We start from the raw sequence: 67,525 nt of genomic DNA, 5'->3' as shown, positions 1-67,525 counted from the left end.
AGAGAAGAACATCTAATGCACAGAATAGGCGAAAGCCTGGCTGATAAAATATTCTGGGTGTTCTCTACTTCACAGCTTGCCTTACAGCAAAGGAAGATCTTGTCAAGAAAAATAAACTGTGAGAAACTGAACACCAAGACACAGGCACATCTTGGTGTTCAATGATGAAGATTAAATGAAGTGTATTCCCTTCAGGTTGGAAAGAACTGTGGAAGGTATCCCTGCCAGAGTCCTTTTGTGTGAGAATCTGACCCAGCCTTCAAAATCCTTCAAATCAACTTCTGTTTTCTCCTAATGTGGCTTTAAGCTGATTGATGGTTTCTATGTTGAAGGGAAGCACAGATGATCCCAAAGAGACCATATGCATCACACCACCATGAACCTGGTGGATAGCACAGGGACAGGTGCCAAAATGAGTTGGCATAGCCTGGCAAGTCGTGCCAGCGCTTCTTCAGACATCAAACATGGCTATTTTGTCCCTTTCTCCATACCAAGTTCAGGACACACAGCCTGTCTACCAAGACTTTTCCATTTCAACTACTGAGGCAGCTGAGATTCTAAAGGGAGGGGGAAAAAATCAGTATTTAAATGGTTCTCTTTTCCCCCTCATTTTTCATTTTCTTTAAAATGCTTGTAGACTATACTGACATTCTTTTTTAATTTCCCCATTTCACATGAAAAGCAAATTTTCTTGGCCACCAGGTCTCCACTGACATTCTGCTATAGATGGAGGGAACCACGTAAAATGCAGGTGATTCACATATGAGCTCTGAATACCTCAACAAACTGCATTTCTTTTCCTGAGCTGTCTGGATTTTTGTCATCTTACTTTGGGCTTTTAAAGGAATTGAGAGATGCCATGCTTTTGTCATATTACATAGAGAAAAGAGTTGGTGAAAAATTGGGGGACAAAAAAAAAACAATATTATAGAATATTGAGAATATTAATCTATACTCATTTATATTAACTATTTTAGTTTTAGTCTTTACTATCTTATATTCATTTATATTAATATATTTTATATGCTTTATATTTTTATTGTGCTTATATTTTTTATGCTTTGTAGTTTTATTATGCTTATTTTTCTATACCTTATATTGTTATTATGCCTCTATTTTTAATATGCTTTATATTAATTTTCAGCATAAAAGGATTTTGCCTCTATTGATATTTTGGTCTTTACTGTACTTTGCTTTTGCTGATTTTCCTGAATTGCAGGTTACTTCCATCAGCAAATTCTCCCTGGAAAAATAAAACTCATGACTGAGCATTGCTTGCTTTCTCTTACAGCTAAAATAAGAAAAACCACAACGTGATGCCCCAATGACTTTGTACCTAATTTTGTAGACTGAAAATCACCAGCATTTGGTTTTTAACTGCTGCCATAACTCTGAATGTTGTTTCTAAAAGAGATCAGGAGAGTGTGGATCTCCTCTCAGAGGGGACAAAGTGCGGCAGTTTGGGAAGCACTTTTCAGGACGTGAATTATATCAGAACTGCTGCATTTCAAGAATGCAGGATGTTTGCATGTGATGTTCTTCAAAAGACCAAAGTCTTTGTGACATCCTTCAGACAAATTCAGTTTGGATACAGGATACACCCTAGGTGTGTGCTTTTGATGACTTAAACATCATGTGATTATTAATCATCGCTACAGTACTGGCATTTTATGGAGTTCCCAATGGCACAGCTGCCTGAGCAAATCCCTGCAGATGTCATCACACCGGGATGTTGCAGGAATAGCACCGGGAAGACGTAAAGCCTGCAGCGTAGTCATCCAGCTGCCTTTTAGATTCCAAAAATAGGAGCATCCCCCTGGAGAACGGATAGGGCGGGGCATCAGTACTTCCCAAGCCAAATATAACGTTTTGACAAGATCACACTATTACAGGCCATACTTATCATTAATATAAGATTTCTATTAGATAACTTCTAAGCAGCTCAGGTAAATAATTAATTAATTTTAGCCATCTAAAAATGAAGGTTCTAGTCCAGGTGGTCACCTCAGCTTCTTCTGTAGTCACAGAAACTACAGAAGACAAAAAAAGTCACCTCCAAAGAACTCACACAACCTGCTCCAGACATCAGCGAAAGCACAGAAATAATGATCACCTGCAGGTCCCTTTCTCCTTCCACCAGGGCAGCCTGGACAACAGCTTGATTATATGTCTGATATTTAGATGAGAATTTATTAGGTGATACAAATTCTGTACTAAACAAAACAAAACCCCACAGTCTAACAGCTTTTTAGGCTGCAAAGTAACTTCGAATGTATTATTTCCCACCTATGTCAGCTACTCATGGCAGACCATATAAGAGAGGAGAAACATGGACAATAGGTAAGAGAACCTGAAACCAAAGTTTCAGAGAAGTAGCTTTTTTTCACTTAGGAGTCAAGAAATGTAAACAGTGCAATACAACAGTTCATGGTAACAACAGTAATCCTCCCTCTCTGCTCTGCCCTACTGAGGCCATATTTGGAGACTTGTGCCCAATTCTGGTCTCCACCACTCAAGAAAGACAAGGAGCTACTGGAGAGGGTCTAGTGGAGGCCACAAAGATGATATGGAGTCTGGAGCATCTCTCTTATGAGGAGCGCCTGAGGGAGATGGGCCTATTTAGTCTGGAGAAGACTGAGGGGGGATCTCATTAATACATGTAAAAATCTCCAAGGCAGGTGCCAAGAGGATGGTGCCAGGCTCTTTTTGGTGGTGCCCAGTGACAGGACAAGGAGCAATGGCCATAAACTAAACCACAAGAAGTTTCACTTCAATATGAGGAAGAACTTCTTTACATTGAGGATGGCAGAGCACTGGAACAGCTGCCCAGGGAGGGTGTGGAGTCTCCCTCTCTGGAGACATTCCAAACCCACCTGGACATGTTCCTGTGTCACCTGCCCCAGCTGACCCTGCATTGACAGGAGAGTTGGACTGGATGATCTCCAGAGGTCCCAATTTGGTTATATTGTCAGCCCCAATTATTCTGTGACTCTGTGATATTGGTTCTGGATGTCCCATGTTTGAGGAACACAGACAAAATTCCAGTACTTCATGATATACCTTATTATAAAAGAAGTTTAACCACTGGTATTAAAAGAGAAAGAGTAAACAGGAGTGTTGGGCAATAGAACACGCAGATTACAGCAGGCTCCTCCAGAGTATGGCCATTACAGATGAAAACTGATTCCAAAGTGCAGCTAAAAGCACATTGCCATGTGATCCCAGTAGCAACTGCGGTCCCATTTTCTCTTTTTATGGGAAATGATGTCATTGGGAACGGCTTCATTGGGCTAAGTGTGGAATTTTCTAAATTGAGTTTTAATGAATAGATTGGACAAAATCATCCTCCTGTCTGCAATAACCAAATGTGCATAGGTGGCAAATATCTGTTTATTTAGATACTTAGATTTTTTTTTTTTTTTTTTTTTTTTTTTTTTAGAAATACTCTTGGCAATTACTATCCATCTAAAGACTTTTTTAAAGCTGTGACAGGAAACAGAATTGTCCAAAAATAATATTCTCCAAAAATAGATTGTGGAGCAGCACATCATTTAAAATATGCCTTATAAAGCTAAAAGAATTTTCTTGTTCCAAACAGTGAAATACGACTCTTCTCGATAACTCATTAATGATTTATGACACAGTGTTGAGTTTCACAATGGTTCTTATTGCTGTGGTGCTAATGACTCTAGTGACTACAGGTCCCAGCCATCTGTATCACAACTTGATGAACGGCTAAAGAGAAAATAAAGAGTTGTACATTGGGAGATGTAGTCTCATCAGCTACAAATAAGTTAGTAGAGGGATATGTTACACGCAGATGTTTTATCCTAATTAAAAGTGATGTTTGAACTTCTTGCAAATATTTATTACCACTGTCAGCACAACAGGCCAAGCAAAACTAGGAAACTAAATAAAAGTTACACTTTAAGAAAATATTGTGGTAATTTGACTGCATCCAATTTCCCCTGAAAAAGCATATAAATAGAAAATGACAGCAGCAAACTCTCTGCTGTCATTACATTCCTGCAGCTTAAAACTGGGACATCACAAAACAATATGCGGAGCCATGTTTTCAATCACTTTTATTTAAAATAAAAACCACTCAAAACACAGCTGTGGATAACATGGAATCTAAATGAAACCCATGATTGTATATAATTCAAAGTGTTAGGAGAGATTTATTAAAGTGGAAAAGGAGGGTGAAAAATTAAATTTATGTTTAAGTGTAGAGGTTAAAGAAACATGGCACATGCCTGCAGGAATTCTGTGTAACCTCTACCTTGGCTGTATATTGTAGATTTGGCGGTGGGGAGGAAAGGAAAAAAAGGAAGGGAAGGCAAGGAAAAGCGAGGCCAAGCAAGGCAAGGCAAGGAGAAAGGGAAATGCAGCTTTAAAAACCTGAACTGCATTCAAATTGTAATCAATTATCTTTGGAAACCAAAAAGAAATTCAAAATTGCATTGACGAAGATTATGGGAATTACTCCACCACCTTCCATAATCTCCCTTTCATTGTGGAATATGCTGCATATTTTCAGTATATTTTGCATTTAAATCTCTCTAAAGGTTTGTTTACACTAACAGATTTTACTGCATTTAAATACAAAAGCCCGAAATTTCTAAATCAAAGGCCCTGAATCATTAACAGAATGATCAGCACTACCAAGCAGTGCTCAGTATCGTGATAACAATCACGATTAGGGTGAATACAGGGAGACTGGGTCCAAACGTTCCGTCCAGGCACAGGTAGCAATGGGAACTGGAGATTTTGTAATCGCGCCGAAACACGGTCAGTTTATCTATCACAGGAAAGCCCCACAACTATGAGGTTTTATTGGATTTTTCGCAGATCTTTTAGCTATCTCTGGGTAGGGCTTTGCTGTTGGTCTAATCTGTGCAAAAGCCCTCGATAAACTGCCCTCAGTCCCTGCTGAAGTTGCACCGATAGGTATCCAAAATGGGAACATAACCAGCAATTGGAGGGCTTTCCAAACATTCATTTTAGGGAATCCTAGAATGGTTTGGGTTGGAAGAGACCTTAAAAGACCATGTTGTTCCAATCCCCCTGCCATGGGCAGGGACACCTTCCACTAGAAGGTTGCTCAGAGCTCCATCCAGCCTGGCCTTGAACACTCCCAGGGGTGGGAGAGCCACAGCTTCTCTGGGCAACCTGTGCCAGTGCCTCACCACCCTCACGGTGAAGAATTTCACCCTAATTTCAAATCTAAACCTACTCTCTTTCAATGTAAAGCCATTACATGTATGGCTGCTTGCTGTCGTTGCTGTTTAAGATGGAAACTACCTAGAGTAGACAAGCTTGCTAAGCACCCACTTCACCTTTCCCAGTCCTCCTCAGCATCTCTCCCTTCGCATTCAATTCCTTCTTTACAACCTCACAGCTCCTGTGCATTCCTAATCCTCTCCTTGAAGCACTCCCTCCTCCTGGCACCCACTCCAGCTCGGAAATCCCCAGCCACAAGGTTTAACCACGGCTTGCCGGAATTAGCAGTTCCCCCCCGAACCACCCCTCTCCCATCGCAGCCTCCTCAGGCATCCCCTCCTTCTTGAGACCGAACAGTGGGCTGTCTACAAGCTTTTCCTCTCAGTTTGTTCTCTGCAGACTGTCGGGGGGAGTCTCTGCCACAGCCTGAGCACACCGCCGTCCCTTTTGTCCACAGGCCAGCCTCGATCAAAAGGTGGCTGAACACCGTGGGATTATTAAACCCATTATGCGTTCATTACTGGTAATCCGCTGCTGATTTTGCCAGCGGTCGTGGTTCCAGCGGGAAAACCTGCGGGGCTCCGGTTCAGGCGGGTAAGAGGATATCCCTCAGGACCAGGGGACATAAGTCTTAAACTGCGCCAGGGGAGGTTTAGGTTGGACATCAGGAGTAATTTCTTCACAGAAAGGGCAATTAGACATTGGAACGGGCTGCCTAGGGAGGCAGCAGGGTCTCGGTCCTTGGACGTGTTGAAGGAAAGACTGTCCGTGGCACTTGGTGCCATGGTCTGTTTGACATGGTGGTGTTGGATCACAGATGATCTCAGAGGTCTTTTCCAACCTAACTGATTTTGTGATTCAGGAAGACGAAGTTGATGCCCCCAGCGCCTCTGAACCCACCGCCCGGCGGCTCCATCGCCCTCAGGTGGGCTGAGCTACTGCCGCCACGGGCCCGGGACTGACACCAGGACAAGGACGCCAACCGGGAACTGCCGCCTCTCGCTCTCGCGCCGCTCTCATCCCTCAGGGAGAGGGGTGGGGCCGGTGACGTCACCGCCCCTCGCGCCGGTCCCGCGCAGGCGCGGCGCGGCGCGGGACCCGGGGCGGAGGGTGATGTAATACCCGTAACGGCCCCGCTCCCACATCCGGGTACCCGCCGGGGTGCGCTGGGGTTTTTTTTCCCCTCCTCTCCCTCCTTTTTTTTTTTTTTTTTAACCCCACGAAAAACCTCCGTTTGTCGCTTATTTGTTTTCTTTTTTGGGGGGAGGGGAAGTGTTTCGTGTTCTTTTTTTTTTATTTTTAACGGGGGTGAGAACGAGGAGGGAAAGGGCGCGCTGGGGCGCGCGCGCGCGCTCCCGTCTCTCCTCTTCCCCCCCCCCCCCCCCCGCACCTTCCCCCTTCCCTCCCCTGCGGCGCGCGCGCCTGCGCAGAGGGGCGGAGGCGGCGGCGGCAGCGGCGCAGCGCGAGAGCGTCCGTGTGTCCGTCCGTGTGTCCGTCCGTCCGTCCGCGGCCGGCGCTCCGCGGGGGCGCTGCGCGGGTGGGCGCGGGGGCAGCTCGGGCCGGGGGGGGACGGGGGACCCGGGGACGGAGGGGGGAGCCGGCGGCGGCGGCGGCGGTGGGGGCGAGATGAGCGCTGGGCTCCCCCTGGGCACAGAGCCGCCCTGTGAATGAGCTGAGGCGAGGCCGCCAGCCGGGTGCCCCCCTCCTCCTCCTCCTCCTTCTCCTCCTCCTCCTCCTTGTCCCCGTCCTTCACCGCCGGGAGCGGGAGCGCGGCCCTGCCCGCGGAGCCGGCGCAGACCCCGCGGCCGGGGCGGTGAGTGTTCGCTGCGCCGTGAGGGGGCGGCGGGGCCCGTAAACAACCGGGGGTGGCTGCGCGGGGGCGGGGGGGGCGGCGTGAGGAACCCGGCGCCATCCCCGGCGGCACAGCCGGGATGGAATCGGAATGGGAACGGGGATGGGGGTGCGATCCCTCTGGGATAACGCCGCTGCCGGGACCCCCCCCCCCGCGCAGCCCCTGCATTGCAGCGCCTACTGAGGTGCTGAGGGCGGGGGTGTCCCCGCAGCCCCCCCCCGAGCACCGGGAGAGGAGGGCAAGGAGCGCGGGCTGGGCCTGGCTCAGGTAGAAAACCAGCAGCTTTCCCTTTCTCCCTGCCCCCCCCTTCCCTCGCCCAGAGTTCATTAAATAAAAGGCTATAAACAGCCTGCTCTCTCCCATCGCCACCCAAAACGCTCGGGGCACGGCACTGGGGAAGGAGAAAAAAAAATACAAACCATCACGCATCTATTTATAAAGCACCCCACCCTGGCGAGGGTCGGAGCATCAAGCGCTCCCCGAATAGTGACACAGTGATGCAGCGGGGCGGCTTCCCCTCGCCAACGCCTTTCGGGCGTTTTAAAGTTCGGGAGAGATTTCGGTGCCTTTGAAAACAATGTCGTTGAGCAAAGGTTGCGCTGTGACGGTCTGTGATCTGTCACGGCCTGCGTGGTAAAAGTCCGTGGAACCGAGCGCTCCCCCCCTGCATGAGAAAGTTGTGCTGGGTTAATTGGGCTTGCGTGTGAAATGCCAGAGGTTCTGAGCATACGTCTAAAGCTTTTTGTTACATTAGATTGTGTGCTGGTAGCTGTGATACAGCTTTAAGACCGGCTGGAGGTTAGTAGTTTTTCACGGGAATTGATTTTGCAGACGCCTGTTCGATACGTATTTGTATTTATTTAGTACGATTAAAATATTTCAGCGTTGCCCATGTGGATGGCAAAATTTTCGTTGTTGCAAAACTAATGTTTAAGTCTACACTAGCACTTGGGAAGAATTAGATTTTTTTTGAGCTGTACCTTCTGTCGAATGAGAAAGTGCTGGTCATTGGGGACCTGTCTAGTAACCCTAAGGTTTAAGGTCCTGTATGTCATCCAAAGGAATTTTTTGGTTTTGTTTTTTTTAAGCAGAAGGTGGTTTTAGACCACCGAGAACAGTAGCTAGAAGGAAGGTAGGTGGTATGTTTCCCTTAGACTGGGATGTTTAGCATCAGAGTAAACAGAATGAATTTATAAAGTAAGAGTTCTAACTCTTGTGATTCTAGGAAATTACTTCCCAAATGTGAGCCCGTGTAGCACTTTCCTGAGCTGTTCCAGTGGTTAGGTGGCTGAAGCAGGATTTGTGAAGTACCAGTGCAATTAAGGCTGGTTGGCTGCTGTTACTCAGGACCCTGTGTGAGTTGCCAAATGACCAAGAATTGTGCAATTTCTACCCGCATTTCTTCTGTGATACCTTCCCTTCTGTTACTATTCATAGTTTTTTCTATGAATGACATCAGAGACATAGGATGGGGGAAGAAACATGGCTCAGGGAAGTTTTACACTTTACCTCTCCAATCACAGTATCAATCACAAGGAAGGTGTTGAAGGACAGCAGTTTTGGTAGGTGTTACCAGCATTTTTGCCTGGGGTAGGGACAGCTGCTCCTAAAGTTCTCTCTTCCAGGCATTTCTGGGTCTACCTTTTGTATATGAGACTGGGCTAAGAGTAAGAAGACTTGCTGATGCATCATGCCAGTTATTAATGTTTTTCTCACAGAGATCTCTGATAAAAGCCTCGGATAAATGTGGAGAGAGCTGCTCTGTCCTCTCTAACTGTTTGGCATAGCCGTGTTTTTGTCGTATAAAGGCAAGGCCTAGCTCTGGTTTACAGGTTTATTCCTCTGGTTGGTGGTTGTCTGGCAAATCTCTCCCCTTGAGGTACAGTAGAAAACTATTCCTGTGTTCCAAGTATTTCCTAAACTGTCTGTAGGTAAGCTTAAGTTACTTTTGTTGAAACAGAGGAGGAGAGATGGAAATGCCAAATGACTGGTGAAGTTTACAGGTCTAAACAAGCACAACTCAGAGCAATTTGAATTAAAGCAGAATACTAAATTTTTTTTTTCTATAAAATCGAGCTAGTTGCTTCTTATCTGGAGTGCAGCTTAAGTGGTGGAGTTGAGTCATTCTTGCTGAGACAGCATTTTGAGTACTGTCGTTAAAATGCTTAGAAATTTAACTCTGTCACAGTATAATTTGCAAACTTATGTAACTGGTATGTTTTTGAATGCAGCTGTCAATAAGAGATCTTATTGCACTTTTCCTTTTTAGTGAAACTATGGAACATAAAGCAGCTGCTTTCACAAGATGACCTAAATATATAAGTCATTTAAGAACAACGTATTTCTTACAAAAATATTGACGTTGCTATTGACTTAATTTTTAAGTGTTCAGGTCTGTTCTGATGTAAAAAATACTTACATAATTGGCTAAGCAGAACTGCATTGCAATCAAGTGATGGAATGATGCAGGTTGTGTTATTAAATAAGCAAGTTTTGGAATGGAAAGTACTGTAAAATAATTGTATTCATTTTGTCTCTGCAAACCAGAGGCCTTTTTAAGACTTGACTGGTAGCAGTGTTTGAAGTCAAGAGTAGTGGCTTATCATAGGTAAACCTGAGCCAAACAGCATTTATTCTTGTTACTGCATGTGGCCCTTCATGATTTTTGCTCCTCTTTTCTCATAAATCATACTTGACTTTTACTTAAAAAAAAAAAGAATTGACTTATCATCTGTTTTTTCTAAATGATGCAACTTGTAGTCTCATTTGGTTTTTTGAAAATTAAGCTCCTTTTGGATACTACTTTGTTGCTGAATTCTTGCTGATCTCCGTAGTTTTAGTCACATGATCCAAATTTCAGTTTAAAATACTGGGATAAGAAATAAACCTCTGTAAAATTTCACATGCTTAACTCTAGTGGTCTTCATTGAATGAATGGCAAAGTACCAAGTATGTGTGTATGATTTGTAATCCCTGAAAAAATGCCGGTGTTCTTAGGATATTTAGAAGGTCCAGGGAATGTAGGTAAATTTACATTTTATGGCATTTTATATACATTCCATTAGCCAGAGGCTAAAAAATGTTGTTTAACGAGAATTCATGTATTTGAGCCATGATGTGATGTGAATCACAGTGGAGGTAACATTATCTACTTGTAGCTTCATGATGTTGCTGTCTGTGAAGGAACCATTTAGCATTTATTAAGATTTAATATTGCCAGAGTAAATCATTTGACTCTTAAGACGAAGAAGAATGTTTAGACCAAGAAAACTGTAATCAGGGCAGGAGGAGAAAGCAAATGTGATACCATGGGAGTGAGCAGGCTGATTTTTGTTCCTGAGTAGAGGTAGTAACCACTGAGTGTTACTGGTGTTAAACCACAAATTTAAGTTACAGATTTCTCTCAAGTCTCTGTCTTATTTATTCGTTTATTTCTGTTTGTGTTTAAACACATATACTGGTAAAATTCACTGATGGATATTTCGGCTTGCTGCTGGAGTCTGTAAAACAGAGTGTGTTTACAAATATGTGAAACAGTTGCTCAGATTTTTTTTAACAGCTCTCCTCAAAAAGTGTTTAGATGTGACTAAAACAACAGAATAAAAACTTCCTTCATTGGCACATCCAGTGAAGTACACTTCTACAGTTTAGAGTGTAAACTTTGTATCAGGATATATGTATATATATCAAAAGAGCATTTAAGAGTGATACAAAGGAAAAAGCCAAACTGGCTAACCATGTTTCGGTATTGAAATGTGGAGAAAAGCAGTTTACACATAGAGGAAAAAGTACATTATCCTCTTTGTTGCTAAACAGATTAGTTCTCAGTTCAGGTAAGACTATTTTAGTAGGTAAAAAGCTCTCTAAAGTCTTCAAAGATAATAGTTTACAAACCCAACAAACTCAGATGTAACATGACTTGTATTTTGATAGCTGTGGTTTAAATAAAGCAAAGCACTTCAGTGTGCTTATGCTGATACTCCACGTGCCACTGAATTATGTGGGGCTACTCAGATGTGTGATGTTGCTCTCATGCTTAAATGCCTTGCTGGACTGTGACCTAGAGGATGAAATGTGTTCTCATGTTTGGGCCTCAGCTGTAACTTGAAGGATTTTCTGTCTCTGTGTGTGCAATTCATTTTAACTGCCAGCTGTACTTGTGCTCTGGAATTTGAATGGTGGCCTGTGTTCCTGACCATGTATCATAGCAATTTATTTGTCCATAACGTTCTGTGGTATTTTTTACTTAGAAATTTTTTACTCTAAAATGGCAATAGCCACGAGAAATGTAAACTGTGCCCACGCTCTTTGTGTTTGGAGATGAGCTCAAGGAATTCTCCAGCTATTGAGTAAAACCCAGTCTTTGAAAGGGGTGCAGGATGTGGAAAACTGTGGGCAGGTAAGCACTTAGCATTAAATTGTAGGAAAATTTAATGAAGAAGGAAGCAGTTTCTATCAGTCAGTAATTTTCTGGTTCCCCCAGTCGATTCTAGTGAGTATTTGGACAGACCCTTCTTAAAAATATTGTACTGCTCCTCTCTGTAAAGAACTGTTCTGAGGCTGCAGAGTGAGGCCCTGTGAGCTTGGGCAGTGCTGGAAATTAGCATTGCTTATATTTTGAAGAACAAGTGAATTGACAATGACTGTCATTTAGTGACCAGAGTGTTTAGAGCTGTGATGAACTCTTGGACTGAGCAGAGCACCTTTACTGCCTTGTTCATCAGGGGCAAATCATCTCTGTGCTGATAGAAGTGAACTTGGTAATCGCTGTGCCCCTCAGAGGAAAACCTGTCCTAAAAGGTTCTGTCTGCATAAAAGGCTAAAACAATAGTGGGTTTTTTTATCTTAATATCTCATTTTTATATTTTTATGCAGTCTTGGGGAGAAAATCTACTTTATTGCAGTAGTCATCCTCTAATTTTGTTCTTTAATGAAATAGGAATACTGGGGATGTGAGGGCAAAAGAGCTTTATAAATCAAAGCTCTGTGTATGTACAAATGAACAAATTCCAGCTTTTCCTAAGCTTTGAGGATTTGACTTCCAGGTCTTAATGTGCTCCTGGCATAGTTTTGATGTCATTTCCTTGCAAGCAGAGCCAGGTTACAGCTGTACACTTCGCAACATTTCCTATTTTATTGCCGTTTTATTCCCGTGTGTAGTCATCAGGTTTTAAGTCCCTCCTGTAGCTGCTTTTCCTGTAGCCTCACCAGAATAGTGTTAATATTGCTGAGATCAGAACCCCACTAATATTTTCATGTAAAGTGAAAGTGCTGGGAAATTGCTTGTGTTTTATTTCATAATATTGAGTACTTGACTAAACAGGAAATTTTGGGGCCTTCATACAAACATCATCTTCTAATCATTGGGCACATACACAGTGGTGGCATTTTCTCTAAATAGTTTATTTTATTCCCGAGCACTATGTGTATAAACTTTATTTTTTTCACTTGGGTCTCATTCTTCCATATTGATAAATAAATGGCTCATCAGACAAATCACAAACAGGTGGCTGATGCTTCTTGTTGAAGTTAGGAAGATCTGAAGTTTGAAAACTTTAAGTAATTATTTTTTAAAGGGAGCAGTGACCTTGGTGAGAAACTGGAGACACAGAGAGGAAAAATTAAAGAGCAGGTTGTGGGATGAGTCCATGTGTTCAGTTTTCTTGAAGTATATAGGACTGTATTAACTTAATTTTCAGAATATTTGTGGTGAGGTTATCAGTGAATCAGTATGACAGAAGGATGAAGGGGGTTTATAAGAATCTGTCCACATTACTACAGATAACAATACTGGCTGAAAAAAATGTGGCAGTTTCCTGAACTGAAAGTGACTGTGAGTAATTTTTGTTTCAATATTTCAGGAATAGTTCAGTTAATGCAATTGCTGTGTTGTTGTTTTTTAAATTGTAGTTATTCAAGCCTCCCTTTGTTTTTTGCGTCTCAGCGAATAATCCCATTGGGACCTTTTTCCATGGAGCATCTTTTTTCTGGTTTATTTTAACACTTCAGCTAAAACACAAAGACAAATTGGCAGCAGCTTGACTTCGCTCCAGTCACATTGGAACATCCTGAGCAGTTCTGGCTATTCCAATAAGCCATCCTGGTCTTGAGGCTTTTCAACCAATATCTTCACTTTCCTCTCTTGGGTCGTGGCAGGACAGGCTATGACTCCAATTCTGTCTTGATTTTTCTAAATAGGTTTAGCTGAACTTGATAAAAAAAGCAAATGCTTTTTGTTTGGTTGGGTTTGTTTTTTTCTTTCTGACAGAGAAATAGTAGTGGAGTGATGTGATTCTTCCACTAAATAAAGCATTCCTCTGTGAATCTTACACTTTTTTTTTTAATGGCAGGAATTTTGTGATTGGTAGTACAGTGAATGAAGATGCTGAGACTGTAAATGAGAGATCAAAAAAAGAAATTTAAAGAATAGGGGTGTTTTGGCTATTATTTGAAGCTTTTGGTATGTTCAGGTCTGTTCTATTCTTGGACTTTAGGTGACTTGTACTCAAATAAGAATTTTCAATTAGGCCTACAGTGTCCAGGAATGGGGTAATGATCTGTCATGATGAGAGATGACAGTGACAGAGCACTTGTGGTATTACAAATACTGGAAAAAATTGTAAATCAACTTTCGTGACTTACTGTAGCTCCATTCTTCTGGGTTGTCTTTTTCTGTTTCCTTTTCACCCATGTTTTCTTTGTGGTGAAACTATTGCTGTGCGTGGTTCTGTTGGAATGGCTGCATAGCCCTGACATGAGCAGTTTGGTTGGAATCCTTAAAATTCATTTCTTTGCCTTGCTCTTTCAAAAAATTTGAATCTTACTGCATCTCATTGATATATAAAATGAAGCAAGGCCTTTATTTCTCCTGACTTCTGTCTACGTAGACTGCAGCTTCCTTAGATCTTACAGTTCTTTTTTGCAGTTGCTTCAATGGGGCTTTGAATTTTGGCTGGAGTCTGCAGGAGTGTCTGTCCTATTAACAAAGTGGTTGTCTAAGCTTAGTGTCTAAAATGGGTGTCTTTTGTTTATCTTCCTACACTTTTAAGTAAGAAATCTTTGGAAAAAGAAGTATAACCAGAAAGGTGCTGAACTAACCACCAGCATGGGCATGTTTTTTGCTTATTAATGCTTTCAAGCGAGGACCTTGGTGTTTTCGTTCTCATACTGCTCAGACAGCAGCATATGAATTTATGCAGAGTTACCTCATTGATTTTCGTAGTACTTGTTTGTACTATTTTGGTTGTCTACATAGTTTTTCATGGTGATTGGGCTGCTCATACTCTGGTACTGCTGCCTAGTGTGGTTTTTTTCTTTATGCCTTCCCACCTGTAGTTTATAGTATGAATATTTAGAAAGAAGTAAAAATTCTATTTGGGCCAAGAAATACTCCCTTAATCGTGTTCTGAGGGTGCCAGTCATGTTAGGATCCTGATGAGTGACTGCTGCTTGTGGATGCAAGTTGTAACTCCTCTCAGAATCAATGTAGTGATTTTTTATTTTTTTTTTCATTCCCAGCAGTGGTCCCAGTGATTCTGGAAAGAAATTATTTTCTTCAGTAACTGACTATATTGCAAAATTAACTCCGTAAAGAAATCTTGAAACTACATCACTGTCTTCCAAATTTCTACAGGAACAATTTGTTAGAGGTGAATTATCTTTTTCAATGTCCAGGACTTCCTTTTTCAGAAATCAGATTACACATCTCTCTGCTGGAGAGAGTTTGAACCTCAGCCAAAACACATTCATATTGAGAAGCTTCTAGTTTAACCTTGGAACAGGTTTAGTTGTCTGCAGGAAAGGTAGGTAGGAACAGAAAATGATGTTTTAAGAAGAAGCTGAAACATGTTGTTGGAGGGAGGGTGTTAACTCAGGAATGGTTACCTTCTGTGTTCCAGAAGCCTTTAATAATCCTCTCCTAAATCCTACCTGCCCTGCCATACACACCACGTGGGATAAAATATTTTGCTACTTAGTACAGGGAGGCATTTGGAAAGGCTGTCAGCTCCTAGGAAGGAGAAGGGATTTTGAGCAGAAGAGAGGTTATGTTTAAAAAAACAAAAGAACTTGCAAAACAACCCAGCTTGGTGAAATGGCAGTGCCTTGGACCAGCTATTGAACAGTCAGAGCTCGGAGGTGTTTGTAGCAGAGGTGCAGCGATTTAGTGTTTTCTGCTGCGCTGTGAAGTAGTAATTGCAATCACTGTTGCATTTTAATTACCAGGAGAGAGGGAGGGTAAGTTGAGAAACTTTGGAGCAGTTCATACTTTCCCTCATGCACACAAAGTCATTAACTTGCTTACTCTGGGTTGTTTTTTTTTTCCTGTCCTGTCTTTCACTTGCATCCATGTGTAGATGTTCTTGCCTGTCCAAAGGCCTGTTTCTGAGAGGTTTGATATTTCTCTTTACTTTCTTTAAACTAATGTTTCCAGCTGTCTGCCTTTTCCTGTTCCCTTTGTCTGCCACATGCCACAGCTCCTACATCTCTCCTAAACCAAGAAATTGTTGATGTTATTAGAAGCCTGGGTAGTTTCTTATGTTCTTCCCTTCGCAGTTGTCTTACTGCAGTGTAACACAGACTACAGTTGCATCCCCAAGAAGCAAATGTTCTGGTGAGGAAATTCTGTGTTAGTCCATGTTTATTCAAATAGCCCTGCTTCTGTATTTCTTTTTTTTTTTTTACATCTTTTTCATAGAAAATTCCTGTCTCCTAGTTGGCCATTTATTCCTGTATTTGAAAGTACACATTCAGAAACATCAACTGTAATTTTTTAGTATTTTACTGATGTTTTGAGCTGTAAGTGCCAGAACTCAGTCATATAGCCTCCAATAGTTTTAAAATAGTTTCATTGGCAAGAAGCTTTTTCATGACTTCATTCAGCCCATGACTGTGGTGTAATTATGTCTCCTCATCTGCGTGTTCTGTTTTATTTTAGTCATTCTTCCGATCCCTGGGATGATCTCTGACATGTTGTTTGTTAAAATTAATTGATTTGGGGCATCCAGTACATTCTGTCAGTTTTTCATTCAACAGGCTCTAACTCCTGAAAATGTTTCCACGTTTGCACAATTCCGTGCTGTCTGGCTACTGCATCCAGCCTGCTTAAGGCAGAGGGAAAAATTCTGCGGATCAGGCTGGAGTTGAAGTTGAACAAATGCCCTTTTTCTATTCAGTAGCAGTCTGTATAATTTGGTGACTTGCTCTGTGTCCTGCAGTTCAAGTAAAGGTTGTAATCTTTCTTTATGGTGCTCATTACAACACGAGGGTTGTAATGTCAGTGAGAGAATTGTTCCAGGAAATTGGAGTATGGGGGTATTTCTCAGCTTAGTTAGAACAAGTGCCTGTGACTTCAGTGTGGTTCATATAAGCAGCTTATCCTAGTGGAAGGAATACAACTTGCACATTGTTTTAAGAGGATTATTAATTTACATATTGTTGAAGTACAAGTTTCAGATGGGGGTAGTTATTTTTCTTGGACGAAACGATCGAATCCTTGTCCAAATTCCTTGGAAAAATAAATTGTATTTTTATAGAGGTATGTGGAGTTACATTAACTGTCCTTTGTGAACAATGTAGAACTTACCTTCACTTGAACCTTCAAGCAAATCAATAAGCAAATACCCAAACAGTAAAATTTATTTTCCAGTGTATCAGAAGGCATTACAGTTGTGCTGCCTGGATAGCACAATTTGAGGAACAAATGAAGGGGCAAAGAGATTTCATGCATTCCAGTGATGTATCTGTGGTTGTCCCTGGTTGTCCATGGTCTGGTATACTAATTACTCTCCTTTTCTTTGCCACTCTGTTCTCCAGTTGTGTCTATTTTCAAGGAGTTTTAGCTACTGACTCTTTGGCATGCTCCATTCATTATTTCAATTTTGTTTCTAATGCTGCAGTCCTTTGAATTTTGGCACTCTTGTGCTTTATCCAAGGTCTTGTTACTTGTGTTGATTTTTATAGGCCCTGTACAGTATTCTTGCTTTTCCTCCAGTCTGCAAACTGCAGCTTGAGTTCTCCGTGCACTTGTTGTAGATGCTGTCCTTCAGTTTGACCTCCACAAAATCAGGGTTTCAGAACTCAGGGTTTAAATGCACTCATAGATGTGTCTCCTGCATATTTGTTTCTGTTCACAGGGGTCCTCTCTGTTCTTCAGAGCCAAAATCCAGAAACTTTGACTGCAGAAAGCTCTTCTTTTTTAGGACATAAAACTAATGCAAGTCCCTGATATGGAGATGGTAAACAAAGAATCAGATTAAATTAGATTAAAATTGAAGTTTGCTTGGCTAATTGTTGTGGTATTTGCTGTGCTAGATGGGTTAGTTGCCATTTCTGAAGAAAATGTTGCACCTCTGATCTTTTTATGAGGCACCACCCTTATAGTACTGTTCAGAATGGTCCTTCTCTAAGAAAATAAAAGTGGATGATGTATCTTTGCCACTAAACTTCATGATTAAAGTGCATTTTCTCTTACTTTGCCATTAATAGGAGCAGGAAGAATGTCTTCTCCTTTAGCACATGTGAATTATTCAAGCATCCCAGAAGCTGAGGCTTCCAGAGTAGAGGACTGGTTGTATCTCCTGCTACGAGACCAGTTTTCTAACATGATTGTAGAAATGTGTGGCTGGGTTAAGAAGGGAAAGGGTAGTAAAATTATTTGGAGAATGAAAGTCATAAAATGAGGACTCCTCTTAAGAAAGATGACTAAAGAAATATAAAGAGTGGCTAAGTTAGGCCATGTTCAGGATCTGTTCCTTTATGTATTGCACATGGTGCATGCAGTGTGTTCTGGGTCTGACGTCTCTGTAGTGTTTTTACATAACAAAGTCATGCTGTAACTTGGGCACTTGCACTGCTATAGGTTAATCAGATTTGCATACAGAGTTAAATGCTTAACCAAAGGTGTCATTCCAACTTAATCACTGTAGTGCACAAAGCACCTCATCAAAGAATGAAAAACTGTACTGGTAATTTAGGTAGACACTGGTGTGTGAAAGATATTTCCATAGATAAGGACTCAAAAACAAGTCTAAAAGGTATTTTTAGTAGGAAGGAGGCACGGCTTTCTTACATCAGTCTTTGTGTGTGTGTCTGTCCCTTCTTTTAAAACTTAAGATTTTATTTTTTTTTTATAACCAAGACTCTCTAAATTTTTCAGGTTTTAACCACACTTAAGGGTGTGGGGGGAGAAGTAGCAGGTAGCTTCCAACTCCTAAGAATTCAGATTGGTCATATTTGACTCAATTTTTTCTGAATGAGAATTGAAATTCTAGGAAAAACCTAAAAGCCTGGCATGTTCGTTCTATCCACAAGTAAATGATGCTTTCTCTTTGGATACAGTGAGGATTTTGAAAACTTGGCCTGCTTTCCTGCAGGTTTAGACTGAAGTTCTGGTGGAAGTATGATTGGCTGGAGTGTTGCAGGGACATCAAGTGCACTCTGTTATTGCAGTTTCTGCAGGTGGTCACTTCATGCCATGGGCTGGGGATAATTTCTAAAGGGGTTGTTGCATGACCACATTGTGGTTTTATTCTGCCTGCTTGTATTCACATCCATGGTGGGAACTGACACCCTTGAAGGATCCTGGGTCAACATCTCACCTGCAAGGCTTAATTTAGAAGAACCCCAGCTTTCAGGTTACCTTCTGGGGAGGGATTTAAAAACGTGGTTTTTAAATGGAGAGTGGATTTGTTAACTTTGGAAGTGCGCTGGCAGTTCTGTAGGAGTTGTTAAAACTTCATGTGGCCTGTCTGTGTGTATTTTTATTGGGGTTTACATGATAAACTACTAAACAGGACAGACTGCTTACAAAGCACAACTCTGGATCTTGTGTACTTAGTAAGGTGAGAGATCAGAAGGAGCACTGCCAATTTTGGTGTCCAAATTTTGACAGTGCTTGTGGTCAGTTTAACTGTATCCTGTTCTTAATCTTTTCTGTTTTGTTTCAAACACGTCAATAATGTCAAATACTTCACGAAAATGTGGTATTTGCCAGGGCAGTTTCTGCTTTTTGAGCTCTAAAGATGAAATAATTGAATATCTGCATTCTGTTTTATGATCTCTTTGACAATAAAAAAGTGTGAGGTGTTAAACTCTGCTGCTGTCGTGGAATGAATAAAAAGTATTATTCTGCAAAATAATTCCCCATGTGATGTATGGCAGCATTCTGTAATTATTTTGATCACTCTGACTTCAGTAGAGTTGCATGTGAAGATAAAAAAGTCTAAGTCATATTTTTTTCCTAGCAACTGCAGTAATGTGAACCTCTCCTGCATGTGCTGGGACACAAGACACGCTCGGTGCACACTCTGTTTTGTTGGTTAGTTACAGTTTGCTTGGGCATCAATATCTTGTGTTTGCTTGAGAAGAGACAGAACTTCAGAGCAGGGTTTGGGGTGAGAGGAAGCAGAGGTGTATTGCTGCTGCTGCCATCTCCATCCCGCTGAAGTATGTGTTTTGTTTTTGTTAACAAAGCTTGTGAGCCAGAGAGTGTATAACCAGTCCCCGTGCCTCACATTTGAATCACTGTTGTGGTGAGATCAAATATAAACATTTCTTGACTGTTTATTCTAACACAGATGTTTTAGAAAGGTTGATAGTGGCTGGAAAAAAGCTATGTGAAAAGCTTTGTTGGATGTATGGTGTCACTTATAACTGGTGCTGTATTGCATTAGAGAGTGATGTTATCAAAAAGTGATGTGGTCACTTAGGAAAACTGGTCAAATATATTCCACATGCAAGTTAAACATTTCCAAAGCCCCTGGTGTACTGATTTTTCTGCCAGTGCAGCTGCTTAGTTGGGCCTCAGGTAAAATGTGTTTCAGAGTCTCTTCTCACAGTTAATTTTTGCCCACTGTCTTCAAATAGAAAAGCTCATAATCTTGTTCCATTACCTTGCATTGTATAACAGTGATTTGCAGAGTCTTTGATGCTTCCCAGGGCACAATTTGCAAGTATGTAAAATGTGTGACCTATTTTGTATGTTTTTTTAATAATGAATGCACAAATAACCCAATGTGGATTAGAAGGGTGGGTTGGGTGGTTAGGGTGTGAAAGCCATGAAGATAAACCAGTCAGTTGACGCTGCCTGCAAATATAACTCTTATTCTCTTAAGCACAAATATTTGCTGCATCACATCCCAATGAGGAGGTGGAGGAGGAGAGGGTGTGCAGTGTATTGGTCTGGCTTGAATCTTGATTCACACATGAATTTACAATGCATGCGATTTTATTTCCAAACAGATTTCCTCAGACTTGTCAGGGGCAGTTGTCTTTCAGTGAAGCATGAATACATTAAGGTTTTAAGTAAATCTGCAGCACAGACATCTGAGAAGCTTGCTGCGTAATTTAACCGAAAATCTAAGGATGAGCTTTCACAAGATGGCTGAGCCAAACTAATGGCTTGCTGCTGCCTAAAGGGACAGCTGCTCTGTTCCTTCCCAGCCCTGCTCCTAGATTATCCAGTGTTGCTTTTTCCTTTACGCAGACTCTGGCATCATCTTGGTCATTGAGATCATTTATCTGTTTGAAAAAAAAAAACAACCAAACCAAACCGAAACCCCCTGAACCTGCTTCCCTAAAAGAAAACCTCATCAGTTTGCTTTCACTTCCCCATCACTATGAGGAAAGCAGAGTTCGAGCAGGAATTTGTGGCCAGCAGGTAGGGATCTAGGGAATGCCACTGTTCTGGAAACATTGAACTCTTTCATGGCTCAGTAATTGCAGGGAACAGCTATTCAGATGTGTGCCAGTGAACAAGTCCTCTTTGAAACTAATTTCATACATACTTATATTAGAGGCTTTTGTCAGAACCATGAATGATAGTGGAATATAAATTTTTCAAGTGAAACAGCTGAAAATACAAAAATAGGGAAAGTGCATTTCAGCTAGTAGTAGTGCCCTTGTTTAAATTAGATGAAAGCAATGCAAATTTGACTCAAGACACAGAAAAATCTTAGCTTTACAGCTCTGGGTTTTTTTTATCTTAACATTATTTGTGCCATTATTTAACAGCTTCCAGTAGGATTTTCAAACAAGGAAATATCTTAATAATACTTTTCTTTTTTTTATTTTTTCCTTCCTTGCAGAACTGAAGGAAGGTCATCATGGGAGCATTTTTAGACAAGCCAAAGATGGAGAAGCATAATGCCCAGGGGCAAGGGAACGGGCTCCGTTACGGCCTGAGCAGCATGCAGGGCTGGCGCGTGGAAATGGAGGACGCACACACGGCTGTGATCGGTTTGCCAAACGGACTTGATGGATGGTCGTTTTTTGCTGTATATGATGGGCACGCTGGATCACAGGTTGCCAAGTACTGCTGTGAGCATTTATTAGATCACATCACGAGCAACCAGGATTTTAAAGGGCCAGATGGGCCACCATCTGTGGAAAGTGTAAAGAGCGGCATCAGAACAGGTTTTCTGCAAATTGATGAACACATGAGAGTCATCTCGGAGAAGAAACATGGCGCAGACAGAAGTGGGTCAACAGCTGTGGGTGTCATGATTTCCCCCCAACACACATACTTCATCAACTGTGGAGACTCGAGAGGGTTGCTTTGTCGAAACAGGAAGGTTCACTTCTTCACACAGGATCACAAACCGAGCAATCCGCTGGAGAAGGAGCGCATACAGAATGCAGGTGGCTCCGTAATGATTCAGCGTGTGAACGGCTCCCTTGCTGTTTCAAGGGCACTTGGGGACTTTGATTACAAATGTGTCCATGGGAAAGGTCCTACAGAACAGCTGGTCTCACCCGAGCCTGAAGTTTATGAAATAGAGAGATCAGAAGAAGACGATCAGTTCATCATCCTGGCGTGCGACGGTATCTGGGATGTTATGGGAAATGAAGAGCTGTGTGACTTTGTAAGATCCAGACTTGAAGTCACTGATGACCTTGAGAAAGTTTGCAATGAGATAGTTGACACCTGCTTGTACAAGGTAGCCAGACATGAGAGAAGCTGAGTTTACTGTGATTTGACTGTTAGAAGTTTATGAACAAGTTAAGAATAAGTTTTGATTCCAGTCTATAAGTGTCCAATGGTTTATGTTAACACAACTTTGACAGTAATGACCGTGTCTCCCGCAGAAATTGTGATAGAGGGGGAATGAAGACACGACAGAAACAATATGTCTTTCTGGTGGTTTTGGTTAATTAGAGCTCATAATCATGTGCAGATACATTGTGATTGATGGAAAACTAGGAGCTGATGGGAATTTATGGGCAAGACAATGACTGCCCTTTTCTGTTTTATAACATACTTTACAAAACCATAGCTCTTAAGACTTAATCAGGCTAGAGATCATTTTTTCCACTCCTAATCTTCCCCTCCTTTCTTGGACATATGGTAGTAATATTACTGATATAATTACAGCAAGATAAATGCAGAATGAATGAACCTTGACTTCATATTTTGCAGTTTAAAATTCCTTCTTAACTATGAAGACCTGTCTTCCTATGTTAGTGTTTATTTTGGTTTAATTACTGTATTTCTTATTCAGTGTTGTGTGATACAGCTCTGAAACCAGCTCAAGTAGAAGCTGGAACCTTTTGGTTTAACAAATCTGTGTAATTTTGTCAGCAATAACTTTTACTTTGTATTTATAAGTTGCAGGCTGATGCAGTTACAGAAGAGCTTCCAAACATTGAGTTTCATAGCTTGATACTTAATTTCCAAAGGAGCTAGAAGTCATAATGTAAAAAAACCAACATTTTTGATTCCAAAGAGACAAGACAGCATCTCTGTTTTTGCCACATGGCTAACAGGGTCATTGTTTCCTGTTTGGAAGAATGTAATTGCTTTCCAACACTTTGGCAGATTGATAATGCTTATATTTTTGTTTGCAATTTTTGTTTGGTAATCCTGAAAACAAATTCCAGGAAAGGAACAGTGGCTTGTGGATGCTGTAAGCTTTGCAGGAGCCAGCTGTCAGCAGCTCCCCATACACCCAGATACTCTTGTTCTGAACACTGGCTTGTTCTTGATCTTGCTGACATCAGTGGATTTAGTTATCATTAAAAGTTAGGCATATGGATGCATGTTTTGTAGACCAGAGCACAGGGGCATTGAAAGTAAACTGAACAATTACTTTGCATAAGCAGAATGTGGTTGTATTTTAACATATTCAAGTATTGGGGTTCTGTTTAGTTGGGTTTTAAATGTTTCCATTTCAAAGAATGTTTTTGTAGAGGTCTGGGCACCTCCCAGCTGGTCTTCAAACAAATTCTCTCACTTGTAACTTTCCTTGTTTTAAAAGAAAATGGGGGGGGGAACCTAATAGCTGAGATTTTAGGTGGAAGCACTGTCTGAATTCAGCACTTTCCTGCCTAGTGCTTTTAAGCAGTAATGGTTCTGTTCACTCATCTAATATTCAGCTGTTTTCCCCAAACAATTGGATAGTATTTGAAACAAGATAGAACACAACTTTGTGATTACACATCACTCGTGACTAATGTCAGTTTTTAGACCGTGGGCTGTCTGTAACTGGCTCCATGTAGTCTTCAGACCACAAAAGAGGAAAGAACAAAGTGACTTAACAGTTGTACCGATTGAACGGGCATGGAATTCTGTAAGGGGAAATTAATGCTAAGGATAATATTCATCCACAGTAGTAAATGTTGGATTCTAATACTGTTGGATTCTGATACCTTGTGATTTGTGAATTTCTGTGTGTAAAATGCTTTGATGTGTATTTAGCCTGGTGTGTGTGTATACATTTCTCAAATCATTTTTTCTTTTCCACCAGGGAAGTCGAGACAACATGAGTGTGATATTGATCTGTTTTCCGAATGCACCAAAGGTATCGCCAGAGGCGGTGAAAAGAGAGGCAGAGTTGGACAAGTACCTGGAAAGCAGAGTAGAAGGTGGATCATTTAAAAAAAAATAAGTAACTTTGTTTCTAAACAGATCCCTGGCCCCCTTCCCCTTCCAACAGCTAAACCCTTAACACATACAGGCTTCTTAATAGACCTTCAGGTGCCGTTGGCCATCCTGTGTACCTCTGAAAAAGGCACTCATATATGTCCTGAAAAAGCTCTGCTATGAAAGTGCAGCAGCCTATAACCCAGAAAACTATTCAGGATGGCAGAGAATGCATTTGTGCCCAGAATTCTTCCTGAGTCTGTTGACAGCACTAGCTTCAGACCAGTGAATCCTGATTCCTGTTACGTGGAGTTAAATGAAATAATCAAAATATCTTGCAAAGTGTCTATGAAGATGGTAATTTGAGTGCCATTTTTCCGTATAATTACATACAAATCAGTTAGCTGTAATATTTTATTACCAGTAATAGTGGCATTACAACTTGATTACTGTAATCTTTAAGCTAATATATTTACTTATTTGAAAGCTGATCTTTAAGCATTCATGACAAACGAGCTGGGAACTCATCTTACTCTGATAGTAACTTCATAATTTTTCTTTTAATTTGTATTTCTGGAGTTCTATAAACTGAAACTGCAAGCCTTGGGCTTTTTGGATCACATAAAAATGATACTTGAAATCAATTTGATTTAAAGAATTTCTGGTTCAAACTGCATTTATAGTGCCTTTTGGTATTTAAAACCAACCACAGCTTGGAGTTTGTTTCTGAAACATAAGACATGCTGTATGCATTATTTGCATAGGTTAAGTCTATTTTTGAAGTGGACTCCTCTAGACCTATATGTTACAAGTCTAGTTTTGTCTGTGTACTCCCAAGAATCCTTAATAGCACACCGGGCACAATAGGCAGACTTCTTCACAACTATGGTAGCAGTGTTTAGTAAGTTAGAGGAGTATATTATGCACTTTTTCCCTCCTTAACTTGCGTGAAGATAACACAGTGCAGCTTCAGAAATCTCACAGAGAGCTTGCCTACGTGGGAATTGTGGGTTCAGGCAAATTAATGTGCAATTTTAAAGCACTTACAACCTGTGTAGGTGCTCCTTCAGAAAGTACCACGTTTTTCAAAGGCCTCATTCACGAGGTCTTGGCAAACTGCATCTGTTCTGCCCCTGAACAAATGTCCAGGCAGACATTTCTGTGCTTTAATCTTAACACTTGCCTGAGAGGAGAAGTTGGTGCCCAGAGAGCGATGGTGTGAATCTCCCTGACAGCGTAGCAGGAATACGAGTGCACGGTCACGCTGCGTGAGGGAAGTGTCAGATGGCTTCGTGCCTTGCAAAGCAGGGAGCAGGTTTGCACCAGGCATTTGGAGAGCTTGCTGTGTGTGTGTGCCCACCCACAGATTTGGTGGAGAACAAGTATGCTGTACATTCACACATTAATTTACAGCATGGTAACAGTCCTAATTTGGGCAAGTGTTGCCTTCTTATCTTAGATATTTTGTCTGAGTTCAGACAAACCCATGACCTAGAATATGGAAATATGTTCAAGTCAAGGCTGCATCTTCAGCTGGCCTCATTGTACCCCAGGAGTGTTACAATGAGAAAAGCTGGCATTTTTGTACAGCTGCTTCATTTTACAAAGGAAGAGCCTAAACACTGGACCTGCATGTGGCTATGGTACATACAATGAGTTTGGCTGCTGGTACTTTTCAGTTATACAAATAGAAAATTTCAGGAATGAGCAAAGTGTGATAATTGCATAGAGGCAGAAGGATTCTGTATGTAGTTATAAAGCACTTTAATTTAATGGAATGATGTCTGAACACCTTGAGGAAATATATTGTACTTGCCCTCAAGGATTTTGCTTCTTTTTGAGAGTTCTTCTCAATCTTTTGCCTATAATTGCACAAAGATATTATTTAAATTAATAAATGTGTAGTAAACACTATTCACCCCAGCAGCGATTTGTATCAGCTGTGTGCAGAGTTTGGCCTTTTACTTACTCATGAGGGAAGTTGAAAGCCTGAACTAAAGCAGAACTTCAAGAACAGGAATTGATTAATTTGGTTACATTTAACTTAATTCCTGTGCAGTTGAGTTGTTTCTGAAGTAAATGGATAATGCCTTATTGAGTAGTAAGGTAGGACTGCTACAGCATCTGAAACTTTATACACTACAGTGAATAATCTTGCTCTTATCTTAGGATACTATAAGAGTAGCAATGCTTAACTTTAAAAGCCTAATTTTTGGCTGAAGCAACTAGAACATATAAGGAGTACTTTCAGAATGATCTTACTAATCTGTAATATCAATTTAAAGTTAAAATTAATTAAAATGGAAAGTTGGTCAAAATGCATATTATGTATTTTTATGCACTTCAGTACTCAGCGAAGTCCAACAAGTAATGGGAGTCGATGCTTACTAGTGTGCATCCTTTTCTGGTTGTATTTCTATTCCCTCAGCCCAGAATATATCCTTATACTGTTAAAAAGTAGTGCAAATTTTAAGACTGAATAGGGCTTAGTACTGATGGTCATCTTGAATAAGGAGAGACGATTCAGATTTTAGAAAACATAGGAAGTTTTCTACTCACCATGTCACTTAGCACTCTCCTTCGACTACTTCTGATGTGTTTGTGGTCCAGATTCATAGCTACAATAAATAATGGAAGAAGCAGCAAGTGTGGAGAAGCATCCTTGTGCCATTACTTGCAATAAATCAATGTTACCCCTAAAATATCATGTGAACTTCATGGTAGAAGTAATCAGTCATTCCAAAATGTGTTGCTATTATTTGCACTAATATGTGTTATTGATGTGTTGACTCTAAAAAGAAACTTGTCTAAGCTTTTTTTCTGTTCTCATTTTTTTTTACATAAAACCATTCCGTAATAAATAATCCTTACAATATTTATACCTATATAGAGATAAATAATTTTAAGCTAGCTGTTACATGTTCCTTCCCTTATTTTCCCAAAAACGAAGCTCTGGCTTTTTCTTAAACTTTGTGTGGAATTCCCGTTTTTGAATCCTTTATTTTAGGGTTTTAAGTACATTTTTCCAGTACTTGATACCATGAAAATGTGTAGAAGGTTTAAAAGTAAATTAAAGATTGGGGGGAGGGTTGAAGGTGTATTGAAACAAGATAATTCCAATAAATTAAACACAGCTAGCAGACCGACTCCATTTGTTGTGTCTTCAGTGTTCATTCAGTCTGTATCTATAGTTTTATCAAAGTATAAATGTATTCATTTAGTGGAGACTGTATGTTAAATGTACTGCAGTTACAGGTTGTGAAACTGTGTAGCACAGGTCAACTATAAATTCCTTATTTTTGTACAGCAGAACTTTAGCACTAGCACAATGTAGCATATACTAGATGTTCAAAATTGCACAATAAAGGAACTTGGCAAACCAAATCTGAGATCTTGGCTTCTTATTCAGATTTAAGAGTCTTAGATTATTTATTTACTAAACATTAGATGGTAAAATGAATTTTGGCTGTAGATTTTGAGGAAATGGCAAATTTTTGAGGGGTCTCTGGTGTGCAGTGTCATGTATTTGAAATGTAGGTTTTGAAGTAAACAGCTTAAAACTTTGTACTGCGGAGTTTGATGCTGGTTGAGGACTAGACAGTGTTTCCACTATACCTTGCAAATAATTTACACAGCCTGACTGCAAAATAGAGCTGATGCTTTTTATAAACACACACAGCCCTGAAAAACTATTACACGAACAAAAAGTAATTCACAACTGTTGGTTTTAATTTTTTTTAACTAAAAGGGACTGGATACATGTTGGTTTTAAAGGATTTCAGTGTGCTTTATCTCACAGATTATGAAATGGAAACTTGGTATGTTCTTCTGGAATTATTTAGGGCAAAAACTGAATGCTAGAGTATTTTTCAGAAGCGGTACTGATGAATTCCAACTGCTTTCAAACTGTGTAAATGCTTTATTACATGAAAAGTAGTGTGCCTGTACATATGTGCATGTATAGATGTGCACATATGTACAAATTATTGTATGCATGTTGCAGTATTCACTTGAAGATCAACAGCACCAGGTCTTAATAATTCATGTATTTTGCAATTTCTGAGAGCTCCTGTTTACAGAGAAACCGAGGAGATGATGCATTTCTTGCTTGTTCTTTAAGTTTTCTAAAATCCCTGTTTAAAGAGCGGCTCTTCAGGGGTGGTGTGGTCTAAAATCTCTTCAATTCAAATAAAATTGTGTGCTTATGGCTTGAGGAAAAAAGAAATAAAGAAATCGCAAAAAAAAAAAAATCCAACCAGGCCTAAGAATAAAGTTTAAAAATTAATTGCTTGGCAAACGAGACTGTGGCTATAATACAGATTCTCTTCACCCAGAAGCTGGAGTGGATCAGCTTTTAAGTATCTGCTCAATATTTAAATATCCCCTGAGTTGAGGATGGAACTGTCAATTGGATGTGGTGTCCCTGGCTATTAATTTGTATGTAATAATTCTTAACATTTGCATATTGCTGTGATGCAGTGAGATACAAGTATTGACTGATACACATACAGCCACAGGGGTTATTTTTAATATGTCTGACGTTTTGTTTCTTGAAAATATTATGCTTTCTGTGATGGCAATAATATTTTATCTTGTGTTGCAGCCGTAAAGCTCATGTTAATATCTGCCTCATGCCCTGGGCATTTTGTTGGGGAGATATTACGTCTTCTATTCTATCTAGTGTACAGAAAGAAAACCATTAAAGAATTTTTTTCCTCACTGTTACTAGGTAGCTGTGTATTTCCAAAACCAGTGTGCATGTCAACAGCAGTGTATCATTGTCAGATCTGTTACAGGCTCTTTTCCTTTCGGAACCAAAGTTAACAGTTACCTTGTTGAGTACGATCTGTCTTTTTTTTTTTTTTTAATGTTAAGCTGCCTTTTTATAAAACTGAGTGTTTCAATCTTTTAAAGTTAAATTTGGACTGCACTTACAAAAAAAGTACTTCTGATTCCCAGAGATCATAAAGAAGCAGGGTGAAGGAGTGCCAGACTTAGTCCACGTGATGCGTACGTTAGCAACTGAGAGCATCCCAAACCTCCCGCCCGGGGGGGAGTTGGCAAGCAAGTGAGTTCACATCAGTGTACATGTGGTTTTTGATTTAAATCCCAACTTAACTGCAAGGCCACTCTTAAAAGTGGGGGGGGAGAAGGGAGGGAAGAAGGGTACAGGACAAAAGGTGATGATCTGTTCTCTATTTTTTATTACTCAGTTGTTCTGAGTGAAAAGAACAGGCATAAGAACGGAGTTAACTATGAATCACTCCGAAAATTAAATGTCAAACTGTAGTTTTGGGAAGCAATGAGGGTTTTTTAAGGGTGGCCTGAGTGTTTTTTTTGTAATTAACTGGGGTTTCTGGGGGGGGAGGTTACATTTGAACATGCAAAAATAATGCACTGAATTTAGTAATTACTTGGATATGTACTTCTGCACTTTGACAAGAAGTGATATGCATAAGATGTTTTGTTTGGCAGCTTTCTTTTCTTGTCTGTAGCTAAAGCCATGTTGTAATCGCTTAAAAATTTGCTTTTGTTTTCTTTCTGCTTGTGACAAATCTGAAAACAAGATAGAAGTCTATTAAAAAAAAAGTGGGAAGTTAAATTTACAGCTTTGTTCTTGAAGAGTTCAGTGATGATGCTCTGTGGCTTCTCAAATGTTCAGTCTTTAAGGAAGCAATGTCCTTAGCTCGTTTGCACCCCAAACCAAGTGCTTTTTGGTTCAAAAGATTGTTCATGAGCCTGTGCTATGTTAAAATGAATTGGGCACATTTGGTACAGAGAATTTTTAACCTTTCAGAGTGTGATTTTTGTATTGTTACACCAAAACGTGAAGACTTTAAGCATGTAATTGAATAAATGACAAATGAATAAATTGAATAATTATAAAATAACTGTAAAGATGGCTTCTACAAGACAAAATTGTTCTTCTATGAACTGTTTGACTTGGAAAAAGAAGAGATGGCAATTTTATGTAAAATAGCATTTATTTGGGAAATGTTGCTGTAGTCTTGAAGTATCTGTCAGTTACTCATGAAATACAGCATACAAATTGGTTTTTCTTCATCTCCTTTGGTTAGTGGTAGCATCATGGTTGTGAAGAAATGCTGAAGTGACAGACTTCTGTGGGATTTTGTGTCTTAGTGATGCTGGTTTGAATAGGGACTGATAGAAATGTGGATTTGATTGGATGTTAGTGTAACTTAAAGCACTGTTGCCAATTTGGAAGGAATGTAATGCTTTTCAAGAAATGTGCCTTTATTTAGAATCAAAGATACCTATTTCTTGAGAGATAAGGGAAACTCTGCAGTTCATACATGCAACGTACTTTGTCTGTAATTGCTTCATTTTATTGCTTTAAATCCAGCCTCCTCTTCCTATAATCATTCACTACATTCACTGTGATGTTTATTCATGGTAGTTCCTGACTTTTCAGTATTATGGGATGATTCCAAAGCCTGTCATCTGCTTTTTTTTCTTCTCATGTACTCCTTTGTGATTGCTCTGCATGCCTTCATCAGCAGTTTAAAGGTGGTTCTTTGAAGTTTGTTTTGTATCGCAGTTTCAGTCTCCTACTACTTCGTCACACTTGATTTTGCAGAAGGGGATCTGGAAGAAAGTTGCTTTTAAAGTCCAGCCTATAATTCCTGTTTTTTACTCCCCTCTTTCCTTCCTGGTCTCCCTCCAAAGTTGTTTACTTATATACTGGGAAAGGCAAAGGCTTCCTCTTCCTTCAGCTTCACATTGGATTCTTTTTTTTTTTTTTTTAATTTACTACCAATTTTCAAGAAACCTTTTTCACCCTGTGTTAAATAAATAAAAATCATGTTTGATTTACATGCGAATTGCAAATTTTCTATTAATATTTATCCATCTATTTCTTATCAATTTTCTATCAGTATTAGAAAATCCAAGAATCCCAGAGACGAAGGTTAATTTCAAGCTATCTTAAATATGCTAAGCATGGGTTTTTTTAAAAGGAGGAAACTGTCAAGATGATTGAAATAATTTTTTAATATGTTTTGCCAGACAAAATTTGCCTCAGTCTGAAGATAGAATACACAAAGCTGCTATTAGCAGTTTAATGTCTTTTTGGAGAAAAGTTGCTGGAGAGTATTGGACCTATCATTGTAGAAGAGTATTCTGTGAATTTTCAACCTTTTAAAGTTTACATTTTAAATTAAAACTGTACTTAGGGAATATGACTTTAGAGAAAAAGAAAGACACAACCTTAAAATCTTGTGGGGTTTGTTTTTTTGCTCTAGACGGAGTGTGATTGAAGCCGTTTATAACAGACTGAACCCCTACAGGAATGATGATGCTGTAAGTATCCTTTCTCTTACATTACCTTTGCCCCCACCCCAGTTATTTTAGCTGCTTTGTAAAGAAACATTGCTAGTTTTTGTTAAAGACCTCTTCCCCAAGGAAGGAATAGCGATGTTGTGCTCTTGGGACTGTGTTTCGTGGTGGTTTTCTGCTGCCTTCTGCTGATCATAGTCTCAAAACTCCAGTGTGATTGACTCATTTGTCCTCTGGAATTTCATTATTTCAGTCCTGCCCAGGTTTCCAAATGCTGCCAAATGGTGGAAAGAGTCATGGGGGTTTTTCCCCTCTTTATGGACAACGTTGTCCCCCAAATATCAAGAAGATAAGGGCTATACTTAAAGGTTAAACAGATGTGTAATTATCAGCTTTAAGAATATATTAGTTCACCAAGTGGACTGGGGGAAAAACCCACAAACAGAAAACCTCTAGAATATGAACTGTGATCCCAATTGCAGCTTGATCACCAGAAACAATGTTCTGTCACCATTAGTGCTGTATGTCATGAAGTAGTTAAACTGATCCTTTTACCCACCAGCAAAAATTGCTTAAATGTGACATAAGTGAAATGCATCCAGACAATAAAGAGTTGGGCATTCATTTATTTGTCTGTCCTTGTTCTATTTTTAGCATAAAAATTCCTAAATAGTGGCTGAAAGAGAATGCTTTGCCTTGAAAATACATTCTGTACAATGTTGCTGTCCTACAAATGTACAGTACACAAACGTTGTGATGATGTTCGTGACTTGGATACCGAAATTTGCATATGGAATAGTTGGCAAGCAGCTCGTGCATTTTTACTCATACTGCTTTTATTCTTCATCCTGGCACATGAAACAACCATTTTAGTCTTTCATATAATTGTTCTCCTTTGCTACTTCTGGTCTTGAAGGAAAAACTGGAGGTGGTACTTTTGCAAAGGGTAATTTCAGTTTGTGTTGTTTTTACTACACCTCCGTGCCAACTGTTCCTCTCTATGGTTTGTAATGGATTCTGTGTGCGAGTTTGAGTGAAGGGTGCAGAACTTCAGTGCTAAGAAATTATCATGTGTGGCATTGCTAGAGACTTAATTAGCCTCTTTTCTCTCCAAGGAGCAGTAAGGCAGTGCTTTAAAGACAAGTAATATTTCTGCCTCCTGCAGTCTTAGTAATGATGGGGAAGTGTAGCTGTGGAAGCACCAGGATACGCTGTTGTTAAAACCCATGGTGGCCCTTAAGTAATTAAGGAAAGGGGAGCAGGTAATGCTGAAACAACCAAACCAGAGGTGGCTGCACAGAAGCAATTTGATGCCTGTGCTGCTGATTTAGCTGTTGATTTAGCTGTGGTCCCAGTTAGTTGTGGTTAACCTGTGTAACCCCCGAGGGGGCAGGGAGAGAAAGCTGAATATAGAGCAGTCTGAGCAAGGCAAAAGGAAACAGACGTGACACAAAGGCAACTGGATTAAAAACCACCTAGTAAAATTAAACATTGGTTAAACCAGGGATTGGTTAAACATTTTCCAGGATTGTGGTAATTACACAAAATCCACTCTTGCCCATGGGACTAAATGGACCAAATTTTAGAGACACTGGAACAGGTTGCCCAGGGAGGTGGTGGGTGCCCCAGCCCTGGCAGTGTTCAAAGCCAGGTTGGATAAGGCCTTGAGCAGTCTGGTCTAGTGGGAGGTGTCCCTGTCTGTGGCAGGGTGGGTTGGGACTAGGTGATCTTTAAGGTCCATTCCAACCCCTTAACATTCTGTGATTCTCTGATGACACTCAGGTGGCCATATGGTTATGACTTGGAGCATGACATGTTTCTACTTCCCTTTTTTTTTTTGGTTATATACATTTATTTTTTCCCCTTGTGGTTTTATTATTATCCAAAATTAGGGGTTTCTGCAGTTGTCCAAACTACACATCTGTAGCCTTAAATTCTAAGTGCTGAAATAGCTCTGAGTTCTAGCAGGGCATCAGTTAAGTCTCTGTGTTCCTCTGCAGTGAGGGAGGGCTGAGAACACAAAAGATGACAATGGTGGTAACACATGTAATGAGGCACATTCTGCTCTTTTATCACACCTGTTTACTGAATGTATCCATTTTGTATTACTTCTTACTACTCAGAAAATGCTTCTTAGTAATGTTCCTGGGATATTATTTTGAGGCTTGATAAAACACTTGGTCAGATTTTTAAATGTCTTGGTTCTAATGTTTCATTTATTAAGAATATATGGTTTGTAGATACTTCTTAAATGCTCTTTCTGAAAGGGGAGAGAAAACAAGACTCATGAAATGATTTAAGTCTCCACCCTTTTCAGTCTGGATTATCCAGAAACTCCGGCAACAATGGGCACTCCAGACTTTAAAGGGTTCCTTCTTTTTTCTTTAAGGATTCTGCCTCAACTGATGATATGTGGTAAAACTGCTCATCTAGCTGTGGAGTTCACGTTTCATCCTGCAAATGAAAGTGCAGCCCAACCTCAGTGACCCTTCTTAACATCCATCCTCAACCTTAATTAAAGAAGGGAATATGATGTGTTGGTGAGAGTGACTACAGCAGTACGACACCTAGCCCAGGAACTGATCATTTTTGTAAAACAGACTTCTGTAAACGTGATTTCAAACCATAATTCATGTTGTAAATCAGACTCCAGCAATTTATGTTGTATGATTTTGTTTTTGTAAAGTGCAATTGTCTTTGTACAAAATGCTCATATTTAATTATGAACCGCTTTAAATCACTATAAAGGTTAGAAGAAATGTTTTGGCTTGTGTGATGCAACAATATATATCCCTTTTAAATTCATGTTGTGGTTTTGGATTGCAAGGAGCAGCAGCCTAGCCAGCTAGGTGCTCAGGAGGTGCACAAAACTGTAAAGATAACTTTTTGGTTTATATGAAAGCTGAACTCGTGGGCAACTTACCAGAAATTACAGTGTGTGAATTTTGCTTGGCAATGGAAAAATAACTTAAAAGTAGTGCACATTCTTCAACAAATGGATATCATTTTCTTGGATGCACTCCTGCTCTCACGCTGGAGTCGAAGGGATTTGCGATTTTGAGTTCAGTGGGAGTTAAATCATGCCCTGTTAATAGTACCCTCTTCATACAAATCTCAGGATCAGAATGCCTGGATTCTTCGCACCTCTTTTTCCATTAACCCTCACCTGAAACTGCGAATCACTGAGCACGAACAGGCAGCTTTCTACGTCCAGTAGGAGTCTGCAGCATTTTTACAATCCTGATTGGCTGGGTCTGCTGCTGTTCCAAGTAAAATACTCTGAATTCCATTTTATCAATAAAGCTTGATTTAACAAACAAGACCTTTACCCATAAATGTGTAATTCCTTTTTTCCTGCCTTTTAAAATGTCAGTGCCATTGTAAATGATATTTTACTTGTGGAAGAATATTTTTATTAATTGGTAGCCCATTTTTAAAATGGGAAGGATTTTGATTATTGCCCAAGACATAGCCATATGCTAGAGGATGATGTGGGATTAATCCGTTACCCTATTTTTTACAAGTGTGGGTTTTTTCAGGCTTTTTGGTGGTGTTTTTTGTTGGTTTTTTTTTCTCCTCCCTACTGAAGATGTGCATTGGTTTGAATTTGCCTACTGTTTGATAAAAATACATTTGTCAAAGCCTGACAATCTTTAACATTTTATGGTGTGTGTTTTTAATTGACCCACTTACTTAGAATGAGAGACTAGTGGTTAAACAGTACTTGTGATTTGAGGTATAGCATGTTGACAATATTTAACTGTTCGTTGTTTAAAATTCTAATTTAAAATTTTATAAGATAATAAACTAATTTGATTTAAGCTTAGCTTTCTCCCATTGAGCATACAAAAATTAAGTTTTCAAGTCAGTCGTGTTTGCAAAACTGCTGTTTTGTGCACCTTGTATTGTCTTTTTGGTTGAGAATATTGTATTTAATATGTAGTTTACTCATTTAGTAGGCAGATTCCCCAAAAGGAAAATCAGTAAAACAAGTAGATTGTAACATTTACTGCAGTTAGACAGAATCAAAACTTGGTGTATAATTACTTTTTGATAGGAAAATGTAGTACAATGCATTTTGCTATATTTGTCTTTCCCTAACTTTGACATATACATATTTGTATATATAGCCTTAAAACTAATGCAGAGTTAGGGAACACTGAACAGTGAAAAAAGTAACTTATAGTGTCTTGGAACTAAGTATAGTATATACCAGCAAACTTTTCTTTTATCCCTCTTGTCTATGTGGGGTGCTTAAACGTAACTTCATTGTATTCAGTTTGTAATCTGTTCAAGCATGAATGAAGAAAACATAAGCACTATTTGTATTTATAAATTTATAGCAATTTTTGCTTAAAGAACCAGTTCCTTACCTACCTATGAATAAATGCTTAAAATGTCTAATTTTGTTGTAGAGTGCACAACTATAATAATGTTAAGTTATAGCTTCACAGGCACCTAATTAACAAGCATATTTAATAATACATGGCGTATTAGTGCGAAAAGCTAAACTTAATTTAGGACTAGGCAGAGAAAGTTCTGTCCTTTTTCATAGAGACTAAAGTTTAGTTTTGGAAACTGCAAAACCTTGAACTGGACTGTGGAACCTTTGAGTTTTAAACTTATACGAATCGGAAGCAAAACTGTGGTGTGAAAAGCCATACTTACTTCAAACCATAATCACTTAAACTGTCTCAGTGACAAAGGAGATATTTGAAGCCTCTTCTGGCGAGGTCTCCTAAAGGTTAGAGAGGAGATAATTCTGCTATTGCTACAGGCGATGTGAGTAGGTTTGAGGGTAGTGGAAGAAAGCCCGTTTCAGGCCTTTCTCTCTCCCACCTACATTCAGCGTTTTGGTGAGGTCAGAGCACTGAATTATTATGTATGCATAAACACTGCCATTTTAGATACAGATTTTGATTACAGAATATACGAGTTGAGTATATAAAGCATCCTAGAGAAGAGGCAAGCTGTACTTTTCACTGCTCTGAAAAGAAAAAAAAAAAGGCACTTTTGCACCTTTGTGCATCTCCTTCTTGCACCAGAAACTTTTTTTTAAATGCTAAAAACATTAGCACCTCAGGGGCAAGGCAGCAATTTTTATTTTGAAGTATTGTGTGCTATTTATTTCCCTCTTGGAAAAAGATTCCTGTGTGATGGAAATGAAAATTGTGTGATGTTAAAAGATGTATTTTTAAATACATGTTCAAATAGGATGGTCCCAATTTGCTTGTTTTTAAAAGGAAATGACATTTGTAAAGCTACTTTGCTTCGTATGCCATGCAACTTTGTTTTCCTTCTACATTTGACAGCTTCACTGGCTTCAGTTTCTGTGAGTTTTGTTGTAGTCAGATTAAATGTTTCGCTGATCGTTCTGGGAGAATACCTGTACTGCTTTATAGACAACTGTTTCAAATAATTCTCACTAATTCAGCATTGAAATATGTTCAAGACAGAGGCTTCTAAAATGTGTTTTAAACGAATGTTGGATGAACTGAATGCCATGGCATTGATCAGGGTCCTAGATTTGCAAGGCTTTGTAAATCCCTTTTATCAATAGAGCCCCTGGTGGGGCAGAAATCAGCAGGTCCCATCAAGTTGTACAAGCCAGAGCCTTTCAGCTGGGCTTGCTCTCACCTGACCCGGGAGCAGCACCACTAAGAGCTTGAGGCACAGCCATCGTTCAGTTAAACCTTGAGCTAAAATCAGAGTCGGAGAGAGAAATTCCGTCTGCCTGTCATTGAGCTGCACTAATCCTTGGCTGTGTTGTACTAGCGAGGTGCCTGCTGAATACTGGGCAGCAGATGAGCAATGGTAGCACTTACCTTGAGAGGTCGTGCAGGTGCCAAAGCCGATCTTTTTAACATTTCCTTGTAATAAACTGACTTCAATGTCCATTACTTTATTTATTGCGAAGCTGGTGCTGTCTCAACTCAATATAGGTCTGAGCTATTTTGCTCAGTTCAAGAGTCGGAAACTTAACAAAATTAGGGAACAGTTTTCACTTTAATTGATTCCCTGATAAGAATCCCATCTTACTTTGGTACATTGGGATAGGACGGACTTCCTATTGCATTCCATTTTTAGTAATTTATGAACAAAGGATATGGTTTCATGATAAAGTTATGTCAAGACTAAACGTTGCTCCAAGTTTGTCCCTACTGCCTTTTTTTGTGCCAGTACTTGCCCTTATGTGGGCATGGAGTTAGGACAAAGAAAAGCCCTCTCCTCTTCAGCTGGGTAAGCTGATAATCCAGCTGTGGGGTGCTGCTGCTAGGGCAAGATGGAGGGTGGGGAGGCAGGACTGGGAGCAAGGAATGTTTGCACCACTCGTCCTGCCATGGTTTGGGAAACCACACCCAGATAAATGATGGCCTGTGTAGGGAGTATCGAAGCCTTTGCAGATCTTTCCCACTCTGTACTTAGGACAGACATTTTGCTTTGTTAAACGTTCTTTTTCTTAAAACTGGAATCATCAAACTTTGGTCTTACTGTCTTGTGTGTGCGTTCTGTGCTGACAAACCTTGTGTTTGTGTTCTCTAGGGTGTGTGGCTCTGTCCTGTGGGAGAGACAGCACAGCTGCCACAATTAGGTTAATGATATGGTTGTTACAGGTTACCTTATTTCAATGTACATCAGGATTTCATCATGCTGAGATGTTCACCTTCATCTCTACCTGCACCTTCTTGAATTGCTTTTATGCACAAATGATTTGGTGTATTTGAATTTCTTGATATTTAAACTTGGCCGTGTCTGAAAGGGGCAAACCTTTAGGAAAAGAGTGCCCTTTTCCTCATCCTTCGGCAAAGACAGTATTTGATACAAACCTGATGTACCTTGCATAGGTTCAGAAACAGCAAAACTTTAGAGCTACAGAGCTGTACCTGACATTCTTCTGTAGAAAATGAATTGTTACTCTGTGCCAAGCTTCACAAGACGTGGAAATGATGTCTCCTAGATAACGAGCGTGGCTCCTTGTTCCTACCACTACCTGTGTCTGAGGTGATCATACCTGAGCCTTTGTAGACCAGCTCAGGGTGTAAACTCTCTATTTGGCTGGACAGGGTTTTTACCTCTTGAAGTGGTAAAAAGAGGCTCCAGACATGGATTTCTGGGATTCTGTAGTGCATAAAATGAATGTGATTCCTGCCATAAACTGTAAAAAAGGAGCAAAATTTAGAAGTACCACTCTGAGGCTAAATAATTTTGACTGACCTGTCTGAAATACTGATCAGAGAATCTAATCTGATGAGCTCTTTCTGTGGAGTGTTTGCACAGTCTGCAGGTCTCTGCAGACCCAGGTGTGCCCATCTGAAACACTGTAGCCTTATTTTGCTTAATAGCATTGCTTTATAAATGAGGTAGCAGTCACCTGGGCCGTGGCAATTGTTCACAGGAGTTCAGGAAGCTGTAGGAAAACTTGAAGCTCGTCTTTATTCTTATGGACCACTAAATGCATTCAAGTAGAAAACAAAAATAGACATGCTGAAAGTTGAGTTCACGTTGTCTCCCCCTGAAAACTTGTTTTCAGAAAAATGACAAATATTACTACTATTTGCTTAATAAGTGAAAAAAGTGTCCTGAGCTTTAATCTCCTGATTGTGTCAGTTGTTGACCTATAACAACTTAGGCTTTATGTATATTCATTGCTTTATCTGTGTTTTTATTTGATGTTCCTTTTGAGTAGCAGTAAACCAGATCTTTTTTTTCCCCCCTAATGTAGACACTTCTTTGCTTCCAAGCTAAGGGAACAGGAGTGATAATGATGTCCTAGGAAAGGGGTTTGGGAGAGGCTTGCTTGAGGTGCAACGATCACAAAACCCCTGACTTTTGCAATGACAAAAGTTGAGAAAGTGGGCTTAACTTTAAAAATGCCTTTTACAGAATTAAGGAAATCATTCTATTCTGAAAGTGTCAGAACTTCAGTGGAGGTGAGATGACAGGTCAGATTTCTAGAGTATGTATTGCTTTATGCCTAGCCAGATTTTTACACTTAACTTGTACTGACTCCTGCCCAAATGCTTTTTAAAATATCACTAGGCGTGTGCTTTGATGTTTTTCTTCCCCTCCAAAATAGGAAGAATAAAACCAATGGTCCTTACTGCTGTGTAAGCAGCCACTTATTTGCAGGGGTGGGTGCTGTGTCAGGTAGTGCTGTTTTCCTTCAGGAACACAACATCTGCACTTCTCAGTGTGCTCAAGAACATTGAGCCACAGCTGAAATCCCTTTTTGCCTCCACTGACTATTGGCTCTGAAGAGCTGGTGGGAGCGTGGGGGTTTTACAGCCAAAGTGGACAGGACTCTCCAGGTGTATTGTGAGGAGGCCTCCACAGTTGAGGGAGATGCCACTGTTGTATAGTTTTAGAAATAACTTTAAGAAAAATAAGGAAACATGTTGGATCATAAAACATTATGTATTTCCATCAATTCCTACAGACTAAGGTCCAGGGTTTAGTTTCACCTGTGTAATTGAATTCCACCCGTTCTGAGCAGTGCAAATACTGGGTAGCCGATTTCATTGTTTGGGGATTTCAGATTGGAGGCACAATGTTTCTGTTCACACTAAAATTAGACTAAAACAGTCTTGGGAAAATCAGGCACGAACTTAAATTTACATTCTGCTGACATTGATGGAGCTTTGCTCACAACATATAAAGTTTGCACATGGGTTATTGGAGCCTTAAGTGTCCCACTTCTCTTGGAATGAAAAACAAATGTAATCTTTATCCAGTGTAGGTTTTGAAAAAGCTTTTTGGAGCCAAAGGGAAGAAGATGGTGATGTTAAAGCAAAATGTTAGATTATTTGGCGGTAATTTCATTAAGCCTTTAAGCATCTAAGATTTTTTTTTCCTTTTAAAACCTCAGAAGGGCACAGTTTAGGAAGTTTGATGAAATGCTTTTCGCTGTAAATAAATAAAAGGATGAAACCCAAAATGGGTTACCTGGGGTGGAAGAACAATGAGACCCTAAAAATGTAGGAATAAATGTGCTGAATTTGCATAGCATTATTTCCATGTCCGGTGGTGGACCTACTGAAAGGTTGGAACTGGATGATCTTTAAGGTCCCTTCCAACCCAGACCATTCTATGAATCATTCTATGAAAGGATCTTTATCAGTGTTGACAGGGGAACCTTTTATCATTGCTGAGTGATGCCAGACTGACAAGTCTGCTGCAGTTTGAAATTTCCAGCCTCTTAGATTGGGAAGTGGGCATTACACACCAGATCCCCAGTACATGAGAAGCTGCAGTACCTGTTACCCCACATTCTGTGGGTTAATGCCCTGCAGCCTTTGGGTGCTGGGAGTTGGGATTTCCCAGCCTGTTATTGCTGATGGTATGATTTGCAGTGACCTTGGGTACCAAGAGTTAAGTTGTATTTAAGAACCGGATCTAACTCTTTGGTGCCAGGAATCTAGTTTTTGGAGTAAGTGCTGAATTATGCAAATGTTCTTGGCCAATGGCGCCGGGTAGTTCAGTGCTCAGAAACTAAATTACTAGTGATGAAGAGTTAGTATGAGACAAAAGCCAAGGTTCTCCTAAGCCAGGGAGTGCTGGATGTCTGAAAAGTGTGACATTTGAGTTCCAGGACCTTCTTATTTTATAAATCTTTATAAGCAGAGATTTTGGTTTCTAGCATCTGTCTTGTTTCTAAGACCACGTACAAACATGCTGAATTAGAGAGTTTTCACCTGTCTTCTCACAGAATTGACTCCACATCGTATCATAAAGAGTCTCGTTTGTAGTGACATGCTGTGCCTGTCTTTTTAGAAAATTCATGACCTCTTTATATCTATTTTGTGGAAAGTGTAACTTTTTTCATTGATGACCTGTATAAATGTGTGTTACGAATGGAGAGATTTAAGCTTGAAAAGCATGTTTGCAGATTACACAGCTTCATTATGGAATTTATAAATTTAACAGAGTAATATACAAGAGCATAACTATTTTCCTTAAGTAGAATGTATAACAATATATAATAAATTATTCTCCACGTAGTTCACCCACTATTTACAGTTTTACACAATTCAAACTGTGTGTTTACAGAAAGTTCAATAAATGTATATTTTGTACTATGTACAGATTCCTGGTCCCAAAGAAAATGTGTGAACTTAGTTTCTAACTTAACTTTTGAGATTGTACTTTTTTTTTTTCTTTTTCTTTATTTTTTTGGTTTGGAATCAGTTGAACAAACTGCGTTTCGCCTGTCGATGGTGGAGGCTTGCATTGGAGTAAACGGGAATTGGAAATATTTCTAATCTACAAAAGTGATTCCACTAAATAAAACAGGCAATTACATCGTGTGTGTGTATTTGAGTGCAATGCTACAAACCATTCCCACATTTATTGTCCCTGATTTACAAACTTACCAGGCCTCTTCCTATTTTCTGGCTCAAGGGAGTTAGATTAAAATGGAATATCGAGGGCCTGTTTTGATCACTCTTAGTCACAATAATAAAACTCCCCATTTTCACTGTTTTTTCCCTTGCATGTTGAAATTCCAACATAAAGCAGCATGTGCTTGGCTTCAGCCCTGGCGTTCCCCACCTGGTCTGGGGTTTTTAAGAGAACTAGGGGTTGATTAGGATGCCCAGCTTCTGGGAAACCACATCACACAGGAGCAAAATACATTTGTAACTTCTGCCCCGATTCAGATTCAGTACTATAAAATATAAGCTAGACCTTTGTAATGCAGTTTCTAAGAATTTAAGGATTCTAAAGGCTAAAGTAAATATTTATGCTGGTTTTAGCCTTTATGATTTGGAGAGAAGATGAGCCTATATGAGCCAGCGAGGCTCACAATTGTCTTCCACGGAAATCTTTATAGACAGCAGAGAGCTGAAAGGATTCTGGCATGGACTAAATAAATTAAACCTGGGAGGGGGCCAGGAGGGTATTCTGTCACCTGTGACCTGGAGCAAACTTGTCTTTTAAAAGATCTTAAAGATTCAGGCCTATCCCTTTCAGGATTAAAAATCAGAACTGAATTGACTAGCAAAAAAAAGGAATATTTTCTGTGGATTAAAAAACTGGAATTACTATGATAAGATTGACTATTAGCCTTGGTTCACATTAATGGAGCAAACATGGGAGACAAAGTATATCCCTTTCTAGCTCAGCATTTATAAAAAGAATGTTTTATCCCATCCCACTGCAAATTTACATTTTAATGTATTTTTCCCCAAAGCCAAAGAATAATACACCTCTGAATTGCATTGCTGATTCATTAAATAATTTCTTAATCTTGACGTGATAATAAATTTGAATGTCATCAGAGCTGCAGGTGTTCATTGTGGCTGAATTTAATCAGCCTGCATTTATGTGAGTTATTTTAAGAGAAGCAGAACCCTGAAGCCCAGTTAAATCATTTAACTCATTTCAGTTTTAGTTTTCAACAATTTTTAAGAATATAAGAGGTTATTCTAATATGTTCTGTGGGAACAAAAGTGAATTTAGCAGAGTAGCAAGAAGAATTGTTTACAGTTACTGAAGGTTTGACTTGATGGTCTTAGAGGTCTTTTCCAACTTTAAACATTCTATGATAGAAATAACTACGACAATTATCCCTGCAAATACACATACACAGGAGAGGCTCTGGGAGTTGAGTGAACTTGGTGCTTGGCTCTCATTTGTGAGCTTGCAGGACTGGAAGTTCATCAATATAACAAGAATTCATATATTGATGAAGTTAATTTGCACTCACCTATTTTAGTGCAAGCTTTCCGATGTTTTTACTGGAAGTAGGGGAGCTTAAAATTACCTGCAGTCTTTCAAAGGTCCTACTTAGCAGCCACAGCTGTGGGAGAGATTTATTTTGTTTTCCCAATTAGCAACTTTTTCTGGGGTGCATGCTCTACTTTAAGAAGATATTTGCTAGAGGTTTCTAATCCTATTAAACAGGACTGAAAACTTTGTGACCTGCCACTTAGATTTGTCTGGAATTAAGGGTTTGCTGAGCAGACATTTGAAACAGGGAGTTTATTTGTACAGTAGAGCAGATATGAAGTAAACACAATTAGCTCTATGAGTTTTTTTGCCTTTACCTCTACTCCTTAGTAGAAGAAGTGTTTGTGACACTGTCCAGTGTCCTGCTGAGTGTCTTTAGGAAGTATCATCTTGCTGAAGCTGCATGGTGGCTCTTCCCCTTCACTCTGAAATAGGAGGTCAGAGTTTGCTGCTGGCTCCTGAACACCAAATATAACTTGGTGAGAACAGTCACCTTCCTCTGAAATTTGAATCCTGTCCCATAAACTATCAGAAGGTAACAAAACAATTCAGGGTCCATTACAGGCATGCAATGCAAAATAATTTTAAAAGGCTTTTAAGGAAACAAAAGATATTCTGGTCTGTTTTTAAAATAACCTGTGGAGTCCCTATACTAAGGTCCGGACAGGAGGATTAGGATATTTGGGCAAACCTGTCCTCTTTTTTTTTCCCCCCTTCATTTCCTGCTTATCCAGATTATCTTTTCCAAAACGCAAGAAATCTTTTGAAGTATTTCTTTAGAAAAGTAGTTTATTTTTGTGGTGCTCACACCTGTCATGGATACAGTAGTAGTCTTGTTACCTGAAGAATGTGAAGTGACACCATCAACTTAAATCAGTCTTAATCCTGGTAATGTTTTACTTCCTGCTATAAGTATCCTGAAGTGCACACCCCAGAGTGCTTGTGGATCTTTTTATTTGCTGTTGTTGCAATGTTTTGTGTCTTTGCTCACCTTCAGCTGTCTTAGAAGACTATATACAACTGGAATAGAAGAGTAAGTGAAATCACCCCCCAGCTGGTTGTTGCTGACTCCCAGTAATGAACTGGAGACTGGTGGGATGTCAGGAATCAGTTTCAGGGAGGAAAAAAAAAAGAAAGCAGAAGGCTGATTTAGAAGGCTTTTAGTGAAAATATCAATTAAATGTACAGCATGAATTGAAATAATGTAAATATTTTATTACAGAAGTATATTAGCTTTATGCTTTTACACTTTTAAAGCTTACAGGAGTTTCAGTATGAAAACCTTATTGTTCTGTTAGGAAACATTGATAGGTGCCTGCCTAACAGGCTGAACCTTGCCCTGTTTCAGATGTTGAGGGTCTCAGTACCTGCGTTTGAAAACCTCAGCGTGGGCATGAGTTCAGTCCTAGAATAAACCTGCTCCAGGCTACAGCCCAGCTTTCATTATCTAATAGCTAAGACAAAGCTTTCATATTAAAATCTGATAAGGGGCTGTACTCACCTTATCACCTGTTTTCTAGGTAAACTACAACCTTTAGCCCAATTCTGTATTTCCTATACACAGAGATCAGTTGGGTCTTGTCCTGTACCTCGCTCTTGCTTTATATGCAGTGAAGCACATTCCTTTTGCCACCTCTCTCATACACCCAATCCCTTTGATTTTTCTTCCTTATCCATCTCTTTTGGTCCTGAAGCTGCCAGAGTATTCTGTAGAAGTCTGAAAAACCTCTGAGTGTTGGGAATTGGTTTATTCCCTCTTGCATCTTCTTTGTACATTTTCTGTATTTATTAGGAATATTATGCACTTCTACTCAATGCTGCCCTACCTGGCTACAACCTCCTTCCAGGGAGTTGCAGGGAGTGATAAGGTCTCCCCTGAGCCTCTTTTTCTCCAGGCTAAACCCTTTAACGGGGTTTGAGTCTCTTGTGTGCGCTGCTAAAAAGCTGAACACTTCCTACAGGCAGCCAGTTCACACTGTGCTGTGAACACCTTGGCTCAGCTCTTCTGGCCAGGCACAGACAGACGTTTTGTCCCATTTCCACTTGGTAGATCCCACGTTGGCAGAGCCCTGCAGCATATGCTGAACATCCAGTCCCAGCTGAAGCCAGGGAGCTTCTTGCGTGCTTCAAAGTAAGCCCCTTCATATGTTTTTGTGGCAGGGAACTCGCAATTCATTTCCTCTGCTGTTGCTATGGGTTTTTTTCTGAAAGAAGAAAGAGAAGCAACAGAAGGCACAGTTGTACAGTCTGCGTTAGCTGGGGCAAAGAAAATTAATGGAGCTACTTCTGACCCTTTTTTGATTTTTTTTTTTTTTTAATTTCAGTGTTGCTTGACTTCAAAAGTTTTTTGCACCATTTCCTGGAAAATGTGCTTAGTCTAGTGAATTGGTGCTGGTGTATCATGTTCTCAGTGTGTGAAGAGTGTATGTTTCTAAGTGATGTAATCCCTGTGCTCCCATTTACAAGTTTTGTGGAAGCAGTGGTCTCCAAATGGATTCCCAATTCACTGAATCATAGACTTATTTATGTTGGAAAAGACCTCTAAGATCATCGAGTCCAACCATTCCCCCAGCACTGCCAATCCCACCACTAACCCATGTCCCTGAGAGCCACATCTATGCTTCTTTTAAATACCCCCTGAGTTGGTGACTCCACCACTTCCCTGGGCAGCCTGTGCCAGTGCTTGACAACCCTTTCCATGAAAAAATTTTCCCTAATATCCAATCTAAACATCTCCTGGTGCAACCTGAGGCCATTTCCTCTTGATCTGTCACTTGTTACCTGGGAGAAGAGCCTGATCCCCACCTGGCTCCACCCTCCTGTCAGGGAGTTGCAGAGAGCAAGAAGGTCCCTCCAGAGCCTCCTTTTCCTCAGGCTGAGCCTCCCCAGCTCCCTCAGCTGCTCCTCATCAGACTTGTGCTCCAGACCCTTCCACAGCTCTGTTCCCTTCTCTGCACACGCTCCAGCCCCTCAATGTCTTGTCGTGAGGGGCCCAAAACTGACCCCAGGATTCCAGGTGTGTCCTCACCAGTGCCCAGCACAGTGGAATGGTCCCTGCTGGCCACACTATTACTGATACAATTCCTTCATCTTTATCAGCTTAAAAATGTTTTTATGTGGTCACCATTACCTTCTGTGCTTTAAGCACTGATGGAGTGAGCAGACTCAGTGCATGTCACTGCACCAAAAGTTCTCCCGAGAAAACAGCTGTCAGAAGCAGAGTCTCTCCCCAGTAGTAACACAGTAAGACTCGTTCCTGTGTCTGTTGGGAGCATCATGAGTATTAGTGTTGCCACTTCTTTACTACCCAAATCACACCCAATGGTTCTCTCCTGTGCCTGAATGCTCTGCTCCCTGGGACCAAACCCCCGTCATTCTTGTGTGTGGGTTACAGCCTTCCCTGTCTGAGCAGAACAGCTGTAACTGCACAGGAGTTAAAAATCCTTAAGTGCAAAAAGGAGACACTGGCAATTGGATGTACCAGCTAAAACTCACCCCCTTTCACTAGTCCCAGCTCTCCTGTACTTGTAGCTAGAGAAAACCTTAAGACAAAGGCACAGGGCAGCCCAAGCCTTCGGGCCAGCTGTCTCTTTTGACATATATTTCATTAGGCAGTTGTAGTTCCTGAATTACACACGTTCTTTGTCTATTACATCCTGACCCCTGGCACAGCTGGTGATGTTTTTCCAAAGGGGAGGAGGAAAACTGGGGTTCGTCTGTTTTGATCTCGTGGAAGTCAAATCTTTATGTAAAGAAAGCCCATCTTTTCCTTCCCTGCTCTGACGAGGAGCAGCTGGGAGGGGCTGTTTCCATCGGTCCCCTTTTCCTTGCCACCATGAGGATCTTGGGCTGGGAATCCTCGTGTGTATGAGCTCAGAGAAGATGTGGCTGTTTTCCTTTGCTGTGCAGATACAGGGTCATTGACTCCATTCAGCTGAAGGCCTTCTGTAATCGATTTTCAAAACAGTCTGAGGTCGTTGCATACTGTGCCCTACGGCATCCCAAGGATTTGTGTATTGTGTGCTTTGACCTGATTCTTTTTCCCCTCTCTCCCAGCATCCTGAGGTAGATCTGCCATGCTTTGTTGTCCCTGGCAAGCGTCTGGGGGGGTGGGGTGGTAGTGATTTGATTTGATTTTTTAATTAACGCCTAGAAATCTACATGAAGCATCAGCTTCTGGCTTTCCACAGCCCAACCTTTGGTGTCATTGCCTTGAAGTACAAGCCCTGATGGGGCCTTTGCATGATGTTCGGACCTGTTCTGGCAGCACATTCACAAAAATATTTATAAAGCCACAAGACCAGACCGTGGGTCTCTTTAAGATGTAGAGAAGATATAAATTTTGAGTCATGTTCCCTAGTTCATTGCAAGATGCAGAGATACAGGCATTGCTTTGTGTAGATTCTTGGCCTCAGCCGATTAACTGAGCCTTCAGGAGAGCTTTCTTCTTCATTACACTCAGATCAGAATGTTTTGTTTTAATTTGATACCTGCACGAGTTAAAATGTGCATACAGATCTCCCCATGCACGTGGCTGGTGCTGCACAGTCAAACTGAAGATACTGACCCAGTACTTCTCATGGCAGAAGTTTGGAAACAAAAGATGTTCACACAACTCAAGTGTAGAGAAAATTTGCAGTGAAAAGAACCTTAGAACAGCAAAAGATAAGTATTACTTCTCTAGATTAAATGTTAATTAGCTAGATTAATATTTGTACATATTGCATACTTATGGTTAATATTTGATCAAAGAACAAAAATAGGATAACTGCTTTTTTAAATATAGTTTGGCAAACCAGCTTAGCCCTGTATAAATGTCAAATATGCTCTGTGTTTAAATAGAGTCACTGCTGTCAAAAACAGACATAAAAAGTCTCAAGACATTACCCAAGCAAATCCATGCCTACGTTCCAGTCTCATTTAGGAGCACAATCTCTAATTGCAGAAGTGCTTTTGAAAACTGTATTAGGAATTTTCTCCACTAGCAAATCAGCAATTTTCTTTGCAGAAGCGAACAATGGAGAAGTGACCTAAATACACACAATTATGCAGGAAATTTTGCTTTGGGGCACAAAATGGAATTGTAGGCTGGGTACAAAAGTTAATTTGAATTTCAGACCAAGTCCCAACTGTTGCAGCAGGGAGAGTCAAAGGAAACTATATTTGAGGGATTTTTCCAGCCAGCTGTGAACACTGGATTTTCCTGCAGTAATCTCCTGTTTATAAACGAGACTTGTAAATGCTTGTGAAACAGGCTGTAACTACTGAAGTTTTCTCACCCTCTTTCCTCCTGTGCTTCAAATAATTGTCTGCCTGTTCTCAGGGAGACGTCCTAGAATAGGATGGCCTCGTTCTCCTGGTTAGTGGTGAATGCTGGATCTGGGATGTTGCCACCAAGTCTGGCTGTGGCAGAGCTGAGAAGTAGAAAATCTGGCCAGCACGAAGAAGAGGTCCAGACATCTCAGCAGTAGAAAATTGGACAAAAATTTCGGGGTCAAAATGCTGCACTTGCCTTCTCTTTCTCTTTGCAGACAGGGTATGGTTTCCAGAACAAAAAGCAGCAAAGAGAGAAAGAAGTTAACGAAAACCAAAACAATCCCATGTAATGAATGGGAAGAGGCCAGAACTGTCTGTTCATCTCAACTGATTATAATGCAGAATGATGAAAAAAATAGCAGAGGAAATGAAACAGAAAATCGAAATAGCAAAACTAACAGAAAGTTTATAGAAAAACAAATAGAATTAATAAGAAGTTAATAGAAAATCAAATTGGATAAAAAGAAAATTAATAAACAATCCAAAGCTTGTGGTCTCCTATTTATCTACGGGCAAAATCTGGATTCTCTGATCAAAAACTTGCATTTGCAGTATGCTCCAAAAATCAGGATGTTGCAGTATGGTAAACCTACACCTGTGATCTGCAATGCTTTTTACTGAGCAAATTCCTTCACCAAGAGATGTCAAAGAGTTTCCACAGGGACGATGTTTCTAATTTTGCTCTTGGGCAATAAAAATCCTCTTCTGGGAGAGCCAGGCAGTGCAAGGCAGTGGGGTGGGACAAGCAGACAGGCTGTTGTCATGTCTGGGATCCAGGTGAGCCCAAAACCTCCAAGAATGCTGCAGTGCAACCTGTTACCCATTTTTGTGCTCCTCTTTTCAGCAGCTGAGGAAAACCTCTAAGGGTAGTTGTGGGATGGCCTGGGCAAACCATGGAGAAACAGGCAAAAGCCTGGTCAGGGCTTCATATGGAATAGGATCCTCATCCCACTGGTGAGTCCATTTCCTACAGTTGCCTGGGATTAAGTCCAATTTGGAGAAAGGCAGGTTTTATTACTGTTTCATGCTCTTCCTTTCCAATTTAGAATACCTTGCCCATGGGAGAAATACCTACAGTATCAAACAGCAAGGCTGGGACTTGTTTCAAATGTCCAAGAAGAGACGTGTCCCTCAAGAAAACCATTTTCCAGTGTTCCAGGTTTTAACTCACCCACACCAGTCTCAGTGAGTGCACAGATGGTCCTGGGCATGGCTACGTGTCCTGGGAGCTCCTCAGGTAACTGCAGGTTTATAGGAAGAAGGTGGAGGAGACAGGCAGGAGGGACAGATCTTCCTTTGCCCCAGAGGGAAGCCAAATCGGGAAGACTCTCATATTGGGATCTGCACCTTGGCACTGTGCATGTGCTCATGCCTTAATTTCTTTAGGAATAATTATTCTTGGCTCCACTTACGTCTTACAGTTCATACAGATGGAGAATATAAAAAAAAAAAGGGTGATGTAATGTCTCTGTTAAAAACATCTGCCCACTTCCTCCCCCAGCCCGTGGGTCAGAGGAAGCCATGAAAAAAAGGACATTCCTCCTGCCTCTGTCTGATTTCTGCCTTGATAGGGCTCGGACCAATGTTGCTTCAATTAATTTATTTTCTTTTATAGCACATGTTTCAGAGCACTTCAAAAGCTGGATTCCCTAATCTTTGGTAGATCAGCATGAGTCAGAAGCATCTGCAGGAAGAGCAGGAAGGTGCCTGAGCAGCGTATTCCAGAGCAAGCAGTGGGCACGCTGGTGCCAGAGGGAGCTCTGGCACTGGTGAGTCTGGCAGCAGCAGGAGGGGCTTTAACAGAGGGTTGTGCTGAGCTCGGCAAAGCTGTCACCAGCAGCAGTGCTGCTCTTCCAGTCTGCTGTGAGCTGCTGCTTTAGGGATGCTCAGAGAAAGCAACTTCAGTATTGCTGCCCTCCCCTGAATCATAGGATCATGGAATCATTGGATGGTTTGGGTTGGAAGGGACCTTCAAGCTCATCCAGTTCCAACCCCCTGCCAGGGGCAGGGACACCTTCCACTAGCCCAGGTTGCTCCAAGTCCCATCCAACCTGGCCTTGAACCCTTCCAGGGATGAGGCATTCACAGCTCCTCTGGGCAACTTGTTCCAGTGCCTCACCACCCTCACAGTAGAGAATTTCTTCCAAAATCTGATCTAAACCTGCTCTCTTTCAAGCTTAAGGCCATTGGGATTTTTGGGGGGATTTTTCTGGGAGGGAAAGAAAGGAGACACCTTTGATTTTGACAGATGCAAAGGGATTGTGCTTGCAAATAGCCTTGCATGCAGTGGCTTGGGCAGGTTGGGTGGGGCCCTGAGCAACCTGCTCTAGTGGAAGGTGTCCCTGCCCACAGCAGTGGGGTTGGAGATGATCTTTATGGTCCCTTCCAACCCAAACCATTCTATGATTCTATGTGTGCTACGTTGCCAGGCTTAAGGGACTCAGACTCCCTTCATTCTCTGCTTCATCCATGCCTGGACTTGCTACACCAAACCAAATCAAAGGACAGGAGCTGCAAACCTAAATCATCGTCATTCTCACCTTCCCCTCATTATTGTTGTCGCTGTTCATTTGTTTTACAGCAGAGCCCAGGGGCACCAGTCATGGACCAGCCCTGGCTGGGGAGAGATCCTGGCCACAAAGGGACAGGTCCTGCCCCGTGTGGGTGCAACAGGCAAGTTCCAGGAGCTTCAGCGAAACAAAGAGGAGCATCACGGGTGCCATGAGACCTGTGTTTTCACAGCATTTCTGTTACTGCACCTGATCCCAAACGCTGCCATCAGCAAAGTCTGGGGCAGCTCCAAGCCCAAAGGGCCAGACCACACAGTGTGAGTGAACCAGAGATGGGGCAGCCTCCTGTTAGTGGCTGGGAAGGGAGGGATGAGCTCTGCCTGAGCTGAACACGCTCCATAAGCACTGAGTACCCTACCAGCTAAAATATTTCACTAATGTAAACTTAAAATAGGGCTGGCAGTGTTTATCCAAAGTAGCAGCACGAAGCAGCATCATTGCAGGCAGCTGTGAGCTGCTGCAGGTGTAGCTGTGTGCCAGCACTGCTGCCACACTCAGGGCTTTTACATACCCCGAGCCTGCCGTCACTCACCAGAGACCCCGCAGTCGGCTCTGCACGGTCACCTGGGGTTAGAGGCAGGGAGCACTAATGCCCTTTGTTTCCCCCAGTAAATTCTATTTCCCTTCCCATTGTGCAGAGCCGCTTGTCGGTGTAACCTTACACCCGGGGCAGGAGGCTTGGACAAAGGAACTTCGGTGGAGGCTGGCAAATTACAATCCTTTACTTGTGAATGGGGACCTCACCAGAGATGGGCTGAAGGAAAGCACCTGGTGTCAATAATTACACTTGAAATGGGGGAAAAGGGCTGAAGGCAAGAGAAAGGCCAGGTGATTGTTGTGGATGGCAAAGGAAGGACTTTTCATGCGGGAGGAACAAATGCCCTGCTCAGGAGTCTGCTGGTGATGGAATGAATAATCTTTTCTCTTTTCCTGATCATTCTTTCCGTGACTTTTGCGGGGTTTTGTTCATCCTCTGCTACCTCCCCCTTTTGTTCTCATTCCCAGAGCAACACCTGGAGGTAGGGGCTGCCTCAGGAAAGGAACCCCAGGGTGGCTTATTCCAACTGAGATTGTGTTTCAAATAACCTGTGTCTTAGTTTTTTCCAAGACCCCATTGATCTGCAGGCTACCTTTTAAAGGATTGAAGTAGGAATTTGCTTTACCAGCCATCCAAGCTGGATTTCTTGGACCTGCAGCAACTCTGTGGCACTAAACTAATGCTGCAAGTGATGGTGGTGATCCTTGACTTACCAGAGATGTGTAATGCAGCTGAGTTTACCATGATCAAAGCTCTCTTTTGGCAATTCTCTGTGCTTTCTGCCACTGCAGGGATCAAACCAGCTCATATGGGTGAAATTTGAAATAGAGAAACATCTTTTATTGCGAGAGTAACACTGTGCTCTTTCCGGGAGGAAAAGAGGATGGGATTTCCAGGGGTCTGTGCATAAACACTGGGGCTTGGTAATGTGGGCACAAACAAGCAAATGTTCATCCCAGTTCCATCCCTTGTCCCCACACAGGTGGGAAGAAACACAGAATCATGGAATAGTTTGGGTTGGAAGGCACAGAGGCACTGGCACAGGTTACCCAGAGAAGCTGTGGCTGCCCCATCTCTGGAAGTGTCCAAGGCCAAGTTGAACAGGGCTTGGAGCAACCTAGTCCAGTGGAAGGTGTCCCTGCCCATGGCAGGGGGTTGGTACTGGATGGTCTCTTAGGTCCCTTTCAACCTAAACCATTCTGTGATTCTGTCAGCCAGTTCCAACTACCCTGGCATGGGCAGGGACACCTTCCACGAGACCACATTGCTCAGAGCCCCATCCAACCTGACCTTGAACGTTTCCAGGGATGAGGGTTCCACAGCTTCTCTGGGCAGCCAGTGCCAGGGCCTCACCACCCTCACAGTCAGGAATTTCTTCCCAATATCTGATCTAACCCTGCCCCTGTCAGTTTGAAGCCATGTCCCCTTGTGCTCTCCATCCATGCCCTTTTAAACAGTCCCTCTCCAGATCTCTTGGAGCACCTTCAGGTACTGGAAAGGGCTCTTAGGTCTCTGAGGAACCCTCTTCTCTAGACTGAGAGACCCAAACTCTCTCAGCTTGTCTCCATGGCAGAGGTGCTCCAGCCCTTGGATCACCTTTGTGGCCTCCCCTAGAATCCCACTCCTTGTAGGACTTGTGCTGCAATGAGCTACCTCTCTTCTTTCCAGATGTTTTCAGTGATGCCAGTTCAATTATATAGAGACAAAAACTATTGATTCTTGGACAACACTCCTGCATCTCCAGAAGAGGTCATGAAGAGTTATTAGGACACTTCCTTGCTACTTCTAAGCACAATAATACAGGGAAAGACACCCTGAGGCCAAATGCACAAAGTTTTGGTTGGCTTCCCAGTGGTGGAGTAGTAAAAGGGCCGGTAAACAAGTCTCCTTGCTTGGGCTTGGGGAAATCTGCTGTGTGTTGCTGCTTTTCCAGGTGAATTTTTTGACCCTGAAATGAACATGATAGAACAGGCATTGTGAAGATAAGACTAATGATGGGAGGTAACTCAGCCCTTTAGGAAGGATTATTTATAACCCCTTAAACCAGAGAAATGTAAACCTTGAAATAAAACTCTTAATTTCTATCTTGCCTTGTTTTCTTCATGTGCCTTGTTTACCACACTTTATTATAAATGATCAGAAAAACAATAGTCAGTGCACATTTTCCCACTGCATGATTTTTTTTTTTGTTCATCCTTTTATCTATTATAGTTCTTAGCTCTCCCTTCCCCTCTCCCCCAGTAATCACCATAACTCAAGGGGAAAGAGTCAGGATTCTGGCAAAACCTGTTTCTGACTAAACAAGTGAAATCCTGCCCTCACTGACACCAGCAGCACATTCACTTGGGCCAGAGCTTCACCCAATACAGAGTTGCAGCTCTATTTTTGTTGATTGCTTTGGAGCGGGCACCAGTGAAGAGAAGAATTTGGAGGAAAAGAACTCAGTGAAGGGGAACCTGATGCCCCAGAGCAGCTGTAGGAGCACACACAGGCTGAGGACCAGCACCTCTGAGACCAGAGTGGGCAACAGGAGAGCTGCTAAACGTGAGCGGATCAGCTGCTTCGCCACCCGTGGCTGCCCCATCCACCCTGACACATCCACCTTCGCAAAGCAGACTTCAGAAAAAAAAGAGTGGTTTCAAAAAGAAAAATAATCCCCCCTTTTAAAAGCATTTGGTGGCTTTTCGCGTTTTTTTTAAAAAAAGCCTGGGAGAGCGGAGGGGCTGGGGAAAACCTGGGCATTTCCACGCCCCCCGATGTTATTTAGCTCTTGTCATGCTCTGTTTCTTCGCGTAGCCATTACAAGTGACTAATGCGGCAACACAGCGCCGAGCAGGGCTCTCCCTGGGGCTGGGGATCTCATGTCAGGAGGGTACGATCCAATTCGCGTTCAGATGGATACATTAAATCTTTTTACTCCGTGCCTTGTCAGGAGCAGCCGATCTGCCTTGCTCTGAGCCGCCCGGAGAGCGCCCCAGCCCACAGCAGCAGTTTTGTGTGCTCGGTGATACAGAATAGATTGTCGCTAAACCTTTCAGGCATTGTTGTCAAGGTCAATAATACTGATCTGTTTTAGCACAACAGGGGGGTAAAAAGGGAAATTCTGTCAAGATATGACCTTTAAAAGACCTCATGTGTGGAGAAGCAAAACAACAAAAAAGGTTGGGAAGGATGTTATTTTGTTACCTTTGAGCTTATCTCAACTGGGAGTAATTATGGACGTTAGGAAGAGAAGAGCCTGAGAAATCACTTGGTTAGCAGTGAGATGATCCAACCATTAAGACAACCAGTGCACTAATTTGGTGAGTTCACATAATGATGTTTAAAATTCATTTTTCCAGCTGTCATTTTTAGCAATACTCATAAAATCATAGACTCGTTAAAGGTGGAAAAAACCCTTTAAAATCATTGAGCTCAGCTGCTAACCCAGCACCACTGTTTTCACCATTAAACAAAGTCCCCAAGTGTCACATCAACACGTCTTTTGGACACTTCCAGGAATGATGATTCCACCACTGCCCTGATTAGATTGTTCCAATGTCTGACCACCCTTCCAGGGAAGAAATTGTTCCTAATACCTAATCTAGGCCTCCCCTGGTGCAACTTAAGGTCTTTTCCTCTCAACCTGTCGCTTGTTACCTTTCCCTCAGTGGGTTACAGAGGTGGCACATCCAGCTGCCCTCATCCTTCCCTCACTCCCCTGTTACCCTGGGCTTCTGTTCTGCAGGTTTCAAACCAACCAGTTGGTCTTCACAGCAAGGACTGTGCTGGTGCCTGCACAACCCCTGTGTCTCAAAGGGGGTCTTTGTTAGACAAAGTCTTCAGCAGAGGCTGAAGGGGTCCTGCCAGGCTCACTGTGTGTGCTGAAAGCAGTGCAGCTGTTTTAATCTCAGCCTCAACTTATGCTGGACAAGCTTCTGGTACTGGTACAGACACAAGAATACGAGAACCCTTCTGTCCCTGAAATTGGGCATTAGGGCAAAAAAGTTTCTCCTCTTTTCTGCTAAGTGTAAGCAGACTTCATTGTGCTGTTTTGTGATTTGAACTGACGGTCTCAGTGCTGTTCTGTGCAAGCAGGATGATGATCCTTGTGGCTCCCTTCCAATTCAGTATATTCTATGATTCTGTGATTCTATGAAGTATGGAGCAGAACACGACTTTACAACTTTTCTTCAGGTGCACAGTTGTTTCATCATTTCTTGTCCTCCCTTTGTCAGAATGGTAACTGGGGATGGGTGACATGTCTTCACCAGTGACTCACTGCCAAGTGATTTAATTCACACATGTCGCATCATCCAGCACCTACAAACATCATCAACGAAAAAGATCTGATAAGCAAAATCACCGGGCTGGTTGGCCTTGCCTGGGAAGAGCTATAGGTGAAAGAGGAACAAGCGTGTGGAACAAGCAGTTTTTCCAGCCAGCATAAATAAGTCGTTGCCTACTTTGCTTCAGGGAGCTAATTTTTCATGTGCCACCAACACTGGCTTTTTCGCTTGACTTGATCTGTATTGTGGCATATGCAGCAAGCCGTTCCCTTCCTCTCTGTTACATTTATTTTAGGCCAGTAGAAATACATCCCCGGAAATCTGGAGGGAGGAGAGTCTAAACGTCCTTCGTGCGCTGTCTTAAAAAGCTGGTTTTACATGGTGTGCTCAGAGCTGCCGTCCTGTAGCCTGCAAGGAGAATCCCACCTGTTCTGGGATCTAGTGTCTGCCTCAATAGCAGTCCATCCCACCTGCCTTGGCTGTTCTTTTCCAGGTCTCATCCTCAGCAGCAGCAGTGGCAATCCCAGGTCTCTTGTCTCTAGTGACTGGACAGGGGATTAAGGCAGCTGTTCCCAGAGGTTTGTCTGTAACAAGTTTCCCAAAGAGGCAATACATAATAACTTTAAACTGGCTTTAAATGTAAGCAGTGTTAGGGCTTCAGAAGTGCTGGCAGGATCCATTTAGCAAGTGATGGAAGTTCCTTTCATCATCCCAGAGCAGAGTTACTGGGAGCATCTGTATCTCCATGACATCTGCACAGAAAACAAGGAAGTTTTGTCCAAACAGTTCCTCTTGTTCTGTCTGTCCTGAGGCCCCCACCAAATCTAATGTTAGATGGGGGGATGACTGAGCATGTGACTCCCTTGGAGTGTGAAAGTTTAACCATGTAAAAAGGGAAGTTTAACCATTATTTTACCTGGAAGTTATCACTTTCCTGACAGTTCTAGCAGAGATCAGGGATGGCAACTGTTTGATTCCTGCTCGAATGGGAGGACCTTTGGGAGACCAAAGAAAGTGGGATCTTTCCTGTTGTATGAGGAGTGAAGTCATACTTTGAAGGAGTTCTCTGGAGTGGAGAATTCCACTTCCCCATCTTTTGGATAAATGTGAGATACTGGGTGTGTAGGAATCTATCTATTGAGGAATTTGTAATTTTGCACTCTGTTGGGCAGTACTGCATGACTGGGGGCTTTCAGCAACACACTGAATCAGAGATCCCTGTACCAGCCCCGAATCTGAGGCTGAAATGAATTTCCATTCTAAGTCCTTTGCTCTTGGTCACTTAAACATCTCTGAGAGAAGCTGAACTCAAACTCATCACTACTGATGCTCTTCAGCTCTTCAACTTGACCTTATCCCAGCAGCAAAATCCCTGGCCCAGAATTGTCCCATACAACATTCAGTTCCAGGCTGTCATGTGAACTTCCTCTCCCTTACCTTTTGGAGCAGGGCAACGACAGCATTCAGTTGGAAAGTATTTCTTGGGTCACTGGGCTAAACTTTCCACTACAGGGACCCAAATCCAGTAATCCCTTTGACAGACAAAGGCATATACAAGAAGTGCAATGGCTATTAGTGTTTGTTGCATTATCTCCTGGAGTATAAATGGACAGATATATAAATGGATGACTCATTCAGAGTGGTGAATAAGCACAAGATAGCAGTATTTCCCATAGCTTGGGAAAGTCCAGACGATGTGTGTGCTGTTTGGTGTCAGCTGAGATGAAAAACGGTGGGTTTAGCTAAAATACACCTGCACAGAAACATGGCCTTTCATAAAGCAGGCGAACACAGGCCTAACAGAAATATTCCAACAGCCTCGTGCATCATGCTTTCAAAAGAGACACCATATATAGGATTACATGATAAAGTTTAACAGAATCTGTGAGCTCTGCCAGTGTCCTGAACCATGAAAGCTGCAGATATTTATAAATGTCAGCAAGATCTCCAGTGAAACCGTAACATTGGTATTTACTTCAGGACTTCATTACTATTTATTAATGTATAAGATCATAGATTTGAAAGTATAAATAGATGGAGAAATTTTCTGTGAACAGCAAAAACACGATTTGGAATATATGCATCTCCCAGGCAAGTGGAATATCTGGTGCATAGGAAACATTAAACAAAGGCTTTTTCTTGGAAATCTTTTTATACGCTCTAGTTCAGTTTATATTTCCACCATCACAAGCAGGGCCTGAGCACAGGCAAGGAGGAATTACATAACTTTTGTTTATATTTCCATTATTTTAGCTGATGTATTTAGAACAGCTTGATAAATTAATCATGACTCATGGTCCAATTCACAAAACCTTGTTGGCCAGTTTGTACTCCTGCGTTTACAGAACCTGAAACATGATGCACTTAAACTTGAGACACTTGGCAAATTGTCTCTCTGTTGAACCTAACCCGTTCACTGTAACACCCCCTCACAGAGTGCTGTGAACCAGGAGCTCAGTGGCAAGAGAGGAATTACCTTGGGTTTATGCAAGATGAAAGATTTGCCTTGTCAGGGGAGCTACTGCCTGACTGCTGCCTCCCTCCTCCCCCATATATCCATATGAAAACCCAGGGTGACTGTCGTGTCATTGAGAGAATTACACTTCAGATTTGGTCATGCATGAATACATTTGGGTGTATTTTTGTGTTTTTATTTTACCAATGAGATACCTTCTGCATATTTCCTTAAATCAAAAGAAAAATTCCAGTAAGATTGATTTCAGATCCAAAATTTACCCTTGCCTCTTTTTCCTCTGCTACTCTTTACCCACATGTTCCTAAAGGGATGCTCTCTTACTTTCCTGGAATCTCTAACTTAGCCAGTAGTGCAGATCAGTCCTTCAGATGATCTGTCCCCAGAAGTAAATAAGGTTCAGCTTCAAAAAGTGCAAAAGAACTTGTCATTTTTCTCTCCAGGTTTCCAGCTGCTTTAGCTCCTTCAGATTATCTCCCTGACCTCACTGTCAATTCTCATGTATTCTCCATGGCCCTACGAGCAGTAGCAGCTCGTGACATCGCAGCGCAGTGTCACAGCTCTCCCTGGCTCCGAGGCTGTCCCCCCGCCCCCTTGCCAGATCCTGCCTGCCATCCTATCCCACACTGCTCGCTGCAGAGAGCTCCTGGAGCAGCAGAAAGCTGTGAGCATCTGGGGACTGCCACACCGTGGGCTCTTTTGTGGTCCTGCCCAGCTCTTGGCTGCATGGGCCATGCCAAACTGTTAACCCTCCTCTTCAGCTTCGTATCATGTGGCACGGCATCCTGCAATGGGTGGTGTCATCACGGCTAGGCTTCACGAACAAAGATTTGGGAAGGGCTCTACCCATGTTTCTTGCAAGCACGTTGGTGGCTAAAAAGGCCAATAGGAGAAAGGCATGTCCGGTTGCAAAAGGCACAGCAGAAAGACTCCTTGGGTGGTATATTCTGCAAGGCTCGATTCTTTCTGCGTTGTCTTTTCTCCTCAAGGGTGATCCTGCGAGCTTTCTCAAAAGCCTCAACAGCGTTATAAATGGTGTGTCTCCAGGCCTCCCGATTGGAGGCCAGAGTCGACCAGTTCTGGTGATCAATATGCCCGAGGCTGAGTTGTTGCTTCAGGGAGTCCTTGTATCTTTTCTTCGGGGCTCCTCTCTTGCGGCAGCCGGTGGCAAGTTCACCATAAAGCAGGATCTTAGGGAGGCGGTGGTCCTTCATCCTGGAGACGTGCCCTACCATCGCAGCTGCGTTCTCAGTAGCATGGCCTCAATACTTGTGATTGCTGCCTGTTCAAGAACAGATGTATTGGTCACATAATCTGACCAGTGGATGTTTAGGATTGTATGGAGGCAGCGTTGATGGAAGCGTTCTAGGAGACGCAGGTGGTGGCGGTAGATGACCCACGATTGGGAACCATATAAAAGAGTAGACAGCACTATGGCTCTGGAAACACTGGTCTTGGTACTTTTCTTCAAGTGTTTATTACGCCAGACTCTTTTATGGAGTTTTCCAAAATGGGTGGTGTAGGCTTGTGATTATATTCACCTCTCAAAAGGGGCAAAAAAATTGCACACAGAGCTCCTCTTATTTTGCCGAGGTCAGTAGGTTTCAGCAACGTGTTGATCAACACTGATCATCTCAAGGCAAGAGTTACCCATTTGTTGTCACCAGAGACAACCCTCAGCCGTCAAATTAGAACCACAGAATCATAGAGTTTGGGCTGGAAAGGACCTTAAAGATCACCCAGTTCCAACCCCTTCCATGGGGAGGGACACCTTCCACTCTCCCAGGTTGCTCCAAGCCCCATCCAACCTGGCCTTGAACACTTCCAGGGATGGGGCAGCCACAGCTTCTCTGGGCAACCTGTGCCAGGGCCTCACCACCCTCACAGTCAAGAAGTTCTTCCTAATTTCTAATCTAAACCTGCCCTCCTTTGGTTTAATGCCATTCTCCCTCGTCCTATCACTATATGCCGTTGTGAAAATTCCTCTTCCAGCCTTGTCCTGTCACTACATGCCGTGGTGAAAATTCCTTGTCAGCCCCCTTCCTGTCAGTACTGGAAGGATTTGTGTGCACCAACCAAATCCACACCTCCACTAGAGGATTTTAGGAAATCTCTAGACCTACACAGAAGATGTTGGATATGTGTGCAGAAACACCCCACCACCATCAGCGCTTCTGACCTCCTGGTGTGGTAAATGGAAAGAACCAGGCGAAATACAGCCAAATAATTAAGGAGCAGATGCACCCTTCGTAGTCAAACCAGTGTCTGAGGAATAGGGAGACAATACAAGAGATGCTTTAAGAACAACACACAGGGGACAGAGTGGTTGAGGCACTGGAACTGGAATGAGGCTGTTGATGCCCCATTTCTGGAAGTGTTAAAAACCAGGTTGGATTAGGTTCTGAGCAACCTGGTCTAGTGGAAGGTGTCCCTGCGCATGGCAGGGAGGTTGGAGCTAGGTGGTATTTAAGGTCCTTTCCAACCCGAACCATTCTATCATTCTATGGCACACAGCTCTGAGCCCCAGAACTTAGCAGGGCTATTTAGCTGCAAAAAGTCTTGATCAAGATAAATATCAAACAAATAAATGAATAAGCACTAGTTCAATTATTTCAGAAAGTTTTGAATCATACAGATGCAGTTAAGCTGTTCCTAAAAGCCATTTTTCCATTAATGATATTAAACCTTTTGATTTCTATGAGAATTTTTCATTTTAAGTTTCCTTAATTTTAAGGAAAATTGCATCAAGGAACTTTGAAGAAAACAAAGGTTTGCATTTCAAGTTAAACCCAAGATTTAACTAAAACTACAAATGATATTTGCAGCTTAAGGAAACCATGACTCCTTTAACAAATGGAAGCTGCAATCTCAGTGATTGGAGGGGATGGGAAGGGGATCAGGCCCTGGGGGTCTAATTCTCCTCTTAGCCAAGACCAGCAGCACAGGGGCTGAGTAGGAGCAGCTCCATCAGCTCCCCACAGGACGGGTGTCTACAGCACCCAGCGCATCCAGGGAGCACCTGGCACATGGATGATGAAGCCAACCATGTTTAAGAAGGTGAAGGTGGTAGAGGGAGATGTTTGGGGACAGGGGTTGTGCAGCAGCAGAATGAAGAATTGATGCTCTAATCTGAATGTAGAAGGAGAGGCTGGATTGCAAACAAGATTTGAAGAACAAACCACTGCAGAGGTCAAGGGAGTAGTAGATTGTAATCATTTAATGTGTTCATTATCATCCTATCCATCACCTGTTTTTATTATGACTCAGTTGGAACACTCACCAGGGCCTTGGGCTGAGGCACAACACTGTATTTACAACATGGGTTATGGTTCTCTGCAGTTATTGGTAATAAGTTTATTAATTTTTGCTTATTTTCATTATGAACAGATAATGAAGCACGTTTGTTGCTCTAACAACTACAAACCCAAGTGTAGCTATTTCCTGAGGTCAGTTGTGTTTCCACAAGTAACAGGTGACTTCGTGCTGACCTTGGGCTTGGGACAAACATTTCCCTTCAAAAGATGCATCCAAGAGGTAAACGATGGGAATGTTGCCGCAAAGCTTGTTCATAGCTGTCAGGTTTCCACCAAGGGACGAAGTCTCTGTGTATCCTTTTTAAATTTTTAAGAATAAAATGAACGGGAAAATACTGTAATGTGGGCGTGTTGGCTTGTCTGAAGTTGTATTGAGTGCAAATATCTTTAAATATAGAGTTGTAAATAGGGTCATGGCACACAATGGAGAGACTGTGGAGTGTTTAACATGCTACTTTATTCAAATCAGCAAGTCCCATTAGAGTACATTACTGTAATGTCTGCTGTCAGAGCCTTCCTTCCCTGCTTCGTTGGGCCGCCGTGTGTCCCAGACACGCAGCTGCTGTTTGCATAAGGTATTAGGAACTCTCTCTCTCTCTCTCAGTGAAAGGTGCTATTGGCATCAATTATTTCCATTTCAGCTGTGCCGTGGTGAGAGCCAGCAAGTGCTCCCCGTGGTTCAATCCCTGACAGCTCTGCAGTCCGGAGCTCACAAGCTGAAATGCCCCTCAGTTACCTCTTCCAGTTGTCGTTGCTGCAATCTCGAGCCACGGAAGATCATTTTGTCTGTAGGTGTTGCGTCTAACCACAGGCAGAGGAAGTGCATCACTTGCTGAAGATGCTTTTGTGGCAGATTGTAATCTAAAGCAAATTCTATCGCTTTGACACGTGGTGAGAACCAGGAGGTAAAATGGAGAAAAATCAAGCACGACCTTCACCTGTACTGAATTTATCTATGTTGCCAACCAAATGTAGACAGATTTTTGTGTGTGTGTTGATTAAGGTTTTGGGGTGGTTTTATTAATACTTTTTTTTTTTTCAAGAGAGCAACTGAAAGCATCTTGAAATGCCTGAATTTTGGGAAAAAGCCACATCCCTGTGTTGTCTTACAAGCTAGGGGCTCGGAAAGCTGGCTTTGGTTCTCTCCTTTCACCCAGGAAACACGTGCTCTTGGATTGGACATGGGAATGGTGGAGACATGGTGGTGTGCAAGGAAAGCAGAGAAAGGCACAACATTTTCCTCTGTGCCTTTGCTAGTGAGCAGATCTTAGTCTTCCACATCTTGCATTGGTGGCAGAGGGGGCTCAACTCATGCTGATAATCTGACCTCTCTTTTTCCCTGCTTTCAAAACCCTCTTTAGGAACTTCTTCCTTCATGGGAGATTTTAAGACTTACTTTCTTGGGGAGTGTGTCTCTACAAGGCCACATATTTCCTGTTGTTCCATAGATCATGGGTCTCTGAGCTAGAGTGTGAGCATTACAGAGCAAGGACCTTCTAGTCTCACAAATCTGTAAAATACTATTTGAATTAGCATCAAATAACAGAAACAAAAACATTAATAATAACTTCTAATAAAATGGCTTTAAAAGGCGCAATTTAGAATTAAGATCCCTGTCCAGAAACCACTGGAAGGCTGTATATAGGACTTAAGGGCACCAGTTACAATATCTTAAATGGCTCTGCAATAGAAACAGTTTTAAATGTTCAATAGAAACACTTTTAAGTGTTTGGATAGATGGAATAGAATTTATAGATTGTTTTACAGCAACTTCTACCAGAAGGGTATTACAACAAATAAAAATATCTCCCCACAAATGAACCTAAAGCAAATATCATCTGAGGTTTTCCCCACTGTTGAACAAAGTGACATGATTGTGCTTGCTTAAGCAATAGTTTCTCAAAAGAAAATACTTGTATTTGAAGGGGTATCAATATCAGATTTCACTGTCAAGCTGATATGACTAAATGACTCAGAAAAACATATTTTGTGAATAAAAATAATGAAAAAACACATCCAATTTACATCAGCTTCAAATAATCCAGAGCATTCTCAGCCATTGATATGTTGTCTCTTCCAGAGTCTGTGTGCTGTTCTACCATAGCTGTATCCCGAAAGATCTCAGGTTTAGGGGAACTCACTGTGAGTGCAAATCAGTGGAAATCAGTCATTTTGCACAGCTCTGTAGCAGGTGTGAACAGAGATTGATTTATCAATCCTACAGTCATCACTGGTCTTTCTGATATATGCTCCCTACGTAGTTGGCACATGTTGTATCCTATTAATTAAGCTCCAGGAAATAAAAAAGTGAACTTGTTGGAGTGAGTCCCGGCTGGGGACATGAAGATCCTGAGAGGGCTGGAGCCCCTCTGCTGTGAGACAGGCTGAGAGAATTGGGATTGTTCAGCCTGGAGAAGAGAAGGCTCCAAGGAGCCCTCAGAGCCCCTTCCAGTGCCTAAAGAGGCTCCAAGAGATCTGGAGAGGAGCTTTGGAAAAGGGCCTGGAGTGACAGGATGAGGGGAAATGGCTTCAAACTGACAGAAGGGAGGCTTAGATTTGATATTAGAAAGAAACTCTCAACTGTGAGGGTGGTGAGGCCCTGGCACAGGCTGCCCAGACAAGCTGTGGATGCCCCATCCCTGGAGGTGATTGAGTAACTGAGATTAGAGTAGGTTGGTTTTGTATCACAAAATTTTGCTACTTATTTTTCTGTAATTCAGTCTGTGGCTTTCGAAGCTGAAATGTGTTTTGGCCCATTGTTATATGTAGTGCTGCTACCAAAGCAAAGGCAAGCAGTGCAGACGGGTACCTCTTAATAGCAGCTCGCCCACAGCATCCCGAGTGAAGCCGGCGTGGCTTCATCGGAAGGGATTTCCAAAGGGATGGTTGCAAGCTTCAGAACTCAACACAAGAGGGCTCCAGCTCCTTTCGTCAAGAAAAGAAATCCCAGCTGGTGAAAAGAGCACAGCAAGGCTGAGAGGAGCAGTGCTGGAGCGCGGTGACAAAGAGCAGCACGGAACCGCTGGCAGAAGATGCCTTGTCTGTGCCTGGCTCATCGCTCCCCGGGGGACGGGAGCAGAGACACCTGGAACAATCGCAGCGTGAAAGCATCTGTAAGAGTGAATGAAAGCGTGTGGTGTGTGAAAGCCTGAGGTTTTGTACTCAAACACCGACAGATCAGGGAGAGGTTAAGAGAAGTTCGCCCTGGCTGCTCCAGCTCTTGCGACCTGCAGCCTGACTCGGGCTCCATCTCCTGTCCAGACACGAGCCACGAAACAGGCAGGCCCACGGCATGTGCTGCCGTCAGACCTTGTCCACGGGCAGGACTCAGCTCAGGAAGGCACAGAATCCCTATGTCAGCATGGGGTGCTGAATATGAGCAAGTGTGTGCTCAGGTGGCCAAGAAGGCCAATGGCACCTGGCCTGGATGAGGAACAGTGTGGCCAGTAAGACCAGGGCAGTGACTGTCCCCCTGTGCTGGGCACTGGTGAGGCCACACCTCAAATCCTGTGATCACTTCTGGGCCCCTCACTCCAAGAAAAACATTGAGTTGCTGGAGCATGTGCAGAGAAGGGAATGGAGCTGTGGAAGGGTCTGGAGCACAAATCTGATGAGGAGCAGCTGAGGGAGCTGGGGGGGCTCATCCTGGAGAAAAGGAGGCTCTGGGAAGACCTCCCTCTCCACAACACCCTTAAAGGAGGTTGTAGCCAAGTGGGGGTCAGTCTCTTCTCCCAGGTAACAAGTGACAGATCAAGAGGAAATGGCCTCAAGTTGTGCCAGGGGAGTTTTACTTTGGATATTAGGGAAAATTTCTTCACAGAGGTTGTCAATCGCTGAACCAGGCTGCCCGGAGAAGCAGTGGAGTCACCACCCCTGTAGGGATTTAAAAGATTTGTAGATGTGGCACCTGGGGACATGGGTTAGTGATGGGCTGGCAGTGCTGGAGTGGTGGTTGTACTCTATGATCTTAGAGGGCTTTTCCAACCAAAAAAGTTCTACAGTTCTATGATTCTCTATTTGCTAGAGTGGACTTCAGAGGAAGCAAGTAGGAAAGACATTGTCAGCCATCTCTGAAAATAGCCCACAACAGAGGGAAGGAAACGGATGTCAGTCATTTCTGGTGCTCATCTCTCATTTCCCCATGGAAAATTTTATTCCACAATCACTACAAGGTAAATCTACTTGCTGGGGGAGATGTTTAGAGCCTTCCATTGACTTTCTGTTTTATAAGGCATTTGAACTAAATATTTTGATTTATACTAGTAATTAAATTATTTCCCTCATGATGGGTTTCTAGCCCATGTGTCCAGGACAACAGGCATCCCATGGAAGTACAGCATTCCAGATAGGCAACTCGGTGCACCCAGGGTGGGGGAAAAAAAGCGTTTCTTTCTGTTGTTGCTGGCACCTGGCAAGTACCAGCAAAATGTTTGGTTGGGCTGAAAACTGTAGTGAGCTGGAACAACACCATACAGCACTTTATTTACAGACCATGAGATTATGATCAGGCTGGATGTGAGTAGTGTTGTTGATGATTAATAACAATAGATTGTTACTACTACTACTACTACAGCTACAATACCTAATATTCAAAATTGAACTATTCAAAACTGAAGCACTGCATGAAGTATGGCCATGGTCTTCAAAAGGGCTCATAGCTGGACTCATGCTTACAGAGCATTTGCAACAACACAGATTTTAAAAACTTTCTGAATATTCTCAGCCTTAATACTGAGAATACCTGAATACCCTACTTTCTGGATATTCTCAGCCTGAATACTGAGAATACCTGGATACCCTACTTTCTGGATATTCTGGACTGGTAGTGTCAGGAAAACCCCATTTCCACTTGTATTTGAAGGAGTTCTCTAAGTTGTCTTACTTTTTACCCATCTCTGTTCAGTGTTTTGCCTCATTACAATCCCTATTCTGCACACCCTCAGCACCAGCACTTGTCCCTGGAAGGTGAATTCTCTGCTGCCTTCTGCTGTCTCCACCACAGGAATCATCTCCCTGCATTTAACAGAGAGGTTTTCAGACTTCTTCCTGCAGCTCTGACCCTTCAGTGTGCAGGCAGACACAGACAAGTGGTGGGAAGGGCTCTTGCTGAAGGAAGGGCATCTCACCCCAGATCATCCCCCCTGATATGATTCAATGTACGAATGAGTGTTGGCACGAGGCAGTGTATATTCTTGGGATTTTAACATGCTTTTTACAAGGAGGTAACTCTCGTGTCTCTGGTGGGAGGGATTATGTGCACTTAGCAAGTTGCTGGTATTATGACATGGACACGTACACATGAAGCTTGCATGGCTGAGTGTGTTATGTCAGGGGCCATCTCCTCAACTGTGTAAGCAGCTGCAGAGCCACTTCACCGTCAGGCCCATTAGCACTTCATTCCTTAAGAGCTTAATCTCGCAATCCCTCCTACTGCTAGTAGCCCTTACTCATGTGAGTAAGCAGATCTTCCACTTCAGCCCTTGTAGCCTGTAAGCTGCTCCCTGTTCCTAGAAAATCCTCAGTGCCAGGAGGCTTTCCAGCCTTAGTGTTGTTGCTGTCATGTTCTTCGCAACTATAATATTTATTCCCTAAAAGCTGCCTCCTTCACTCTGACCTGGCTCTTCAATGAAGGTGGTGGCACAGAGCCTGCTGGCTTTGGTCCCACGGACTCAGGGGCCTTATCTAAGGAGCTGCATCCTTAAAGTGCTGAGCATCGTTGTCAGGTCCAGGCAGAGGCTAAAGCGTGGGCCAAAAGGGGAATCACACTGAAAATCACTCCCATGCCAAATTCCTGGCACTGTCCAGGCTTAGCTCTGGTGGTCAATCATTTGCAGGATTTCACAGCACAAGGTACGAACCTTCCCAATTTAGTGGTTCTGTGCAGCCCCAGCCCCTTCAGTAGCACTTCTGTATAAACCACGTTACAACCCTCTGAAAATGCAGATTCCTGATGAAATTCAGCTTTAAAACATGCAGGTGTGGCAACACCTGATTTTACTCAGTCAACACATTACTGCAATTAACTTACTCTACCGGGAGGAACGTGCATGAGAACTCGAGGCATGGCTGCGAGCAACAAGTATCTCTTTT

General features: G+C 41.9%; 1 protein-coding gene across 4 annotated transcripts; it reads left to right on the top strand.

Annotated features, from left to right (window-relative positions):
• Nucleotides 1-6,792: 6,792 nt before the first annotated feature.
• PPM1A (protein phosphatase, Mg2+/Mn2+ dependent 1A) lies at nt 6,793-41,533 on the top strand. 4 transcript variants are annotated; one of them, XM_027702398.1, is made up of 6 exons: nt 6,793-7,036; nt 21,160-22,011; nt 23,818-23,935; nt 28,893-29,001; nt 31,196-31,253; nt 33,547-33,637. In XM_027702398.1, exons 2-6 carry the CDS (start codon nt 21,178-21,180, stop codon nt 33,592-33,594), a joined length of 1,167 nt encoding a protein of 388 aa, XP_027558199.1. In that variant the 5' UTR covers nt 6,793-7,036; nt 21,160-21,177; the 3' UTR covers nt 33,595-33,637. The 4 variants fall into 4 exon arrangements, with proteins under 4 accessions (XP_027558199.1, XP_027558202.1, XP_027558198.1 ...); XM_027702399.1 differs by having other exon boundaries at nt 6,794-7,036; nt 33,619-41,533; XM_027702401.1 differs by lacking the exon at nt 28,893-29,001 and having other exon boundaries at nt 33,619-41,533.
• The last annotated feature ends 25,992 nt before the right edge of the window (nt 41,534-67,525 follow it).

This window comes from Neopelma chrysocephalum, unplaced genomic scaffold (genome assembly GCF_003984885.1).
Source record: "Neopelma chrysocephalum unplaced genomic scaffold, ASM398488v2 Primary Assembly neopelma1_183, whole genome shotgun sequence".
NCBI classification, from domain to species: domain Eukaryota; kingdom Metazoa; phylum Chordata; class Aves; order Passeriformes; family Pipridae; genus Neopelma; species Neopelma chrysocephalum.
Note: the sequence above shows the minus strand (reverse complement) of the source record. Positions and strands in the feature narration are given on the sequence as shown.

Coding starts and splice junctions, on each gene's coding strand:
- PPM1A (XM_027702397.1), top strand. CDS start 21,178: ATGGGAGCATTTTTAGACAAGCCAAAGATGGAGAAGCATAATGCCCAG. Junction 23,936..28,892: donor CCTGGAAAGCAGAGTAGAAG/GTGGATCATTTA, acceptor TCTGATTCCCAG/AGATCATAAAGAAGCAGGGT. Junction 29,002..31,195: donor GGGGGGGAGTTGGCAAGCAA/GTGAGTTCACAT, acceptor TTTTTGCTCTAG/ACGGAGTGTGATTGAAGCCG.